The sequence below is a fragment of the Quercus lobata genome, chromosome 2 (assembly GCF_001633185.2).
Source record: "Quercus lobata isolate SW786 chromosome 2, ValleyOak3.0 Primary Assembly, whole genome shotgun sequence".
NCBI lineage: Eukaryota > Viridiplantae > Streptophyta > Magnoliopsida > Fagales > Fagaceae > Quercus > Quercus lobata.
Window position 1 is genome coordinate 62948560 of NC_044905.1, and position 72089 is coordinate 63020648.

The window sequence follows — 72089 nt, forward strand, 5'->3', positions numbered from 1 at the left end:
AATGATAGCTTTTTATCATCAGATCAAGCTACGAATCGGTTTTTGGTGTTTATGTTATATTGAGTTATTATTAGTTGAGTGTCATGTGCTGAATCAACCAAACATTATGATTTGAACCAATATGATATTGCAGGTGACTACACCATTGCTGTTCAAGCTAATTCCTGCTGTTGTACACCTTGGGGTGTTGACGCGGTGGTTCTCTACAGATAGTTCAAGTGAGGTAATTTTCTGCTTTTGGAGATATTCTTGTACGCCCTAATTATTTACCACTTCAAAGGTGCAAAATTTGTTTGGAGGTATCTTGAATATAATTTCTCCTCCCAGATTGGATTTAAAGGGGATAGCCTTCGTGCAGAGAGTGCTAAGCGTATTACTGTGAAGGTCCAAGGCTCTCATGATTCGTGATGTTAAATAAAAACATGAATCAGAAAAATGCAATTTTCAGCATTTACCTGATGATCTTCTTATACTCTGGAGGACAGGTGCTTAAGCGTGCAAAAGGAGGTTGACTAAGTGAGCGGTGTTTTTTTCTAGTGCAAAGCTTGCCCTACTTTTGATAGCATTTCCGACCAGGTGAGAATGGCCACAATTGGCAAACCGCGACAAAACAGACGGTGCTGAAGATATGCAATCCGCATGCTGACATATTCTAGTTTGATTTAGGCCCATCACATTACCCTGCTGGATGGCCTACTATATTCTGTAAATTAGTGTTCATTTTGTAATGTAATTTCATTTCACCGTTTTCTTTTAGCTGATTGTCATATGCTTTGTTCTATTGTATTGATTTTGTGTATAAGTCAGAAATCAATGCCATTATAGTCTCACAGATGCATCAATTCTTTTTTTCTTCATTTAATGACACCACTGTAATCTGAAATTTTGTTTTTTAAATCCTCAAATTTTGTCAGGACATAGAATCATTTAATGCAGTGCTTCACAATTGGAAGTTCCCAGTCACTAAAGCCAAAGAATAAGCTATCAAAAACTGAATCTTTCTGCCTGTGGCCTTTACTGCTGGAACATCGTAGAATAAGGGACCATTGACTTGATGAGAATTGAGGATCGATTATGAAATTAGCTGAAAGGGAAACAAAGCAAAAGGGAGATAACATATGGCAACGTCATGTTGTCTCCTTTTGCATTAGACCACATGCAACCTGAATTTTTAAGTGATTCTCACAAATTTTCAGTCACTTGACAGTGACCAGATATCGGTAGAGAAGGATCTTGTCGATGGAATTTTATTAAACACTCTGACCTTTCAAATTGATTAATATCCAATATATCCGAATGTTAAAAAAAGAAAAAGAAAAAAAGTTCAACGCTCTAGTACTAATAAAATAGAAGCAACAAGCAAGCATGCCTTGGATAAATTCTCTGTACTGCAAAATGAGTGGGGGATCCCTCGCAACAAACGAGATGTTATACATGAAAACGAATAATACTTAAACTAATGTTTCTTTCAATGTCTCTTTCTTTAAATGTAATCATCATATTACTTATCAACTAAAACATGCATGTTATTTTTGCTCAAGGAATATACTAATTTGACTTTCGATAAATGGAAACTGAGAGGATTTGAAAAACAACAATATCTGCTTAAATCATTAGTTTGTGAGATAAAACATTAGGGATACTTTATCTTTTTTTTTAAAATAATTTTAATTAAAAAAAAATCATTAGTTTGGATAGTCTTTTTGTTTTTCCTACTTTTAATTGACTTGGAACACATATGGACCGCTCATAACTGATGCATGTATCACAACTGAAATTTTAATTTTTAAGAATGGCCCAGCTCAACAAATCCTCTAGAAAAATATAAAATTTTTAGTAGCTCCCATCAAATTGGACAGATGAAAAGGATCCTCCCTGAATCTTATAAACATTCAGAATTTTTTTACAATCTTTCACATTTTTTTCCCCATTAAAAAAAAAAAATAATAATAATAATAATAATAATGAAAGTGACAAGAGGTTGTTGATATGAAATTAAAGAAAAATTGAACGAGAAAGAAAGTCATCTCCCATCTGCGATGTCAAGGTCAAAAGTAATTCTTAAATATTGTAAATGTGCTGCTAAATATTGGCAACTTGAACTGAACGATCGACGTGATGCAGAAAATATGAAAAAGAGCAACCTATAAAGTCCATTTGAGAGTTTTCTAGAAAGGCCATGCTTGCAAAATATAGATACATAAAGTCAATCCTTCTTTCTTTACTGAAAATGTAATGGGGATTGCCTATTTATCACCTCTATATGGAAATTCCCGAATGTCGTTTGATGCAAGTTAATCAAGTTAGATCATAAACAAACAAACAAAAAAAAAAAAAAAAGTAAACTTTAGGTCAAGTCCAGGATATCAGAAACATCACATTATTATTTACTATTATGGAGTATAAAGCAAGGTTTATGATGTCATAGAAAAGGAAAAGCTAATTAATTGATCAAGAGAGTTGTAAAATGAGCCGTCATGATCATATACAGTTCCATTTCACATTAAAATAAGGTAATTTACAATATATGAGTTTGGTATTTTTGCTTAATCAATATATTACGAAGTGTCACTTGCTTTTTTTGATAAGTAAATCATGTCTTTCATGCGAAGATACAATATAATGAACTGTCGAGTAATTTGACAAATTCAACATGTAGAACTAATAATTTGATGAACTGCACTTTAAAGAGCACAAAAGTTTTTTTATTTTTTTTTATTTTTTATTTTTATATTTTAGAAATAGGTTTCTATTTATTTGAATGAAGTGGATTGATTAACCTAGAAAAAGACAGGATAAAAAATTAAAAATTAGTAATTAGTATGTAGATGATTTCTTTCCCTCTATAATCATTTAAGGTACTCAGTCTCAGTTAGCATTTGTTAACATGGAAATGACGTGAAAATATGTCACAATCTTGGTTCTTTTGGCTGAATTGAAAATTGTATATATATATCTTTAAAGATAAAAATCAAGAACAATGAAAACATGTGCATTTAAGGTGAATGTGAAACAAAACATGCGGTGGTTGAGTAAAAGGTGGACTGGCTTCTCATTGATGGTTAAAGTTGACGTACTGTGTAATTCAAAGGACACCAAAATATTCTCAAGCACTTGTATTTATTTTGGTAGAAAATAAAGGGGCCAAGCAAAAAAAAAAAAAAATTATAACCATGTATTTTGTTTTGACTGACTATTTTTTTCACCTAGGTGCATTTTTACTTTGAAATATATATGATTCTTCCCCATTTACCTGTGATAATTGATAATTGAAGACATGTTTGACAAGCCTATTCAGCTATTCTTGTCAGTGTGGGTAAATGGCATGAAAACAAAAATGAGCCATGGAACTGGTGCTGAAATTGATCATGTTCTTGTTTGTTTTTGGGTCCAATAATGAAAAATTGATTTAAACAAAAAGGTACACAATATGCCCACAGCCACCAAGAATGGTCCCCTTCTGGTTTAAAAGTTCCCCAACTAGACTACAATGGAGTAATTGGATGGCTGAACTTTGAAGGCTTTGTTTCTTACTGCTAGAGGATAAGCTTCCTTCCTTATTATTATTGTTTTTCCCAAACTATTTGAATAGTAGTTAGAAAGTTTGACATGCTCAACTTTGCCCCATAATAATGAACTTTTATCATGCAAGATCGTATAGGCTCTGTAAGGCTCGTACTCTAATAGCCAAACCTACAAAGGTATATGTTTTAATAGTAAGGAGATGAGACAGAAGAACCATTTAATAGTAGTTGTAGAGTTTGAAATGTTCGACCTTTTTTTTTTATTCCTCATATTTAACTTTTATCATACAAGATCATGTAGGCTCTCGTACTCTAATAGCCAAACCTACAATTTAGGGTGTATATATATATATATATATACTTGAGATGAGAGAGTAGAGGAGAGGAGACTCAAGTCTCAACCACCAAGAATGGTCCCCTTGCTGGCTCAAAAAGCTCCTCCAGTAAGATTACAATGGAGTAATTGGATGGCTTGAGCTTCCCCGCGGGTGCTGAGGGTCTGATTATTTATTGCTAGTGGACAAACTTCATAGTTCTTTATTTCACCATTATATGTAGTTTGTGTTGGTAAATAATAATCAAAGATTGAAAGCAATAAAAATAGAGAAAATAAGTAAATTACCAATTTAGAACATTCAATAAGAGAACACAAGAATTTACTTCACTTGGCAAACAACCCATCTCCACGAAAAGAGAGGAATATCAAATCCACTATATATTCAGTAAGTATTATAACGTTTAATATCTCTTACATTATTCTTATCATGGCTATCCTTTCAACCACCAAAGTGCTATTAAATTACTCTTCTTCTAAAAGTCTTCTCCTCTATTAAGAGAAACTCTTCTTCTATAAGTCTTCCCTTCTCTTAAGAGAACTCTTCTTTAATAATCTTCTCTTCTTCATCATATGGGAGGACTCTTGAAACGAGACCACCAAACTCTTTATTGTACTATTCATTTATAAACCTTCATATATATATATATATATATATATCCTATTCATTGCAAAACAAAACATAATAATTACTTCTTTGAAAATGAATATACTTTCTTTACACACACACACACACACACACACACACAACAAAAAAAAAAAAAAAAAAAAAAAAAAAAAAAAAAAAAAAAAAAAAAAAAACTCACACACACAAAACCCAAATAGGTAAACTAAGTCGAAATGGAAATTTGAGATAAGTTTGACATGTTCACCTTTTGTCTTATATTTAGCCTTGAATCATACAAGATCATGAAAATTAGTTGGTTAAGTCTAAAAATTTAGAATATGTTTGAAACCAAGGGAGGTGAGGAGAGGGGAGATATCAACAAGAATGGTCCCCTTCTACGCTCAAAAAGTTCTCCAACTAGATTACGATGGAGTATTTAGAATTTAGATAATTTGGAACTATCTTAAGCTGACGTCGTATTTCTCAATTCTCATTACTAATTTACTAGGGGAGAAGTTTACTCATTCTTCTTTCCACCAGTCTGATAATAGTTAGAAGTTTGACATGTTCAACTTTTTTTTAGGAAAAAGAATAGGAAACAATGATAAGAAAAAATAATGCGGCTTTGAGGCATGTATTATATATACTATTTTTAAGGTGATAATTGGTCCCTACTAAAAAAAAAATGGTTGTCAAGTTCAGAGAAATTCATCTATAAGATACAACAAAACTAGTAACTGCAAACAAAAATTTTAAATTTTCTTTTACTTTATTATTAATTTATTTATACTATATGAAAATCAAAAACTTATAATTTTGTTGACTTCTACTATTGTTTTTATATAAGATTTTGAAAGCCTACATATTTTCACATTATATATATATATAATTTTAATTCTAAACGGATTTCCTATAAACTCCTCTATATTTATGCTATCCACTTGAATCTTGTTATATATTATATTTTCTTTAAATGATATAATATATAGTTCAATATAAAAATATGATAATAATAAAAGTTTATTATTAATAAAAAAAATTATTAACTTCCTTATTTAGAAACAAAAATGAAACAAAGAGAAAATAATATTTTGTTAAATTTTCTCATGGGTTGCTAATTAGTTTGTAGGTGTTCATGCTACTTTATATACTATTCAAAACTTTGTACATCAACTTTTTACGTGGAACAAGACTATTTAAATACAAACCTACTTCCATCGGTTCCCATATCACAATCTACACACTAGATTTTTAACACTTTAATTAGTAGTCTCACAATTATTTATTTATTAAAGATCATAGAAAAGCATGTAGGTCTTGTAAGGTTCATATCTTAGAAGTCAAGCAAAAAAATTTAAGATACGCTTAGGACAAAGGGAGAAAAAAAAAAAGTAGTAGAGGGATACCCAAAATAATATTAGTAGGAGTAATTAAAAATAACTTATAAATAATAAGAGTAGATATAATTTCAAATAAAATAGATTGGAAAAAAAATATAAAAAAAATACATACAACGGACCCTAACTAATTTGTTGAAAATTTGTAAATGTCTCCAAAAATTTAGTATCTAAGGCTTGTTGTGGTTGTTGTTTGGGAAAGAGAAAAATGAAAATAAAAATAAAAGTGGAGAGCTTGAGAGGACACACAAGTCACAACCACCAAGCACGATGCTCCTCTCTCCTATTAAAGTTCACCAACTAGAAGAGTTACAAGAGTACTTGGATCAGTGGATGGCTTGAAGTGCCCTCCAGCTGAGGGTATGATTCTTATTGCTAGTGGACGAGTGTCCACCTTTATTGCACAATTTTAATAGCAGTTAGAAAGCTTGAAATGTTTAAATGGGACAAAATTTCACTACATCCTTAGTTGTAGCTTAAAGCTACAACTCCCTTTAATAAAATTAACATAATTTTATATTTTGAAAATTAAACTGTTGAATTGTATATTTTTTATATTTTTAACACACATGTCAAATTTTGTTATATACTATATATTTTCTCATTTCTTTTTTAATTTTTAATGCATGATTTTAGACTATAAAAATTTGAAAGTTAAACATTTAATTGATGACATAACTATTGATTTTTAATTTTCTGAAAACTTTGCAAACATGAAGGATATAAGAAGAGAATTTAATTCAATAATAAATCAAAATTCACATTTAATAAAAAGATATTAGTAGAGTTGTAACATTCCACTACAACTAAATTTGTTGCCAAGTTTTGTCATTTAAACTTTTGTCTTACAACTATTAGCATAAAAGATCATGTAGGCTCCGTAGACTTTGCACTTTAATAGCCAAGCCTCCGAATTTATTATTAGGGTTTTATTGCTTCTAGGACATACATTAGTAAATTATTTTAGAAATTTTTCATAAAAAAATATTAAAGTAATTAATTGTTTTAAAATTTTTTTCAATTCTCTATAAAAAAAACTTTCTCAAAATAGATAATTAACCGACCCTTATTATTATGCTAAAAAACTTTGACATGAAGATCATTCTCTGATTAGTAGTATTAAACATAGGATCCTATCTTTTAAGAAATGATAACATGTAGGTTTTTTCTGTTGGCAATGTACTTAGTAGGGACCTCATAATTGTAATCTGAAATTATTTTGTTATCCCATTAATTTTTGACGTAGACATGACAGGTTTGACCTAAAAGATCATTTGCATGTCGGCAACATGATTTTTCGATTGTGGGAAAAAAAAAATAATAAAATAAAAAAAGGCTAACATCCATATTTACTCTTTGTTTTCTCAAAAGTCAGCAGGTATAAACTATATTTACAAGAAGAACACATCTGCATAATTATAAACTCATCCGAGAAAATATACAGATTTCAACTTTAACAACAAAACTGATGCTATAAACTAATGAGCTAGAAACTAGCTACTCAACTATAATGATAAAAAATTAAAAGGTCAATCTTTTTTTTTTTTCTTTTTTCTTTTTTAAATTTTAAGTCAATCTTCTTTAGGTTGAGAGGGAGAGATTGTGAATTTTTATTGTTTGGACCATTAAGAAGCTGGAATAATCAGCCATTTTTGTTTAGTCAATTATCTTCGTATGTCAAAGATAATAAGATATTTTCGGGTTCTGATTCATGCCTTTTATTTGAAGACTAAACGTTACATTACTAGTGATAGAAAAATGGTTAATGATACAATTCGCTATTTCTCATTAAGGGGAGGTTGCCATTTTAATGGTGTTGTTATTTTTGTCTCTTTGACTATGAAGCATGGGTGCGTTTCTGGATTCGGGTGCAAGTGCAGGTGCGGGACTCGGTAAATTTTGAAAAAGTAGGGTGCAAGTGCGTCGATTAAAAAATTATTAAAAATATTTTTATTTATATTTTCTATATATTTTTACAATTAAAATATTCTTAAAAAACACATTACTATAGCCTTGGTTCACAAAACAAAGAAAGAAGAAGACAAGAAACACAAAACAAAAAAGAAAACACAAAAGAAGTAACAAATATTCAGAATAAAATTGAGGAAGGACAAATTTAAGATGTTTGGGCCTCATTCAAAGCCGATTTTGACTGTTCCAGCATGATTCAAGGCCGATTTCAGTCTGTTTCGGCCGTTTCGGTCAGTTTCGACCGTTGGCCGATACGACCCGATTCTGGCCGAATCGGCTTGATTCAGCATGAATCAAAGCCGAGTTAGTGCGAATCAAAGCTGAGTTGGCGTGAATCCAAAAAAAAAAAAAAAAAAAACTCAGATGCGGCATTGATGTGCGGGCAGCGGTGTCAGACGTTGCACCCAGTGTTGGGCTGTGTCGGACTCCGGTGCGGCACCCGCCCAACCGCATTGGTGCTTCATAGGTCTTTGAAGTACCAAAGTTAGTTCATAGGTAAGTTTTTCTTTGTTGGCTAGTTTTCTTGTACACGCTAGTACCTTTTTTCATAGCATAGGATTTTTGGCACCTCAATATTATATGATATCTTCATTCGAGGATTATTTTTAGGAATGGCAATGGGTCGGGTTTCTTTATACTCGAACCCGACCCATGGGCCTGTACCCATTACCTGAACCCAGCCCGTTTAATAAATGGGTTTTTTTTGTTGCACCCAAACCTGGCCCGTCGGGCTCCATGGGGCTCGTGGGCCCCAAACCAAAATCATAAACCCAGAAATTAGTACAAACCCAAAATCACATTCACAGAATATACATGTAATTTTCTTGGCAATCACAGCATTTTCTTGCCATCCAAACGGATGCCAAGATCTAACAAACTAATTTGTACAAAAAATCCTACAAATCCCATAAATTTTGCAAACCCATAAATAAAATGAGCAAATCTGAAAATCTCAGCAACAAAACACCAAAAAAAACCAACAAATTTTGCTCACAAAATCATGAAAAGAACAAAAAACCCAAACCACACAAATTGTGGATCTATAACGTGTGAGGCGTGGTTCACGGTGGATCTGCAATGGGCGAGCTTGATCTGTTGATTGTGGCTGGGCTTGTTTGCGAGGATCTTGTTTTCTTGGCTTGGTTTTGGCTGTGGTGGCTTAGGTGAGTTACTGGTTGCGTGGTGCTTGATCGGTTGAGAGAGTGCTTGAGGCAGGGTGGTGATAGCTTGGGCCTGAGATTGAGAGTGAGTGAGAGTGGGCGATTGGAGGCTGGTGAGTGTGTTGTGAAATGAGAGGATTAGTTTTAAGGTTTATAAGTATATATATATATATATATATAGTAGGGTTTTTTTTGTAATTTTATTAACTTGTAACCGGGTCAGGTTGGGTCTAGGTTCGGGTTAGGTTTTACAAAAAATCCATACTCGACCTGTACCCGCTTTGGGTTTGTTTTTTAAAAACTCAAACCCGACCCTATTCTTTATCAGGCTGAGTAAAATCCGACCCATTAAGGTCGGGCTGGACTAGGTACCCACGGATCAGGCCACAATTGTCATCCCTAATTATTTTTTTGGCAGATTTCTCATTGAGAGGGGATTGCCATTTTAATGGTGGCGTTCTTTTATGTGTCCTTGAAAAGTACCATAATAGTTCATACCAAGTTTCATCTTTATTGGTTAATTTTCTCGTACTCCAAAAAAGGAACTACCAAAGTTTTGAAAGTCATAATTTCAAGTTTTAGACTTAGCTTATTTTAATATTTAATCTTAATCTTTCAATGAATCCATTTGAAATGAAGGGGGTTATTTTCCTTTTCAAGCAGTGCACTTCATCAAGGTAAAACTTATGTATTATGTTCTCTAATTAAATTCAAACATAGCTCTGTTGATTTAATTATACTTGAAAATAATAATAATGTTTGTATGTTATTGGTCATTATAAAAAGGTGTTTAACTTTAAAATTTTGTCCATTTATCAAGGAAGGATTTATCCACAACCTTAGAGGAGAGCGTTGGAAAGGGAAGTATGACAGTTTCCACAAATTGAAGATAAATCAGTGAATTGTTTACCAAAAAAAAAAAAAGAAGATAAATCAATGAATTGATTGCTTGTAGTAAATCAAGGGATTAGTGCAATCAGTTATAGTGATATGAAATTCAAAGTCAACATGTACATATAATACATTTAAAGCTGACATATCTTCAACTCAAGAAAAAAAAAGAGGCTGATATATCTTCAAGTTCCGTAAAACCTATTAGAAATATGAGTTTTCTTGTAACATGTTATCAATAAAGTATATAAATTAGGATTTTATTAACAGGTATTTTTAGGGCATTTGTTAATGGATTATTGAAGAAAGTTTTAATACCACTTTTATAAGAAATATAAAAAGTTGTAAAAAAAAAAGTTGTTTTTTTCTTTTGCCATAAAAAAATTTCTTAAACCAATGCATTTAGGGCATTTGTTAAATTTTTCCTATAAAATATGTAACACTTTAGCTTTTAATGTTGTGGACATAAGTCTTGCACCATATTTGAGAGTTTATATAGAAAAGGAATTGAATGGATATGATAGAGAGGAATATAATGGAATTAAATATTGATCTTTAATTTTTTTTTAAATAGTTTCAATCTATGATTTTTGCTCTTAATAATTGCTCTTTATAATCATACTAAGACATCAAATTTTTGGTGTAGGTAAGGATCAAACTCCAGATCTCGTGTACGACGATAAGAAATTTTACTAATTGAGCTAACTAGAACTTACTAATATTGATCTTATTTTTGTTTGAAAAGAAATGATGGAATAGAAATATTAAAATGTGCTAGCTCAACTAGTTAGCACATCTTAGTATTTCTAACGCAAATATCTAGTGTTTAAATCCCTTTGACTCCAGTTATAGCTATCAATTTATTAACACTAACAAAAAAGTAAGCTTGCTTGGGTGTTGCTTTATAAGGAATGGAAAGAGACTTTAAAAATATATATATATATAATATATATATATATATATATATATATATATATATATTGCTATTATACCAGTTATTTAATAAAAATATGGTATAGGAATTTCAAATAAAACTAAGGATATTTTGGGGACTTCTATAAAAAAAATCAGTAAAACATATTCTATTCATTCTTGCTTCCTTATGTTCTCTTTAGTACACGTTTAACCATTAACATAGCAGGACTCTCCACGAATATATAGATTTTTTTTTTTCACACTTTGAGCAGCAATAAAATGTTAGTTAAGCTATTACCAGAACTGAGTAATTTATTTATCTGATCAACACCAATTTATCATATTTTATACGTAACAAGTTAAATCAATTATAAAATTCAGTTATTTTTTCTTTCCATGGAGTTCACTGGACCCATAAAGAAAGCCAAAAAAACACAAAAAAAAAAGAAAAAAAAAAGAAAAAAAAAAAAGAATAACTTTGATGCTGATACCATGAAGACGAATTTAATGGAAAAGGATAAATCTGATCTGATATCCATCTCCTTAAAAGGAACAAAGTTTTATCCTCCACAAAATTCATGTGAACAATAAAGAGGATATACAGATTACTTGAGAAAAAAGATCCAAATAATATGACACCTCAGCTGATAGCTACAGCTAGGAAAGAAGACAGACAATGTAGGTTGAAGGGTCACTGTTTCTTAAAAGTGACCATAAGTGGACAAATCGTATGCATTCAAGCAGACAAAGCTCACAAAATAGATATCTATGGAAGCTAGATATGGATTCTACAAAAGCGTAAAATTCCAAGATATTTGTTCCATCTTGTGTGGTATTATCCACTAGCTTTTCTTACTCAAACGTCAAATTTCCTACTTCCTATATCACCTTATTGTTTGAGGGAAGTGTGGGTTTGGTAATTGTTGAAAAAAGTTGTTGTTTTTTTTTTTTTTTTGTATTAATTTTTTTTCCCTCAAAAATGAAGTCTTAATTTAATTTTTTTTGAATAATTAGTTTTTAGCTTTTATATACATTTAACACATTTAAAGTTATAAACCCTATATTTTAAATAAATATATATAAATCTTCTAAAATAATAATTTTCAAACGGACAAGGATAACTCTAATAATTAGTTTTTTTTGCTCAAATTTTATTATTGAAATTATTAAAAAAAATATAGTCTTTTAGTAGGAAAACCTAGGTTTTAATTTAAAAGTCTTGAAATCCAACATAAACAATATGTAATAATAATATAAAAAAAAAAAAAAAAAAAAAAAAAAAAAAAAAAAAAAAAAAAAACAAAAAAAAAAAAAAAAAAAAAAAAAAAAAAAAAAAAAAAAAAAAAAAAAACAAAAAAAAAAAAAAAAACTTTTTTTTTTTTTGTATTAATTTTTTTTTCCCTCAAATAATTTAATTTTTAATTTTTTTTTGAAATATATTAGTTTTTAGCTTTTTGTAATACATTTAACATAAAAGTTATAAAAACCCTATATTTTAATAAATACTATATAAAAAATCTTCTAAAAATAAATAATTTTCAAACGGACAATGGTAAACTAACTAATAATTAGTTTTTTGCTCAAATTTTTATTTATTGAAAATTATTAAAAATATAGTTCTAGTAGAAAACTAGGTTTTAAAAAGTCTTGCATAAACAATTATGTTAATAAAAAAAAAAAACTAATCCAACGAGTTTGGTAAGCTCCAAAAAGGCTTTTTGAGCTTATCTTGGTAGGCCACATTTATAATTTTGTAATGTGATATTATTTATAATTTATTTTCTGAAATTTATTGAAGATGATATATTATGATTTACAATTTTCACATAGCTAAAGTTATAAGAGGGAGAGAGGGGCTTTGTGATGGAGAATTTAAAAATAAATAAAACACCTCAATCCAAGTACAATAAAATCCCACAAAATATAAGGAAAGAAATGCATAAATTACAATAAATTTGGCACAAGATAAAACCAACAAAAACAACTATGGAAATTCACAACTTAACAACTATGATAAGAGAAGTTATTAAAATCCAAGTAAAACCTGAGAGTTGGACTAATTAATATGGCTTAAAGGTATCTCTTCATATTCCCCGTCTCACCATTCCTAACTTTAGGAAGGAAACCTGGACTTTACAGCTTGTAGAAAAACTAAAAAAAAAATCATTGCACCAAAACCTCTAAACTCTTTAATCATATGAATTGCCTCCACGAATGATACACCCATAATCACAACCAAAACATTCGACTGACTCCAAGAACCTCTTGAAGGTTTTCTTTACAGCAGCAAGTATGTGGTAGCTTCTATGGTTTCAGCTTCTTCATCATCTAATGTTCAAATTTACTTGAAACTCTTTGATATGGTGAAATGGAGAGAAATTGATTATGCAAACCCTAGCTACACAAACATAATTTTCTCTCTCTCTAAAAAGTCTCTAGGAATGGCTTATGGCATACCGCAACAAATATTGGATCTCGAATCAGGCTTGAAACAAACAAGTTTTGAGATTTTTTTTTTTGTGTTGCTGATTTTTTGCTAAAACACAAAACTCAATTGATTGACCTACTATCAAGACTGCTATTGACTTTGCTATTGAGGAAACAATAACCAGACTGTTCTAGGCTAAATCAATCCACGAGCCTAGTGTTGAGACATGCTAAAACACAAAACTCAATTGATTGACCTACTATCAAGACTGCTATTGACTTTGCTATTGAGGAAACAATAACCAGACTGTTCTAGGCTAAATCAATCCACGAGCCTAGTGTTGAGACATGCTGAAATGCACTATTCTTGAGATGTTCTTGAGCAAATTTCATGTCTTCAACTTGATGTTCAATTGCCACTTTAAAACACATCAAAACTGAACAAAGACACATAATTTAACATAGTTTGACAACATTAAAACATATGGACCTAAAAAATAAAAATAAAAAAATGGATTAAAAAAAATAATACAATGATGTGATTGATGAGGTGGCGCAACAAGAGTTTTGCAGAAATTAAATACAACACTTTCATTATTATATGCCATATTGATTCAAAAAATAAGCAATTAGGAAAACACATATTAGACAATAAAATCAGGGCGAAGATATTTGGAGAAGGTTTTTTTCAGGGGAGAGAAAAATAGTATTTGGAGAAGTATCCTTCTCTCCCCAAGACCCTCCTAATGGTTTAATGCAAAATAAAGTAACTGAATGCCACTAGTACTAGACAGGAAAAGGCCCAGATAGTGACGTAGGGTTGTCTTCACAGCTCGTGGACAAGCTTCATTTCTTCCTTATCTTCATAATAGCAGTCAGGATGCTAAGAGAGAGGTGTCAGTTTTACGGTCACAAAGTTAACTTTGTGTCTTGTTATCGTATTTGGATTCCTCTGGCTAGCTCCAAATGTTATTGTAGTACAAAAATACAACTTGATGTAAAGAGTGGCCAAGTGGGGTTTTGGGCGGGGATCAAAGTTACATCAGTTCAAGATTTTGGCCACGGAACATGAAAAAGAAATCTGAAAAATTATGAAATGGCTACCCCCAAAAAAAAAAAAAAAAAAAAAAAAACTTGAGAAATATGTACTGTGTTGAATTGATCGAACCTTTGAAGCATTCAAATTGTGAAAACATTAGAAAAATTGTAGTCAAAATCTTTAATCATGACTCTTAGCTAGTACCAGTCATCAGTCATTCTTTTACATTATAAGTTTGATTTCTAAATCCTAGTCTTTTCCATAAATGTGGACTGCATAACATCTTGAATTAGCATTACAAGATTCTGGACTTGGGACCCATTTTCTCATTATATCAACTTTTGACTCAGAGAGTGATTTCTTTTATCATGGAGTACTATGTATCCTATATATTAAATTCCTTAATAATATCTTTGTCATATTATGCTATTTCTATCACTGGAAAATGTGAATGGATTGACTAAGGGTTTACAAGACTTAGCCATAGGGTGTAGGTTTGTGCTGCCCATGTATGCCTTTCTTTTCTCAAGTTTGGCTGCACAATCTTTGTTTTTGTAATTTGCTTTAAGGGAAAAATAGGACACAAGAAACTGGGCCTTGACTCAGATTCATTACACTGGCTATGTTTCAAACTACAAAAAAGCCATTAGAGGGTTCCGAGTCTCATCTGTTGCTGTGTTCATTAACGATTGTCTCACATACATTTGGGTGAACATTATGATCCCTTTATGACCATTTGAATTTTGATGCTAAATAAATTTCCAAAAAATCTTGAAAAGAGAGAACACATTGAATGTAAAATGTTAATTTAAGCTATGAACTAAGTGTCCATTTTTATTTACAAGTTTGTATACTACTTTATAAAGTATCATTTTTTCTAATTATAGTTGTACTTTTGTACTGTTTACTCTTTGGAAAAATAGGAAAATAAAGTATATATACCAAATGAAAACTTTAGGAACTATCGAAGAAATGAAGAACTTTGAAATCACAAAAACATTCCAACCACAAGTAGTAAGATTCCAACACACTTCATTCCCTTCCCCTACATTCTCCGAAGCACTACAATTTTATATTTAATTTTTTTGTTAAAAGTGAAGAAGTTAAAGAACCTTTATTCTTGAGTCACTTTGGTTCTTTCCCCACAGATGTCGCTGTTAAGAGACAGCTTGCACTAGCAAGGAAGTGAAAGCTTGTGTGACTTTCTCAAAATAACTTAAGCCGTAGTTTAACATGGACTAACCAAAAAAGACACAAAAGTGATTAGGTACTGATTATTAAAAAATTTAGTGTTCTCTCAAGGTGGTGCGTGGTGGTGTGGAAAATGCCATTTCTTTCTACCTTTATTACCATGCCTTGGTATAATCCCAAACTAATGATTTGGACCTGAAATAATTGATGGGATGTATGCAATCACTGTAAACCACGTTTATCTACAATGTTCCATATCTATATCTAGACTATATTTACAATATATGAGATGCTAATTAATATCGCATTTTCCATAACTAGAATAAAAAGAAAAACAACACGAGCCCATCATATTACTAACAGTAACACTGACACAGATGTTGCAGTCACATATGGAGAAGAACAGATATATTTAGCAAGGATTTTTCACTACTTTCATACTGATATCAAAATAGATCTATTTATTCAGATAAGAGAAAAAGAAAAAGAAAAAAAAGGGATAGATTTCCCATTAAGATATTCCAACTACACTAGTAATACCGTGAATAACATGTTACAAAGTGCTCTCCTGCTTAAGGGTGACATTTCTATGGGTTTATGTCCATGAAAGTTCATGTAACAGTAATAGGCCCAAAAAGAAGGGGAGCTGGGGATGATTTATTTTGTTCCAAAGGCCTTGGTGCTGCGAGTGTGAGCTCTAGATTAGGTGATGCATTTGAGGAACTGGGTTTTGCTGCATGTGAAGTTTTGAGCTGGGAATCCACCAATCCATATAACCAAACAGGCACATTAGCCTTACTGCTTGAAGGTAATTGAGGATCTTCGGTTTCTTGGTTATCTGATTTAGCATCTTGTTGTGAGGAACTATGGCCTAGCAGTGGCAGAGTAGTATCATGTTGAGAGCTACTTGTTTTGCAATATTCAGCAGGAACTGCATCACTTGGCTTGGAATTAGTACTACTTGCAGGATGACCTAACATGTTGCTGCTGCTTCCAACCTGTCATCCCAAAAGGAAAGAAAGAAAAATTTTGATTCACGAATTTATAAATGACACTAGAGGGTGTGAATCAATAAGCATATGATGCAAGTAGAATCTCTATGTAAGCTAGAAAGATCAAGGAAATAATACCAGGTCGAAAAGACTTGAACGTCTCTTCTTCTTGTTAAGGCTTGCTTGTCGAAGAAAATACTTTTGAGCATGACTCGCAACTTGGGTTGGGGTTCTGGTTGTCACATAGTTTCTAGAGATGCCCCTCCAATCACCCTTCCCTAGCTTCTCAAGCCCAATTAGAAATGTTCTGTGCTCCTCTTCTGTCCATGGAACTCCTAAACATAAAACCACAAGGACACCTATATTCATCAACAAAATGAAAAACAAAATCTTTTTGCTCCTAGTTAGTTTGTTTCATATAAAATTTTCCAAGCCAAAAAAGAAAGTAACAAATTGGTGAAAAATAGGTTGCTTTAAGATTCTTGTAAGAAGCTGAAACAATTTCATTGAAAAGTGGGACGGGACTGCACACCCGAGAAATAATCAAAGTGCTTAAAAAGCTTTGGACACCCACCTTAGTAAGAAAAAAAATCATTGCAATTAAAGAGCAAATTTTGTCCTTGAAAAGAATGAAAAAAATATATATATATATATATCACCTTGTGTTGCCGTTATTAGTATGTAATTTACTCTTGCAAGAATACTTTTGGTTCTGCGGAAAAAATTTGAAACAATACCATAAAAGATATGAATTTTCATTCCAAACTCACCCTTCTTCCTCTCTTGGGGTCGACATGTTAGACCATCAGAGAGATAACCAATGGTTGTTTTATCAGAATTTTCATCGATGGAAATTCTCGAGGAGGACAATGAAGACGACGGTGATGTTGGTGATGAGGATGAGGGATGATACAAGCAATCCACGCTAAAACTTTTCTTCAAGGCAAAAGAAGATGAAGATAAGTCGAGTTGCACTCCAAAGAGCCTAAGACCACCAGCAAAAGTCTCTCTGTAAGTGCAGGTCCTTGAATTATGGCCTATGTTTCCACAATGTGAGCACTTTCTGCCCATGTTCACCCGGACAAGTTTAACTTCTCAGATTAACGACTTAACACCCCCACAATATCAAACTCAGAGAGAGAGAGAAAGAGAGAGAGAGAGCACAAATAACTAATATGTTTGGTAGTATATAACGTGATGGGTGAGGTGGGGGCTATGAAAATGGATGCACACCAAGAGAAGATGATTGGATAGACGTATTTTATTGTTGGATATTTTTCCAACTCGGTTTCTAAACAAAAGCTAGAGATTATAAGTACACTTCTCTCCCCCTTTATTTTTCTCTAAAGAAAGCTTCATCTTATACGGGGTAGTTTTGTACTCTTTAAGAGTTATACATGGTAAATTTTTCCTTTGGCCTTTTGTAACCTACTATATTCTGTAGATAGGGACTCTTGGAATTTATTTCGTCCATCCATTGCGTCTATTTGACATAGAAATAGATAGGTACGTACTTATCTGTATTTTCAGTTGTAAATTTTTATTTATTTTCATATAACCTTTCATGGTATAACAAAGGAATAGTAGAGAAGGATATTTATATATTGTAGTCCTCCAATAGTTTGGGGGTAGGTACGTATAGTATATATTAATATGACTTCAGAAGGGAGAAGAAATATCTCAGAACATGAGAAACTTTGAAAATTAATGCTGATCAACCTACACCAACTTTCATAGGAAACTCACTAGAGCTATATATCCACTTTATATAAGAAAGAGAAAAATAAGACAAAATTAGCTTTGAATTCAAATTTCTTAGTTAGTTCTACCAAAGACCTTGGGAAGTTAGATTCTTTGTCATATGTCAAATACAGATCTTTGAAATGAAATATTAGTATAAGAGATCTTCTGAAGTTTTTCCAAATTCCCAAGAAAACCCCTCAAACAAGTCATCTTAATTCTAATCAACAGCATAAATTCAAAAGCACAGGTTGATGATCACCATTAATCAGAATAGTTGATTTTTGTTATAATAAAAAAAGAAAAACAACTTTTGGATCAATATTAATGACCCATTATTTGGGGTGCCCAGATAAGTAATAATCGTACTTAATTACCAGGCTGCTGCTAGTCAAAATATACCATCTACATCGAAGCTCATTTGAGTATAATAACTTTGCTATTCAGCAAAAAAAAAGAGTATAATAACTTTGCTATTGAAATAAATACTGATTAATAAAAAATAAAAAATAAAAAAGCCGTACCATTTTGATTGTTTGACATCTCACATCATATATTATATTATAATATTATCTTAATTTTAAATGTGTTATGGTACCTGACTAAAATTTCACTATCATGTAAATAGTATCAGGAGCTGATTTGTTGGAGGAGAATAGGATATTCTCCTTTCCTTTGTAGGTAAAGCTCATACATTAGTAATCAAAACTAGAGGGAGACTAAGAATATGATAAATTTGGTAGAAACCTCACCGAACTAGCTAGCTAGCTAGCTAGTTGTCTTTCTTAATATAGCTAGCTAGCTTTGTCTTTCTTAATACTACATTATGATGTTATTTTTATTATTATAGATTGGCCAACTTGTTGAGGATGGGCCTCATAACCCACTGCATCTGGAAGCCAATTTCAAAGAATATTTTAGCCTTTCTCTATGCCTGAACCAGTAAGCACCCAATTTTGGTCAGTTACTTCAGGCTTATTTGGCAGTGAAATTAAAAGGAATCTTCAGTTGTAGAAAAGAGCAAAAGAGAAGATGACGATCTAAAGAATGTTTTATTAACCTTTTGGAACTAAGTGTTAAATCACTAGCTCAATTTTTTTATTTTTTTTATTTTTTTTTTTATTTTTAATCAAGGATGATTTATGTCATAAGTTTATGTTACCATTCTCCAAGTCATAAGTTTTACATTACCAATAAATAAGAATCCATATGATGCGATCCTCAAAAAAAAAAAAGAATCCATATGATGCGGCGCAAAGAAATATTTATTTTAATTCAATCTTATTTAATTTGGATGTATTATTATTATTATTATTTAATTTGGATGAATTATTATTGTATTATAATTAGTTCATTGGTATATTATTTTAGGTCATAATTAATCATAGTAATTAATTAGGTTTATTAGTACTTTGTTTTCTTTTATAGAATCAAGGTTGTTTTTGTGATTCAATAATGGAGATTTTCTAAGGAAATTAGAATCAGGATTTCCTAACTAAGTTAAAATTCCTTCTCATAAAAAAAAATTAAAAAAAAAAAAAAACTAAGTTAAATTTAGGGTTTAGTAGTCTATGTAAGCATAGTATTGTACTCATACAAAGACAAGTTACAGTTTGATTAATTAAATAATATATTGGTTTTTGAATTTTCCAATGTCCTAGTGTGAATTCCAGCCAATCTAAGTGTTGATCCCTAAAAGTTTGTTTTCTCTTACTTAGTGTCGACTCCAAGCAAACTTAGACGGGCTAACTCCAAAAATGACAAAGTTTAACTACAAAATTAGTTATAGTCTAAAACTACAATTTTACTCAATAAAATAAATATTAATACATATTTTAAAAATCTAACTATTAAATTATACGTTATTTACGGTCTTAATACACATGTTAAATTTCTTGTCAATTGAATATTGTTTACTATATGATCTATAAGATTATATTTTATGTATAATTTTAAACTACAAAAACTTGCAATTTAAACAATTTATTGATGACATAGCTATAAATCTTTAATTTTTTAGAAATTTTGTAAGCATGGAGAATATAAGATGAAAATGTAATCTGTAAGGACACAATTTGTAACGACCCATAATAATGTTGGGTTCGCACGTAAAAAGGCCCAAACAATATCATTTATAGAGCGTGGGTTTGAAAGGCTAGGCCTTGGTCACCAGACAGTGGTTTTTCGTGGTGTTCATACATAATTAAATTGTGTTCGCTCTAGGAGTCTTTCTCCTGGAGGCGGGCTGGGAGGCTCTGATTTTTGGCCATTTTTCCCAGCCCCTTCTCCCAGATTGCTTGTTCCTCTTTTTATACTAGCCCGTATTCCTTATCCTTCGTCCACGTGTAGGATCGACTTTTCCAAGACTGATACTTGTCCCATCAGCCCATACCCAGAGTGGTTGGGGGTGGTTGTAAAAGTTTAAGAGCATGGCTCTGTTAGGTGCAGAATGCTTTATTGCAGTTTTGGCAGCCTTTTAATTGTGCTGTTTCCGCACTATAGTCGCTCTTCCTTTTAGGGGCATTTATGGCATGCCGAGTAGGAGCTCGTCCTCGGTCATTTCCTTAGGCCGTCTATGACTCTCATGATGCATCATCGGCCCTGTGTCTCCTCGGCGCAAATCTTGGGCCTTAACATGAAATGGGCTGGGGTCACAAACTCTCTGGCCCCACAATAACCCCTCAAAATCCTGTTGTCCGACCTCTTGGTCGGAGAGGAGGGTTTTGGTAATGCCACGCCTTTATTGCGGTCTGCTTAGATCTGCCCTTCATCAATGTGGGTGTCTCTTCATCTATCCAGGAAACATATTGGGTTACGAGACATTCCTCTGAATTCATTCACGATGTGTTCCTGCCGTTTCATTATCCAAAACGCGCCTTTAATGATTTTCCTTTACGAGACCATTTAAATTCGACGATTATTGACGGCGTGGGGAAGTGGAGTGGGTATATTCTCATTTACAAATTTTCTTGAGAATTTGGATAGATTAAATGCCTCCCGTTTTGCCCTTCATATAAGAAGAAAAGCAAGAGGTTACTTCTCTTACACAGAGACCTTTCAATCCTTTTAAAGTCTGAAAAACCTTAGCCTCCCCCAGAGTTTCCCTTATCCACTCGCTTACACCTTGAATTGTGATACGTCCAAGATAGGAGCGGGAATGAAGAGACCATACCCTTCCCAGAAATGCTACGCTCTTCTGAAACTCAAAATGGCTCGGTCAGGGCAGGGATGACAGAGACTCAAGATAATTCTCATCCTTCTTTCAGCCAAAATCCGAAGCAGGGGCTCGTCGCGTCAAACTTTTGGTGCGACTAAGCTGGGGTCACCCATTATCAGTACCAGCCGCTCCCTTATGAACATATCTAACATGGCACCAGCGTGTTAGGAGTCAGGACTGACGCAAGGACAAAGTGTCCCTGCTTCTTCCTTTCTTCCCTCACTGGTTCCTCCTTTTACCTCCCCTTCTTCTTCTTTCCCATCACTAGATCCATCCTGGTGCTTTTCCTTCTTCCTCTTCTTCTCCTCTTCCACCAAGGGAGGTCCTCCTCTCAATATGGGTGCTATTGGGGCAGAATTTGGAAAGACTTCGGAGCAGAGCTTAAAAAGACTTCTGGTCATTTGTTTGTTTCTTTTTTATTGTTTTTGCAATTCGTTTTCTGTATAGGTTTGTTTAAGCCCTCCATTGTACGCTGTAATACCTCTTTATATTAATAAAAGTCAACATCGCTTTATTTGGAATATTCTACTTCTTTTTTCCGAAATGGTTATGCCGTGAATAGACGTACTACCATATGACTTCTTTTTCATTTTTATAATCTGAACGATGCTTAGGGCCGAAATCCCAGTTAATAAAAAAGACCTTGCTCTATGCTTATTGAAACTATCCGACATAATAATGCCGATTTGAACAAATGATACTTAGGGCTGAAATCCTTACTAAAAAGAAAAGAAAAAGATATTATGATGAGCTTATTAGAGCTGTCTGGCATAATAACGCCAACCTAAGAAAACAATACTTAGGGCCGAAACCCCTTACCAAGAAAAAAGATGTTATTATGAACTTATTGGAGCTATCGTGTACAGTAAGACTGACCTGAAAATGGGTTGTGTACCCCAAACTGGAACGAGATGATGGCTGAATGCTCGGTGCCGTGTAGGAAGTAATCATCCGAGGATATATAACACAAAAATGAACAGCCCCTGCAGGTCGCTGAGTAATAAGGCACTTCGCCATCTTCCTAATGACCTTCATAGCCTTAGCCCTTTCTGATATTTGTTCCGAGGACCGAGCAACTCAGAATTCGTCTTAAGTAGCTGACTTTTCCATAGGTTTGAGTCTGAGGACCATGCAATACCTTAGTTCTATCCAAAACTTGATTTCTTAAGTAGTTGGTTTCCCCATAGGTTTGAGTCCGAGGACCATGCAATACCTTGGTTCTGTCCAAAACTTGAGTTCTAAGTAGTTGGTTTCCCCATAGGTTTGAGTCCGAGGACCATGCAATACCTTGGTTCTGTCCAAAACTTGATTTCTAAATAGTTGGTTTCCCCATAGGTTTGAGTCCGAGGACCATGCAATACCTTGGTTCTGTCCAAAACTTGATTTCTAAAGTAGTTGGTTTCCCCATAGGTTTGAGTCCGAGGACCATGCAATACCTTGGTTCTGTCCAAAACTTGATTTTTAAGTAGTTGGTTTCCCCATAGGTTTGAGTCCGAGGACCATGCAATACCTTGGTTCTGTCCAAAACTTGATTTCTTAAGTAATTGGTTTCCCCATAGGTTTGAGTCCGAGGACCATGCAATACCTTGGTTCTGTCCAAAACTTGATTTCTTAAGTAGTTGGTTTCCCTATAGGTTTGAGTTCGAGGACCATGCAATACCTTGGTTCTGTCCAAAACTTGATTTCTAAGTAGTTGGTTTCTCCATAGGTTTGAGTCCGAGGACCATGTAATACCTTGGTTCTGTCTAAAACTTGATTTCTAAGTAGTTGGTTTCCCCATAAGTTTGAGTCCGAGGACCATACAATACCTTGGTTCTGTCCAAAACTTGATTTCTAAAGTAGTTGGTTTCCTCATAGGTTTGAGTCCGAGGACCATGCAATACCTTGGTTCTGTCCAAAACTTGATTTCTAAAGTAGTTGGTTTCCCCATAGGTTTGAGTCCGAGGACCATGCAATACCTTGGTTCTGTCCAAAACTTGATTTTTAAGTAGTTGGTTTCCCCATAGGTTTGAGTCCGAGGACCATGCAATACCTTGGTTCTGTCCATTGATTTTTAAGTAGTTGGTTTCCACATAGGTTTGAGTCCGAGGACCATGTAATACCTTGGTTCTGTCCAAAACTTGATTTCTTAAGTAGTTGGTTTCTCCATAGGTCTGAGTCCGAGAACTATGCAATACCTTAGTTCTGTCCAAAACTTGATTTCTTAAGTAGTTGGTTTCCCCATAGGTTTGAGTCCAAGGACCATGCAATACCTTGGTTCTGTCAAAAACTTGATTTTTAAGTAGTTGGTTTCCCCATAGGTTTGAGTCCGAGGACCATGCAATACCTTAGTTCTGTCCAAAACTTGATTTTTAAGTAGTTGGTTTCCTCATAGGTTTGAGTCCGAGGACCATGCAATACCTTGGTTCTGTCCAAAACTTGATTTCTTAAGTAGTTGGTTTCCCCATAAGTTTGAGTCCGAGGATCATGCAATACCTTGGTTCTGTCCAAAACTTGATTTCTTAAGTAGTTGGTTTCCCCATAGGTTTGAGTCTGAAGACCATGCAATACCTTGGTTCTGTTCAAAACTTGATTTCTTAAGTAGTTGGTTTCCCCATAGGTTTGAGTTCGAGGACCATGCAATACCTTGGTTCTATCCAAAACTTGATTTCTAAGTAGTTGGTTTCCCCATAGGTTTGAGTCCGAGGACCATGCAATACCTTGGTTCTGTCCAAAACTTGATTTCTTAAGTAGTTGGTTTCCACATAGGTTTGAGTCCGAAGACCATGCAATACCTTGGTTCTGTTCAAAACTTGATTTCTTAAGTAGTTGGTTTCCCCATAGGTTTGAGTCCGAAGACCATGCAATACCTTAGTTTTGTCCAAAACTTGATATTTAAGTAGTTGGGGGAATTAACCCCTCGGCTTTGGCGTGGGACGTTGGTTTAGGGGGATTAGCTCCTCGGCCATGCCCCTAGAACCATCCGCGCTGCTGACGCTACGAAGTGCAGCCCCTAGTGAAGAAACGTAGCCCCTAGTGAAGAAACGTAGCCCCTAGTGGAACTTTACGATAGAACACTACATCCGGTTGTTGGAAATGATGTGAGGGATTGTCTCAACCCATTACCTGTGCCAAGACACAAGCCTTCCCCACAGACGAGTAGGGATTGGCAGCCTTTTAATTGTGCTGTTTCCGCACTGTGGTCGCTCTTCCTTTTAGGGGCATTTATGGCATGCCGAGTAGGAGCTCGTCCTCGGCCATTTTCTTAGGCCGTCCATGACTCTCATGATGCATTCTCGGCCCTGTGTCTCCTCGGTGCAGGCCTTGGGCCTTAACATGAAATGGGCTGGGGTCACAAACTCTCTGGCCCCACATAATCCAATGGTAGATTTGTCTAAATCTACTTATAATAAAAATATATTGAGTAAGGTTGTAGTCTAAGGCTACAACAAATTTTGTAGCTAAATTTTTTCCTCCTAAAATACCTATTTTTTAATTCTTTTTTCATTCAATTTTATGGTTGCATTATTTTGGTTTTGTCTGCGTAACCATATGTTTTACTTTATTAGAATAAATCAAGAATATTGCAAATGTTTTGCTTTGTTAGAATATATGACAATCAAATCAAATCAAATCAAAATATCTACTATGTATTTTTTTTTTTCAGACTATGTGCAAATATTGTGCTAAATGAGCTCAAAACGACGTGAACATCGAGGGATTTGAAAATAGTGATAACCCAATTTATTAGAGAACTTGGTCTTGGTGCAATTTTAATTGTGGCCTTTGATTCAGTGTGTTTGGTGAAACTCTTTTGGTCCTATACGGTATCCAGATAATTGAATTTTTATCAAAGTCTTGTAAAATCAGAGCTATAAACAATGACCCCAAGAAAGCACTTTGTCAACCAAATATTTTAAGGTTAGTAATGAACTAGAAAAAAAAAGTTAGAAGACAAGCATGAATGAGACTGATTTCTTAAAGGTTATTATCATGTCCTGAAGTAGTCAGCATACAAGATTGATCACAAGATTTACTTTTTTCAGAGTTGCTTCCACACAAGCTCAAAAGGTGTAACTTTAACAGAAGCAAATGGCCATAAGTGTACCATTAATTTGCTGAAGTAAAAAGCACTGCATCTAAAGAAGTGTTAGATCAACTTTCACAATTTCTTCAAGTACAAGAGCACTTTGTACTGGCCACTTGTTAATTAGTACCAATATAATTTTAGTTGAAATATATATCACACCAATGGTTTTGCATAGGATGTGTTTAAAGCTTAAACATTTCCAACCCAAATAATGGCCAATCCCATTATTTTTCTCTCTTTTAGGTACACCTCCTCTTGCTTCTGATAGCTAGCTTAATTAGCTCCCTTCTCAAACATCTAACCAAGTTGGAGGGAAAAAAAAAAGCACCTTCAAAAAGCTATGTAGACATTAAAATGCTCTAGCAACCACCGATGCTTAAGTCTTTTCGATTACATGAAAAGAGAGCAAATTAATTCAACGTTTTGTTGTGGAAAAAAGTAATGAACGGGCAAGGTTTCTTCAAGGGTCACATTCAAACTAAGGATCTTCTCAACTACTGATTGATTTATATTTATATATATAAGAACAATTGCATTTTGCATTTTTTTTCTTACCCCCATTTCTATATCATTCTATATTTACCTTTATGTAGCATTGTTGTGCCACTAAATGTTCAAGAAGAAACATTACATCACAGATAATAATCCAGAATTAGAACTAAAAATGTTGCGGAATGTCCAATGTACAAGCACTTTGCATTAATCTTTTATAAATTAATAATATCCTTTTCACTAATCTTGTTGTAGCAACACAGAAAAAGACAGAATTTTAACCCTTAAACTACAGTCTTTACTGGGGTTTGATGGTGCTACAATTATTTATCCACTTGTTTGGTTGGGATATGACAATTCAATAGACGTTAACAACTAATTCATTTAATGATATCATGCAAATATCACATTTTTCAAATCCCACATATATCCCTTACTTTAAAAAAAGAAAAAAAAGAAAAAAAAAAAAAAGAAGAAGAAGAAGAAGAAGAATCTTGGAGTAACAATTATAAGTGTCAAGTTCATCTTTGGCTTCTAAATGTCCTCTTCATGATAATATATTTTTTGGCATAAGCCACAAGTAAATGATATTATTTTAAATGATATCGTTTGAAAAATGTTTATATTTCTATAATACTACGTATAAAATAAAAATATAATTATAATATCATCAAATCTTAAGGGAGGTTATTGTAATTATTTTTTATTCCTGGTATATTTGAATTTGGAAGCGTCATTTGATGGATGTGAACATTTTTTAAAATAATAATAGTAGGTGAAACTGTAAAAAAATAAAATAAAATTATAAATTTTTTAATCTAGTACATAATGCCCACAATAATACTTAATTCCTCAAATAAGTGCCTTTTGAATTCTACAAAGAGGTGTCATTCTAAAGTCATCACTTCTCTAGGAAGAAAAAAAAACCTAAGACCTAAGTGTCATGATGAACACGAGGAAATTTGGTTTGACAATTGTTGAGGTATAAATTTTGGGCCTTAATTTTATTAGTCCACTCACAAAAATACCCACATAAGCCCATAAATTATTTTGAGCCCACATAAATATTCCCCATATATATTACCCAAATATTCTCCATGTTATTGGGATTTCACAAATATTCCGTATATAAGCCCCATAAATTGACTTGGATTCTCTTACAAATATTACTCATTATATCCCACATATTATCCAACTTGGGATTTTACAAAGATACTCACCATATTGCTACCAAAATTGGGCCACAAAATTATGCTATTTCTACAAGAAAGCCCAAAAACATTTACCTTGTGGGAAAATCCAAAAAGTCCAACAAAACCCCCTCTAAAGCCTATTACAATACAGTATCTCTAAAGCCTGTTACGATACGGCATCTCTAAAACCTGTTACGATACAGCACTCTAAAGCCCATTACGATACGGCATCTCTAAAACTCATTACGATATGACACCTCTAAAAACCCGTTGCTACACGACAATATTTTTATAAAATCCTACAAAGCCCAAATACTAATTTGACACCTATTTTACGAAGCCCAAATACTAATTCGCCACTTATTTTACAAAGCTCAAATATTAATTTGGCACCTATTTCATAAAACCCAAATGCTATTTTGGCACATACTTAGAAAACTCAAATATTATTTTTGACACTTGTTTTGCATATACTAAATCCCTCACTCATGGGGAATGTAATTACTCATCCCTCAAGAAATACCTTTCTTACAAGATTTATAAAAACCTATGTACATCACCCATGACAAAACTATTCATTTTGTAGGGATAACCAAGCCCAAAGAAGCTGAGCTAGCCCAGCCCACACATAAATCCCAACAGTTGGAGATCACGTGAACTGACCAACCGAATTTCAGCATAACTAAACAGCTGGAGCCCATTCCCATTAAGTCCCAACTTGTCTAATCAAATCAGAAGAGGACACGTGTCCATTAGGGGTTAAACCCTTCCTTCACAAGCTGAAATTCCATCATTTCTCATGTGACAGAAAGCTGAAAGTGACGTGACAGAAAACTAGAAAACTTCAACTAGCTGTCCCTTCTTTCTTCTCCAACCCATCTGGTTAAGAACCAAGAGCAGCCATAACTAGGCCATTAAAGTTCCTGAAACAATTTGAAATCAATTCATTTACATACTAAAAATGTGTATTCTCTGGTTCATGGACCATGCACATGAACCTCAAATGAGGAAACTTAGGGAAATGTGGTTTAAAGGGCACCAAGGATCCCAACAGAGTTCTTAGCAAGGGCTCCAAGATTGACACCTGGCTTAGGGTGATACAATTTGCCCTAGGGAGCTCTGATTCTAGCAGTAGCATAACCAAGATCATTAGCCTAAAGCATGCTTTAATCCCATCAGCCAAGGCCAATCAATATTCAATGCTAAGTCAGAATCTCTGCTGTTATTTCCCAAAACAGCAAGAACCTTCTAAAAGTTGAGCTTACTACTCTTAGCTAAAATCCTAGGAACGATTCTCTAAGAATTTTCAAAAGATTGAGAAAGATTTAGCAGAGATTATTTACTAATTACCCCCTAAAAACTCAGATATAAATGGAACTCTCCATTAATGCTTCAGGGGGAGAAACACACTAAGATATACACTAGGAAGAAAGAACTCTTCCTTAACCTCCCTATTTAAGCCTTCTCTAAGCTCTGAAAAAAGTGACTGAGTTCTTAGTTTCAAGTTTAGAAACTAAGTTCCCCAGCTCCTAGCTCATAAACACTCCTTATAGCTCTACTCATGAACACTTATCTACCTCTAGTAGAAAGCCCCAGTAGTTTTACTATACACTCTCACTCATTACTCATACTACTCACAAATGACTCTCTACTCACTACCTATACAATATCCACGAGCATGCCTTGGCACCATAATGATCTTGCTGCGCTAGCTGGGATCTCTCTCTCTCTCTCTTCATCTCACACTAAGTTTTCCTCATTATTTTTTATAATGGAACCCATGACATTTACTTATTCATTTACTATTGATGGTTATGATGTAACTGTTACTATAGAATTTTTCCCTTATATTGTTTATTAGAAGACTCTTCTCCAGAGTTAACGGATGATGAGTCTGATAATGTAGATATTTTCCTTAATCTGTGAAATAGCTAATAGTTGGAGGTTTATCCTGTTTTATCTCACTTTACCGCTGTGACATTTTATTGCTAAGCTAGTTTACTACAAAAACACTTTACCGTTGGACTATTTTCTACAGAAACACTTTACTACTGAGCTATTTCTCACGGTATGTTTTTTAACCATGCTAACATGTCTGCTATAGAGATTGCTTATGGACCACTCTTGTTAGTCTCAATCTAGGCTCAAGGCATAAAATACAGTGAATTCTTTGAATTTTCACCGATAGCCTTTAGGCCATGCATCAAGTCCATTGTCGAGTTTCAGTTTAGGCCCCTAACCCAATATAAATCTCATTTATCGGAAAGAAAACTTTTTTGCCCCGACAACAATTAGAAATCCTTATAAAAGTAGGTTATTCTCTGCACCAAATCTTCTTTTTATTTATTTATTTTTTTTAATTTCTTCAAATTTAATAGTTGACCACATGGTTACCTTCAATCTCTCCCGACGTCCATTTATTGAACCTCATGTTTTAATCATGTTATATAGAGACGAAGTTTGGACATTTTTTCAAGATCTTGGTTACTTAAAAATGGATTGGCTCGTCATATCAGTTTATTAGTTAGAAAAATTAAAAGTTCCAATTTGCCATAAACTCTCAGCAATGCAAACTCAAATAACATGGTATTGAAATGCTCACAAGAGCATTTTAGATTAAACAATTATATTGGTGCTTGCTTTGGCATTTCCAGAAATTTAACAGAAGCTAAATGGGAATTGAAAGTAAATAAAAATGAGGCTTCATTCGCAGCATATGCAACAGAATATACTAATTACCCCCTGAAGCTTATGGTCCCTACATCCACCATTCTCAGTACTCTGTACCTTGTTACAGATCTTAAAGATTTGGATATCTTAGTCGCAGTAAAGAAATATATTCTGTTTATTCCCATTTTTTCAGTCAAAAGGCAATGAAAGATTAAACAACTTGCACTTTCTTGATATTGTCGGTATGACTTTTAATGATCTTGGATTAAGATATTGGAAATGAACAATCAAGTCAAGAAAACTAAAGGGTATGAGGGTCTGATAAAAAGAAAAGTGGATGATAATAATACAAAAATTACCATGCTTCAAAAAGAAGCGAGAGTTTACCACAGCTTGTCAAATAAATTGTTAATTAACCATGTAATATTGAAATATATATATATATATATATTTGCAATATTCAGGACAATCCATATCTCAAGAATCAGGAGAAATATGTAGGCTTCAGCAATTGGCCAGTGCTTTGAGGCCAACAGAACCGAAAATGCAGAATCTGTATAGGTAAATCACTTTCTCCCTCTTTAATCCGTTACCACTATTTTTAGCTTCTGCAACTTTTTTCCACATTCAGCCTTTTAGCCAATACAACAATCCTTCCATTTAAAAGAAATAAATAATTGCTATAGATTGAACTTCATAACAAAGTCAACCAAAAGCTACACGTCAGAGTTTTGACCATACAAAATAGTCTACAGCAGCTTATAAAAACAATTGGTCATTTGCTCTTAGTTAGAAACTGCTAATAGATTAGGTTAACTCGTCAGAGTTATCACAATACAGAATAAGTCTATAGCAGCTTCTAAAAACAATTGCTCAGATGCTCTTAGGCAGAAACTGCTAACAGCTTTGGTCCAAACCACTGTTTTAACTGCAATAATTTATAAAATAAAAAATAAAAAGTTAAAGCAACTTGATTAGTAAATGAAATTTGGATATACTCACTCCACAAATTAGGTGTCATTTAGACTATATCCAATGTCTGAACTTGCATATTCCACGACGATCTTCTGAGAAAGAGTTCCGAATAGATTGCACCATGGAACAAACTGCAGGAATATGTGCCAATTCTTCATTCTGCTCCTGCAAAATGATTCAACTTCATATTATTTTTAAGCTAAAACAAGAGAGAGAGGGAAAGAGAGAGGTTTTTTTTTTATAGGTAAAATGTTTTGGGAAAGAGAGATTTTATACCACTTCAGCAAGACGCTCTTCAAAACTGGCAGAATTTGCATCAACAGGCATAAATATCTTTCGATAAGCCATTCTCAGACTATTTATCTAGATCCTTGCCCAAAGGAATAAATAAGCTCTTTCAAACATGCAGGTTAAATAATAATAATTATAATCATTTATAACTAAAGTTTAAACCATCAATATGAAATTCTACTTTATGCGAACCTCTGCAGCTGTGAATCCACGACGCCGAAGACCCTCCAAATTTAAGCCACGAAGCTCGGCTCTCTCTCCAGTCACCATCATGTACTTTGGGACATCTTGTGAAACCTTCAGGCATATGAGATAAAGAAAAATGAGATTGAAAGCATCCTAGAAGAATCATAATCTTTTTCATGAACACTTGTGAAAAGTACTTGATTCAATACAATGTTGAGGACGCTATGTAACAAGAACACTCTCATTTTGGCCTTTACACAGGTTTGAAACATCAAATACATCCTAGAAAGCCCTTCTAGAACTAACACCAGTGTCACAGTGTAGTTGGCATTTAAGTCATTAAGCCTACTCCCCCTTATGTCCATGTTAGAAACTAACACCCATGTTGGATTCATAAATACATAAAATAAGAGGGTAAGATGACAATTTAAGGTCAATTACTAAGAAATGACCATACCACAGAACCTCCACCAATAAAAGAGAACGAACCAATGTGGCAGAATTGATGAACGACGATTGCACCTGCAGTGTGAGCATAGTCCTACATTTGAAGCACTTGAATTAAATTCTAATCAGATGTAACATATGAGAAATACAATATACAAAGATGTTAAATTGAGAAGTGAACCAAGGACTTACTTCCACCATAACATGGCCAGCTAGTAGAGTATTGTTTGCAAAAATATTGTTGTTGCCAACCTTGCAATCATGGGCTATATGACAAGATCCCATTATAAGATTATTATCACCAATAACCTGATTATGTATAATTCTAGTTAGAATATGAAGTTCTCTAAATGTTATACAAAATTTCTATTTTGAAAATGGAGGGAAAAAAAAAAAAAAAAAAAAAAAAACAGCCTCAGCAACCCCATCATTACCGTCCTTTCACTTGACTTCGAAGAACGGTGGATTGAGGAATGTTCTCTGATGTCATTATTGTCGCCAATATCAAGGAAACATTCATCCCCTGGCTAAATGATAGACATATATATAAGAGGGGTATCCTGTATGAAAACATCCACATGTATATAATTGTGACTGTAATACAGTATCCAATACATATGAAATACAGTATCCAATATCATTTCTTCTTTTTTTTCTTTTTTTTTTTTCTTTTTTTGGAAAACCAAACAGAGTGTGAGAAATTTATATTAGTGAAACACAAAAGAACAAAATAAATTAATAATTGGAAAAAAAATAATATGCCATATATTATAAATGGAAAATGTACAATGCTCCTTCTAGTTCTTGAAGCCAATTCCAATAAAAACCAGTCAGAAACAGTTTTTTAGTCATTAGATAATGGTCACATGATTCATAAAATTAGGCCACAATTCCAAGAAAAGCAACACTTTACATTGACAATACAAATTGGCATGGAAGCAAATGTGATTTCAATACGCTAGAACAGAGGAGTTAACACCAATGTCATTGGAAGCTAACCTTGTACTTCAAGTCTTGGCACTTAACACCTACCACAGCATGATGGCCTATAATGTTATTGCATCCCACAACTGTACGCCCAGGAAGATCATCACCAACCACAGAGCCACTGCCTGACAAGTTTAGGCACTTGATAAAATTACATCACAACGGAACAAGAACTATGCATCGCAACAATGTACCACAAAAGGTAAAACCATCACCCAAACTCACGTCATCAAAATGCAATGCTCCCCCAGTTCAGTATTTCCAAATATATGGCTCCCAGGATGTAATTGACAGCCATGCCCAAGCTTGGTAGAGGAACCAACAGTGCAGAAAGGACCAATGGAAACACCCTGCATCATCAACAGCACATTACTAACATCAACAAATCATTATGCAAGTAAACATCTAACCAGTCTGATTTTAAGATTTTTTGAAAAGTCCAAGTTGTCAAATATTTTTGATAAGTAAAGTTTATTGAAAAAAAGTTGGGGGGGGGGGGGTGTGGCTAGACCAAAGTAAAACAAAAACAGGAGAGAACTGGAAGCAAAAATTAGAAAATACAAAGCTAGTGAAAACTCAAGGAATCTAGAAATTCTAGGAATCCTGAGACAGAAAATGCAATAAAGACTTTAGCAATAAATATTTCATCTATGCTACACTTAATCTTGCCCCTTAAAGCATCTAGCATTCTGCTTTCTCTAAAGACACCACATGAGACACAAAAGATCTGCTTGCCATATTTCCCCATTACATCTTTGGCCTAACCACCCCTTCCAACATGCAAGCATCTCCTGCATCCACTTTGGCATCACCCAGGAAACATCAAATATAGAATATATCATAAACCACATTTCCCAAGCCACAACACAATGTAGAAATAAACTATTCACATCCTCCCCATGAATTTTACATATCAAGCACTACTCCATAATACTTAGGCTTCTCTTTCTTAAATTATCAACTATCAAAATCCTCCTAATGCCACACCCACACACACACCAAAAAAAAAAAAAAAAACCCTCAGCAAGACATGAACTTTCCAGATGCTTTTCCATGGAAAATCTACTCCTCCCCCTCAAAATGTAGTAGTAGCACTTCACTTTGAAGTCTTTGTTTGGAAAAGGGAGCCAAACCAACTTATCAACATCCCCAAGCCAAATCTTTATTACATAAAGACCCGACAACAACTGTGCCACAGAATCTACTTCCCAATCTTGCACTGCATAAATGAACAAAAGATTCCAATAACAAAGTTCATGTCAGATCTCTACATAATCTGCCACTATGGCTCCACTATCTCTCACTATAAAAACAAACTGGGGAATCTCTCCTTAAGAATCGTCTCCCCTGGGCCCTGGCTACACTTATGCGAAAACCTAACTTTAGTACCATCTCCAACATCCTAGCTAGTGATCTGCACAAATTTGTCACAACCTCCTCTAATATACTTCTACAATCAGACCCTATATGGCCCCTCACCTCACCCAAACATCAATACTCTCCATTGGATCCATACTTTAAATCTATTACCTGTCTCAATAAAACCGTATCTTCAAATTCATAACGCCACTTACCCTAAATAACTTCTTGATTCCCAAGCCACCATGGCACACAGGAGGACAACAAGTATTCCAATTAACTAAGTAAAACTTCAAATTCATCCCCCAGGCCACCCCAAGGAAATTCCCTCTAAATCTTTTTCATTCTATTTGCCACACCCAAAAGCAGTGGGAAAAGAGATAAGAAATAAGCGGGAAGGCTAAATAATGTACTCTTAGAGAGGGGGAGATAACCCCCCTCCGACGAGTATATTTCTTATAGCTAGCCAATCTCCTTCGCACACATTCTAAGATGGGATCCCAAATAGATTTTACTTTGAAAGGGGCTCCCTAATGTAAACCCAAATACTTCATAGGGAGAGAAGAAACACCACATCCAAGAATTCCTGTCGAATCCTCAATATGTTGTACCTCTCCTAAACTGATTTCAAGAATTTCAATGTCACCATTTCAAAACAATGAATTCCATTTTGTATTAACAGCTACACAAACAAAGCAACTAAACAGAAGCAACCCAAATAAACCAGTTTCCCAGCCTTTTTACTAAAGCAGAACAAAGTAATGTTTGAAAAAAGAAAAGTAACCCAAATAAACACTATAATTCGGCTTGACATAAAAGTTTTTTTTTTTTTTTTAATCATTATTAGGCAGTTTCTCATAATCCAAATGCTATAGACAAAAGATTATTTCTTATTTCTCTATTCAGCACAAAATTGTGTGGATCATTTAATTGATTACCCAAAAATGTAGCACAAAGAACATTGAAGAATAAATCAAAAGTAGTAAAAGTTAAAAAAAAAAACAAAAACAAAAACAAACTGATCCTGTAGTTTTAGTAAAAAATTTGCTTTAAAAAAAAAAAAACCTGGGATGATGAAAAATATTACCATCTATGGAATAGAACTCCATTTTCCACTATTAGAATCAATTATTTCAAGTGTTCTATTCTTAACCTTTTTTTTTGTGATAGATAACATAAAATATTATTAATAAAAAAGCCAATCCGAGTACATTGGGGATGTACTATGGGGGCACAAATCAAGAACCAAAATTACAACGATCAAGTAAAACATGAAGGGAAGAGCAAGAAAAATGAGAAAAGACCACACTCCAATCAAAGTGAGTGTGCAAGAAAAAATACTTAATCTCTAGTATAGAACATTCACATCCCTCGAAGCTTGTAGCATTCCTTTCACGCCAAATGCACCATATCAAACAATAAGGCACTAGTCTCCAAAAATCTATGTTGCGATGTCGCCTAAACTTACCTTGCCAAGACTCAAACAACTCAATAACCTTATGAGGCATAACCCAGTGGAAGGATAAGAGAGTAGGAGGGTAGAAAGAAAGATAAAAATCTCTAACCTCAAAACCTCTACTCCTTGTTGGCTTTCAACAAACCTTATCAGGACCAAATACCTGCACAGTCGAAGAGTAGACCATATCCATAAACAGATCAAAAGATTCTTGTTTCCAATCTTGTGGTGGATGACGAAATTGAACATTCCAATGAATTCTCCTAGCAAACCAACACATAACCTCAGCCATTGAGGATTCCTTTGACCTACTAAGACAATAAGGCCCCGTTTGGTACACGAGTTCAAACACATGTTTTTAATTTTTAAACAACATTACACGTATTTCCACACACTTTTTCGCCCACACGTATTTTCAAAAAAATTGAAAACTATTGTTTAAAAACACGTACCAAACAGGCCCTAAAGCTCCAGAAAAGCCTCTTGGAAAGTACAATCCCCACACCACACATGCTTCCAAAACTTCACTCTAGTACCATCTCCCGCATCATACAAAAGGAGTTTAGAAAAATTCAACTAGTCACTTCTAATGAATCTCCACAAGCTAATACCATAAGCACTTGTCACCTTTTTCGTACACCAACCACCCAAAATATTCTCATATTTCGCCTCAATAACCCTCCTCCATAAAGCATCTGTCTCCATGCCATACCTCCACAGCCATTTTCCTAACAAGGCAGAATTAAAGCTCGTCAATTGTCTTATACCTAGGCCCCCAACCTGCAAAGGCTTACAAACCTTAGCCCATTTAACCAGGTGTAATTTAGATTCACCACCAATTCCACTCCACAGAAAATTTCTCTGTAATTTCTCCATACAATTTGCCACCTTTCCAGGTAAAGGCAGAAGGGAAAGATAGTATGTAGGTAAAGACGAAAGTGTGCTTTTAATAAGAGTTACCTTATCCCTCCCAGATAAATACAGCCTCTTCCAACCTGCTAATCTCCACTCCATCTTCTCTAGCATAGGATTCTAGATTGACAAATCCTTAAACTTAGCATCTAACGGAAGGCCCAAATATTTCAAAGGAAGAGAAGATTGCCTACAACCCAACAGCCCCACCAAAGCCTCCAAATTGTGAACCACACCAACAAGAACCAACTCAAATTTTCCCAAGTTAATACTTAACCTTGATACCTCCTCAAATCTAGCAAGAATCGCCCTCAACTTAGCTATCTGAGTAGGGTCAACATCGCAAAAAATAATAGTGTTGTCCGCAAATAAAAGATGAGACGCCATCATCGATGTACCAGCCATATTACCAATAGAGAAGCTAGAGAACTGCCCAACGGTAGCAGCCACATCCAACATACGATTCAATGTTTCCATGACAATATCAAAAGGCAACGGAGATAAAGGATCTCCTTACCGAATTCCCCTAGAACTTCCAAAGAAATCAGAAGGGCTACTATCGAGCAAAATGGAAAATTTGACAGTTGAAATGCAACACATTTCTCCATTTCTCTGAAAACCCACTACACTAAAGCATATACATTAACAAAACCCCAGCTCACATGGTCATACACCTTCTCTACATCCAACTTACACAACACCCCTAGAATTCTTATCTTCAATCTATTATCAATACATTTTGAAGCAATTAAAACGGAGTCCAAGATTTGTCTATCTTTCACAAAAAAACATTTTGTGAATCAGAGATAAGCCCATTCACCACCCTTCGAAACCGATTAGCCAACACCTTAGAAATAATTTGGTAGATCCCACCAACTAATCTTAGCATTTTATTTATATTTATAGAGGAATAGTCGGGATTAAAACACTTGAAGATACATTTTTATGATCATAGTGTGTACTATTCCCTCAAAAAACAGAGGAATTAAAGAGTCTTCCTCAAATTTAAATTAAAGTTGATTTTCAAGTTTCAACCCCAAATTAAAAAATGTGCAATGTCGTGCTGGAAATTTTTAAAAAGATTCTGTTTCATCTTTATTCCACATCATGTAACATTTTAAGGTGCCACATCAACACTTCAAAAAACAATTGGGGGTAAACAAATCACCTCTCTTAGATCCCACAGAAGTGGAATCTTTGTTCACTAGTACAACTTTAACACTATGTTTACAGTGTATAGATGGAATAATCTAATTGGTACCTTTTAAAATTTTATGGGATGAAACCAGTCAACTAGAACTTCTTCTTCTCAGTAAATTACATTTCCTACCTCGGGGAAAATGTCAAAAACTTCCATTTAATTTCTGAAGCAACACTCAGCCCCCTTGAGGTTATTACTTTTTTTTTTTTTTTCCTTATCACATATCAATCTGATTAGAGAACACAATCTAAGGCTATTTCAGTTTAAATTTTTTTAAAAAAAGTATGTATTTTAACTCAATTTGTAAACACACATAATGGTTAGAATGGTATCCGTTAATATATGGGTCAGAATCAAATTACACTCGGCGTAACTATTATCAATGTTACATCATTTAATAACTTTTTATTAAATTAACATTTTGAAGATCTCAAAGTTGGATTACACACCTTCTCTTTGTTCATAAAACGCGGGCCAAATTTCAAATTAACCAGATATCATTTATACTATCCAATTGTAAACTCATAGTTTGTTTATAATTTAAATAGCAAAAAACTTGAAATTTTGCAAGCATCGAGATTAAAGGAGACAACGAAATCCAATGGAAGGTTTGTCACATCCAATAGAACATTAGTGAGCAGTGTAATGTTTGATAAAGGACAAAATTTGGCTACAAACTTAGTTATAGCTAGTGCCTACAACTCCACTCAATAACTTTTTATTGAATGTGAATTTTGACAAATCTACCATAGAATTACATTTTCATATCATATCCTTCATGCTTGCAAAATTTACAAAAGATCAAAGATTAATAGCTATTTCATTAATCAAATGTTTAAATTTCAAGTTTTTGAAGTCTAAAATTATGCATTAAAAACAAGTTTATGAATCATTAGGTAAATAACATTCGATTGGCTCAAAATTTGACATATAACACAAAGAACATGCAAGAGATAATTAGTGGGAGTTTGTATAGCCAAACTTTGTGCTTTGATAAAAGTTACAAAACACAGACACCAAAGGAAAACATTGAATACTATTACTATCAATGCATTTACTAGTAATTCGAAATCAAATTCAACACACACACACACACACATAAACACCAAGAAAAGAAAAGAAAAGAAAAAGAAAGTAGGTACCAACCTGGGAAATAAGAGCATTAGGGTGTACAATGGCAGAAGGGTGAATGAAGGTAGAGCTTGTTTGCTGTGAAGAAGAAGAAGAAGAAGGTTGGGCAGAGAGCGTGGAGGATAAGCGCCGAAGTGAGAGTGAGGTTAGAGAATTAGTGCAGAAGAAGAAGGGCTTGCGAAGTTTCATGAGCGAGCACATGGCTTAGCGACTAGCGATAGTTGTGTCCCACTCTCCCACCTTCGGACTCGGAGAAACTAAAGAAACAGAAACTTCCCGCTGAGATGAGAAATATGTAGTGTCAGCGTGTGTGTGTGTCTGTCTGTCTGTCTGGTACAGTTTTTCGCTCGATCTGGAGTCTAGACCCTTCTTTTTCGTCTGGAGAATCTGCTTGCTTTACTGTGGAGTTTTTTTTTTTGTAGTTTCTCTTTGTTGGGCGCATTATAGTCTTCCCCGTCCATAAATAAATGAACAGGAAAAATTACCCTTTCCCGATTCTCACTTTGCCTCGCGAAAAAAGTATCAAAATTCAAAACTCACCATCAACCCCCAAATCAAGTCAAAATTTTGGTTTATCATCTGTTTTGTGGTTAAATTTAACATGATTTAGCATTAAAAGATTAATTTACCCATCTACTGTTTGTTTTGAAAAATGGGTAAATTGATCTTTCACTACATAATTTTGTTATATTTAACATCAAAACAGATACTATAAGGACATTAAAACAAAGTTGTAACTTTTTCTCAAAAAAAAAAAAAAACAAAGTTGTAACTTTGCAATGTTAATCATATATTTTTGTAGTTTAGGGGGTAAAGTAAATTCTAGTTAGCTCAACTGATAAAGTAACTTGTGGAAGAACATTTCTTAGTGTTTGGCGAGAGAAACATCTTTTAGGACAAACATCTTATTCTTAAGTTTCAAAGAACATTTTTTGGTGTTTGGCAAAAGAAACATAGTTTTTTGTTATTATTTATTTTTTGATAGTTGAGAAATGAAGGATTTGAATCCTGAAAATAATAATTGAAAAAACTAGGAGAAGCCGATTGAGCTACAAGATTTTGACTAAAGTTATAAATAAACTAAGTCATTCATAAATAACTCGGACTTGGTTCGATAAAAAACTCGTGTATGTTTTTTTGTTTATAAACAAGCCAAACTTAAACCTTAGTTTTAGGCTTGTTAGCTTGTTTAATAAATAAGTCAAATCCAAGCAAAATAAATTGCTCATGAACGTGTTTGTGAATAATAGGGTTTGTTAAAAAAACAAGATAAGGCTAGATTCATTTAGAGGCTTGGTAAAAGCATCTACATTGGTGGAGGCAAATTTTTAGCTTTTTAGTACCTAAAAAAGCCACTTTATTTATTTTAACTTACAATTTCACAATTCACTCCACATCAATAGTTCTATTTTAGCAACCACTTCTTTTAAATAATATTTCTTTATTCTTTTTTTTTATTCTTCATCATTTTCTCTCTTTCTCTCTATCCCTCTCTTTCTCTGGTCACAACCAACCACCACCCACTGCCACCACCAACAACCCACCCACATCAACAAACCACCACCACAACTCTAATTAAAAAAAAAAAAAAAAACCCACCACCACCACCACAAATCCACCTTAACAACCACCCACATCAACAATGGCCATCAACAAACCCACCACAATCCAATCAAAACCCACACAACCGGCCACAACCCTATCAAAACCCACACCACCAATACCCATTGTCCAAGCTAGCCTCACCCTCAAAGACTAGTTTCAAAAGAGAGTGTTGAGACTTTGAGTCAGAGGAAAAGAAAAGAGAAGACAAAGAATGAAGAGAGAGAAACGGAGAAAATAGAGAATGAAGAGAGTGCTGAATAAAGTATAGTTTTTATTTTTATTTTGTATTGATACTAGTTTACTGTAGCTCTAAAGCTAAAAATTTTACCATTGCCTCCACCATTGCAGCATGCTTTTTAGTATTGATGGTGCTAAAAATAGCAATATGGCTTTTTAGCACCACCGATACTAATGCTTTAAAAAGCTTGAAATGGACTCTACAGATAAACACATATTTTATTCAACCTTTAATTAATTCAAAGTTGAGACCACTTGTCCAAAATAAATAGGCTCGATAATAAGCTTGATATGGACTTGATAATATACTTACATTGGATCTTTAGCTCAAGAGCTTGATATTAACCTTAGGTTTGAGCTCAAGTTCAAGCTTTTGAACTTTTTGACAAGCTCAAACATTCTTTGTAGGGTTGGTCCGATCTTAAATTGAGCTTAAACATTTTACTTTTGTTATTGAGCCGAGCTCAAACATTCACTACTTGACAAAACTCAGCTCATTCACAGCCCTAATTTATTCTTGGCAGAGTTGAGAGGTCCTAAGAATTGGACATTTGAGAGAGTAAAATACATATCCTCACTAACCAAAAATTGAATGTGCACAAGGGAATTTGATGAACTCTCAATCTCTAACAAAAAAGGACATCATTTACATTTGGTCGTATTCTTAGAACTATACAGCCAACATCTCTACCGTATTCTGTTCAATTAACCAAAAGGAAAAAAGGCAAAGGCAATTGAAGTACTCCTATCACGCGGACTGTTTACAAATGGTCCTTCCACAAGGCCTCCCTGCTCCCTTCACACTCTCTAGCTTGTGCTGCTGCCCTTCACCCTGCAGAAGAACATCATATCTAATCATTGTAATGCCTCAGCATTCAGCTTCTCTGGTCACTTTTCTTCCCTGTTGTTTCCAAGAGATTGAAGTGTGATAGGTCTGATTACATTACAATGTCACCCTCCAGCATGCGAAGCACCTATAAGGGAACAGTACAAACAGAAAATAAGGGAACCATGAATGAATAACTGTCAGTTCTGATAGGCTCTATATACGACACCGACAACTATCAAAAGTTGACAGTTCAGATGATATTGTCCTAAAATGATAAATGGCCATTACATTATTCTAAGTATTAGAAATTGCAAGAATTTTCAGAAGAAAAATCCTTGGAGGATGTTCTCTCAAGCAATTAGTCAAGGGCTACAGTAATTGGTACATATTTCTATAAAAGCATACTTGCAACTATTACCTTGTTCAAGAAATCATAGAAATTTTAATGCCAAGGCAGATTGCCTAGCAAATAATTATCAGTTCCACTGGCTCTCAGAAGTTTTCTTCTATCTAAGTAATCCTTTTTGTCAATTATTGAATTGGTACTACTTAGAAGGCAAATAAAATGTATGCTTCTCCTCTCTCTCTCTCTCTCTCTCTCTTTATTGAATTGGTACTACTTAGGAGTCCCAGGCTCATTTAATGTTTCCCAATGATTCTAATATGACAGGCACAAGTAACTCTTGTCTGTATATTTATAAAATACAAAATATGAATTCCGAGTCTCCAACCTGAGACATGCGAGGTCTTGAATGAGGGTCGCGCCGGATGCACAATGAGGCACACTGCAGCATGCGACAAACCTCATGCTCTGAGTAGCAGCTCCTTAAGGATGGGTCAATCAGTTCTTGAATAACTTGTTTTTCTAACAAAGGCCGTGCCTGCTCCAAATTTGAAACATAAGCAATGAACAAGGAAAAAACTTGAAAGTAAATTGATTCTTGTTCGGTAAAACACATACAATTACCCAGAAGGAACAGGATAAACAGGAAGATAAATACTTTGCATCATAACTGTAAGATACTAAGTATCTTTATCAATTATTTAAATTAATGATGTATTTTACAACAATATAGAAGGTAAATTAACTCATACCCATTCAGTGAGACACTGCTGGCCTTTGGGCCGGTTTATGTCCATAGCTTTCCTCCCTGTAACGAGCTCCACCAGTACTACCCCAAAGGAATACACATCAGCTTTTTCCGTGATTAGGCCACTTTGAGCATATTCTGGAGCCAAGTACCTACAGAAAGCCATAATTTCTTTCGTCATTGTTTGCAAACAGTATATAACCAAGAAGAAAATAAATGTTGTCTGGTTTTACCCAAATGTTCCAATTACTCTTGTGTCCACCCCCATGTCTCCATCTGGCTGCCACCTTGCCAGTCCAAAATCTCCCACCTACAGTCCAGATATAGCATTCAGTTTTCACATGTCCTATTGATAAACAAGCAATTAAAAGCACTTGATGATGCAGCCTATAATTTGACACAGAAGAAACAACATTAACACCCAGAAGCCCATCATGAACAGTGTATGGCTGGCTGGTATGAGTATTTTCAGGCCTTCTGTGTAATAAAAAGATTTTAAGAGCATGACGTACTAATGGTTCAAAATCATGCGTGAGAAGGATGTTGTTAGGCCGCATATCTCGGTGGACAATACAACCAACTCTACATTCTTCATGAAGGTATCTCAACCCACGAGCTGCTCCAATGGCAATTTTTTGCCGTGCAGACCATTCTAGCGGATCTTGATTTCGTCCTGCAAAATCAGGTTTGTTAGTTGGTGAAAGTGATGACATTAATAGTTAGTTAAAGAAAAAATCAAGTTTCAAATCCAAGTGTTTTCAGGATGTCATACACACTTCTAACAAAAGGGTACCCATTTACAAAAGATAGTTATTTGATAGGCAAAGCAATTTGATCTTCTCAGCTCATCTGGTTAAAGTGTTAAACTAAAAGCATGATATAAACTTTGTAACATAAAATCTTAAGTAAACAGGAAATTCTCCCACACAAGAGAGATTATGGCTGTTCACATCCACAATACCATTACCATCATTGAATATTGGTAAGTTAAAAACAAATAAGGATAGGGAAATTTTACCATAAAGATGAGAATCCAAAGACCCATTGCAAATGTATTCATAAACCAGCAATCTTCTTCCGTCCTCCACACAGAACCCAATTAGCATCACAACATTACGATGCTGTGCACAACTTAAGACCTCAACTTCAGAGCAAAATTCAAGATCACCTTGAGAACTAGCCAATTTGTGTTGCTTGACAGCAATAACCTGGCCATCCGGTAAGACACCTCGGTGTACAGAACCAAATCCACCTTCAGCCAAGAAATTAGCCTGTGAAAATCCACCTGTAGCAAACTCCAGTTCAGCAAAAGTGAACCACCGGGGAGGATTTCCAAATGTAGGTCCCTTGTGCTGACATATGGAACACAATGGAGGAGGGCCAAGAGGTAAATTTCTCGATAATGAAATTGCTTCTCTTACACTTTTGCTTAAGTCCAGATCAAGTCTATAATTTAACAATCCAATATGAGGATCTTGATCTAATTTAGACAATTTCTCCAGCAAGACTTCATATGCGGAAGTTAGAGCCTTCCTATCATGTCTTTGTGAACCTTCCAGCATAGGTTTTGAATATTCACTACTAGAACTGAGAATGTTTGACATCCATGGCTGGAAATATGAACTTGTGGAACAAGAACTCAGCCTTTCACTGTCTGTGTCAGAATCACATTCGTCCAGATTTTCATTTTCCTTTGTGGTAAATTGAAGGTCTTTCTTTAGGATCCCAGAAATTCCAGACAGTAAAAACGGCGAAGTTCCTGGATCTGAGCTAGATATAGATGAGGTTCCAACATCAGTTATAGTCAATGGTGACTCATGGTCTGGACTACTTACAGGAGTCACAGCTGGCCCTCTAATCATATTCCATTTTTCAAACTTGCTTTTATGTTGTCCAGGAGATGTTTCTATTTCAAATGTTGCACAACCCACTTCAGATTCTGTATTTGGTGAATTTACCAAATTTAAACGAAGAACCTTTGCTTGAGATTTCTTCATAACAACAAGATTGCATTGCAGCTCTTCCATGCAGAATTTCTTTTCAGTTTTCAATTGTCTGTACAAAATTGGGGGGGGGGGGGGGAAATGAACAAACAGATGAAGGAAACCATATAATGCGAAATAATTTTAAAAAGACATAAGACGTTGATTCAACATCTTTGAATCGAATAAACATCTTTTGTGAGATCAACAGCCTATGTCCATATGCAATGCCCCAAGTTTTAAATGGATTTCTCAAGATGAGAAACAGTACAATATGTCATGTGAGAAAACAAGGTGTACATTATTTTTATTACTTATCCAATATAACCCAGTTTGATCCAGCTTTCTTGGCTTCAGCAGCTACCACTCCACAACGTGAGCCACAGACAATCTTTATCCTGACCTTTATCTATGAAGAAAAATCAGGTGTCAAACTCTTTAAATTAGACATGAAGTACATCAGAATTAATTGTTGACAAGAACAATGATCTGGACCACCAACTTTTTCTGGGTCGTAAACATCATGGAGTTGAAGCACCATTTGAGAGCAAGAATCTGCAATATCATCCCTCTTGTCAGAACTCGTTCCTGAGAGAGACCACCAGTGACCAGTGGTGCAATCACTGGTGAATCTTGAAAAGCCCCATATCCTTTTACCTAAAATATACAGCTTTCTCATCAATCATCAAATTTACTTCCCAAAGTCAATATAACCAGGAAGAAGAAACACGATCCAGACTAGAATTAAATATTGCAGTATATATAGACGATATGCACAACTTATCTTAATTATGGATCGTTTGATTTTGCTGATGCTGTGTTGTTGGCCTAAACTCAACAACACTTCAAATATGTGCTGTATCATAGATGATATGGCATGGTAATAATCATGAGATACACAATTTGTGAGTTTAAGGAAGAGAGGATCATATATTCATTGCAAGTTAAGTGGAAGTTCTCCATTCTGTGTATGAGTTTCATACACTCAGAGGGATCTCAAGAGGAAACAAAGATATCATCAAACATGCCGTGCTGTTCAGATCGAGAGGAATGACATGCCTCAACAATTCAATCACTCCCTATTGTCTGTGAGGTTAAATTGCTATCATTGTCTTTCTTAAATTTTCCAACAGACTATCACAAATCAATACTGCTTACCCTTGATATTTAATGCCAAAGAAGTGAACAAGAAAAATGTGTTACTGTCACTTTCTGATGTCTGAGAACTGAAAAATTACCCAATACCCAGTTTTATAACTAAAGAGTTTATAATTACACAAAATGCAATGGCATGTTACAAGTATTTATGCTAAGAAGGATTATTCAATTCTTCAACATGTAATTTTGAATATAAGAAAAGTTTCCAACAAATATAGTCATGAGCTGCATATTACAGCCAGAGCAACAAGACAGAATAATAGGCATATCCAACTACCAACAACAAAACATAAATCAAACGGAAAGAACATAATTAAGCTCAAAAAAACCAAACAAAAAGGAGATTTAACATCATTTCATTAATACGTTTGAGATAACTTTTAAAATGTTAATCATTGAACAAAATAATAGGTTCAAGACAAAGGCAATTACTTGAGGAGTGAGCGGGAATGACCACCAACAGCCTTATGCAATCACCAGGTTGAACAACATGTGTCAAAGCCCACACCAAAGCTGTCTTTGGAATTTCCTTTGATGCTTTAACAGCAACCACCACCACTTTCCCACTCACATCTGAGGAACCCTTTTCCTTAACACCCTTCTGTTTCATATTTCAATCCACAACCCACCAACACAAAAATCCTAACTTTCACCAACCTTCACCACCACACCCCTGTGGATCAAGCCCACAAGATGTTTCTTTTTCTTTTTCTTTTTTCTCTTTTTAAATCCACATGAAAATTTTTCTCAATCAGATGCCACAAAGTTCAGATAAAAAAACAAATTTTAAACAGAAAAAGTTGCATTATCACTGTACAATGACTAGTAAATCAGAGACAACCGTCACGGAAACCAATAAGCTTTTTGGGATACCCACATGAAAGTCTAAAGTAAACAAACCAAAACAAATAAAAAGAAGAATAAGAAGACACACACTCCAAGGTATTTCAACAAGTAGCTAGCTCTAAAAGGAAATGTGAAACTCAAAATCTCTTTGACACACCCAAAAAAAAAAAAAAAATTATCTTTTTTTCTCTGGGGTTGTGCAAGTTTTTCAAGTACAAAGCTTTACTACAAGTGAAACTGAAACCTACCCATCTCACAAGGAATGCATGAGATATAGAAAAAAAAATAAAAATTTATAAATAAAAATGAATGAAGCTTTAGCTTAGCTGAGCAAAGTGGGGTGGCATAAAAGATTAGATTCTCATCCAGGTTGTGCAAAATAGCTAGAGAGAAGCGCCAACGAAGAAAGCCAAAACTCAAAAGTAAACAAAACGATAAATAACAAGTAACGGACGGTTTTGGTGGGTACACAGAAATGACTAAACTGTTTTAATGAGAAAATCAGATCAATGATTGGAGCTTACTCTCTCTCTCTCTCTCTCTCATTAAGTCATTATTATTAACCCGTTAATTAACTGCTATATAGAGTTCTATTTGTATTTGGCAACCTTTAGCGTGTGTTTTAGAATAACTTTTTATTTTTATTTTTATGAGTGAGTAGTAAATTACTTTTTTTTTTTATACCCTAAACTAGAACTTTAATTACACTTAACCCCCTAAACCGATGAATCTCACAATTGATCCCTATGTTTCAATACAGTCTATTTCAGTGTTAAGTTTGAGGATGGATAGAATTGAAAGATTAATTTATCTCTCTCTCCAATAGATATGGTTGAGAGATAAATTGGTATTTTAATACCAAATTTTGTTAGAATTAACAGCAAAATAGATGGTAAGGGGTTAAGTGTAATGCCTTTTTAAAATCGAGAAGTCAACGGTGCATTTTGATAGTTCAACTGAATTGATAGTTCAGGGTGAAAAAGTGTAATTTAATTTAGTTTTATTGGTTTATTTTGCTTATAAATAGTTTGGATAAAAGTAAAGTAAAGTTTAAGTGCAATTTTTATGCCTTGTAATTTGTAAATTCAACTATGTGATTATATGTTTCTCAAAAAAAAAAAAAAAAAAAACTATGTGATTATATTGACATACTATATAAGATCAAATGTGTTATCTACAAGAAGTAAATTCAAGTGAATGATTTTTCTATTAAAAAAATTCAACTATATGACTTATTGTTCATTTGATAATCTCATTGAATTTAATGAGGAATCTAAATTACAACACCAAAGGAATTGCAATCAAGTTTTGTCAAAATGTAATTGTATCTAAATAAAAGAGATTCTAAAAAATTATAAATAAACCGAATTAAAAAATAAGTTAAACTATAATCACTATACTTAGCTGTTCGATTCTTAGTCCAATTTATATATATATATATATATATATAGAGAGAGAGAGAGAGAGAGAGAGAGAGAGAGAGAGAGAGAGAGAATTCTTAATCCAAAAAATTTTGGTTGCATTGTAGATGCTCAATTAATGAGTGTTTACCAAATATATCACAGGACACCTAATGTGTATCTATAGTGAATACATTCATAATAAAATGACTAAATTTACGTTAATAGTCAAACCATTGCAACCTTCCACCTTTTTCAAACTTGAAATAAGTTGTGAACAAAATATGAAACTAATTACAAACATAAATGGAGTTAAACAAGTAATTAATATCATTAAAAAAATTAAAACACTTCTTTTGACCTTTGGAGTAGAAGAAATAGATAGATTTTATTTTATCTGTGCAAGGAATTTAATAGGTAGAGTGTTAGAGATATAAAGCCAAGTTAAAACCCTGAAGTTTTCCAAATTTTTTTTTTAATTATTGACACATGTCATATTTTTAAAAATATTTCAATTGAAAAATATCTAGCTGTACAGTACGGAGTATTATTAATACTCATTTCACTTTTTAATATTTTGATGGGTTGAACTTTGATTTAAAATGTGTCAATGTACCATGCTTTTTACATAAAATGATAAAAGCTTGAAAGAATGTGGGGTTTTATTATTTGTTGTCTTATAATTTGCCTTCTACCGATTGGATTTCCTTTGCTCTCTGCATTTTAAAACGGCAAAACATGGCAGGATAAGGACGCCCACAAACACACATTGAGACAAATAACTTATGGCTGTACATGTGTGACATTAAATTGGGTGTGCAGAATTCAGAATTCCAACTAAATTAAAAAACCTATGCTCACAAAAAGCCATTTGCTACCATCAAAATTATATAATTTGATATTTGTTTTTGTCCACTACATTGTACCAAAAAGTAAAAGGATTTGTCGTGTGGGAACAAAATACTCAATGGCTTCCATTTTTTGAATGAGTCCCCTTCTTAGTTGTCCCTTACCAAAACCAAAATAAAACAGCTTATAAAGTTTTTCATATGGCGAATTATAAGTTTTTCAACAATATTAGAAATATAAAAAAAAATTATAACTTTTTTCCCAACATCTTATATGATCATTTGTGATTAATAATTTAGTACATCATTTTTACATAAGATTATTTTTGACGCCACTTTTATAGTACATGCTAATCATAATCTTCCACTTCAATAATTATGGAATTAGTTATGCATCTAAACTTATTGTAATTTTTTATATTGTATTATGTATTACTGTTGGTTTGGTATAGATTATTTTCTTATTTTGCTTAAAAATAAGTTAAGTAGAAATATAGTTATACCAAAAAAGACAAAATATTATACTTAAGCAAATACCTAAGGTCCATTTGTCCAAAAAAAAAATTTCAAAATTTTTTTTTTTTTGATATATGTGTGGGTTTGGATTCAGCGTTTCTGTTGAATCCAACGTCAGGTTTTCCTTTTTTTTTTTTTTTTGCTTTCATGCGTTTAAGGGAGAGACAAATATTACTGTTCACGCACTATTCTGTCACTGTTCACACGCTGCTCATCATTGTAACAGCACTGTTTATACATTATAAAATATTAAAAATGGATCCCACGGTACTATTCACATATTTAAAAATTATTTTACTATAGTGTTTTCAATTTTCAGTTTCAACAACAATAAATTCAATCCAAATGGACCCTATATAACTTTTATGTTAAACGAGTGACTAAAAGATAAAACGTGACCTATTTTCGAAAAAGCTAGTTTTGAAAATTTTTTAAAACTAAGTCAAAATTCAAAAAGTAGTTTTGACAATTTTTTAAAAAGTTTCGAAAATCAAAAAGCTTATCGTGGTTGATAAATCTCCTAGGCCACCGAGAAAATGCATCTAGGTCAAGTGGATTAGTCCTCATTGTGGGTGGATAAAATTTAATATTGATGGTTTGACTGATGGAAATCTTGGTACAGCAGGAGGGAGGGGCTTCTAAGGAATTATGAGGGTAACTGGATATCTGGTTTTGCAAGGTTCATGGGTGTTACATCCAGCCTCACAACGAAGGTGTGGGTCTTGAAGGACAAACTCTCCTTAGCAATTTAACTTGGAATTAGTTTGATTTGTGTTGAGCTCATTGTTCATGATATTTCTAATCAACCTGTTTATTAATAACATTATAATGGAAACCCTTCTCACTGATTGTAAGATCATGATGAGAAACTTTATCAACTTGACAATCCAGCACATTTTCATGAAAGTTAACCAATGTGTTGACACACTGACTAATTTTGGCACCTCTTAATATACTGATCATTCTATTTAACCCATCGTCTATGGTGGAGAATTTGTTGGCATTGGATGAGATTGAGCTATTTTGTAACAGGATGATTTGTACGTAATATATTATAGTAGTGTGGTTTACCTCCGCCCCTCCAATCACAAACCAAAAAAAAAAAAAAAGCTTTTTACCAAATGGGCAAAATAGAAAGCAAGCTTGGATTTGAAGGGGGGGGGGGGGGGGGAATTGTAAAATTGAGACATTTGTACATAGAAGAGAAACATATGTATATTTAACTAAAAAGAAAAAGAAAAAAGAAACATATGTATTGTAGGGCCCGAAATCTGAGGTCCCAGCCCACTTTGTATTAGAAGCCCAAGCCCAGGCCGAGGAGCCTTACTGCTAAGGACGCACAATGAAAGCTTCTCGAAAGTCCACGGATGTGGCCGAGGAAGACTTTACGTCCAACATCTTACAGAAAGGCCTGAAGAAAAGGACAAATTCAGTACAAGATAAGCACAAGGGGGAAGGCTGCCAACGCCTTAATGTGGAGCCCAGCGCCTGACAAATCCACACTCATATCCTGCTATCCAGCCTTCCCCAACCACTCTGACGTGAGGATTGATAAGACAAGTAACCACCCTGAACAATGAGAAACGGACACGTGGGTGAAGAGTGGGAAGGAAATACTAGTATAAAAGGGAAGCTCGTCGCATTGACAAGGGGGCTTTTCAGGAACCAGAGAGAAGGGGGAGAACGAACTCATAAAAAGGAGGATGGGGAGGACGAGACGCTCCTCGGACCAATTCCGAGGAGATAGATCTTCACACCCTATCCGTGTAAGGCTTAGCCACTCAGGCCAGACCCATCTTCAGATGGGCTTCCATGAAAATCCCGACGAAACCGTTGCCCAACGACCAAGGTCTAGCCTTTTCCAAACCCACTCTCTACAAATCGTATTGTTTGGACCCTTTACATACAAGCCCAATGTCATCCTTGGGTCGTAAAAATCGTGTCCCTACAATTGGTGCCATCTGTGGGAAGGGCTTGCACGTTGGCGCAGGTGGCGGTGGAGTCAACTCTCTAGCAAGCAGAGGTTCGCGGAGTTTCCTCCATCTCCGGCGACATGCAGTTGTTGTCTTGACATAAATTTCTGCCAGGGTCTACGCCTTGCAGTGCCAACGGCACGGACAGCTCCAGGGGCTTCTGACCTCAAGCCGGCTCTCCCCGCCCTGGCCTAAGGGCTCACGTTCGAAAAATAAACAAGCAAAAAAGAAATCTTACAAGTTTTGGGCAGAACCAAGGCCTTGCATGGTCCTCGGACTCAAGCCTATGGGGAAACCAAGTACATAAAAGAAATCTTACAAATTTTGGGTAGAACCAAGGCCTTGCATGGTCCTCGGACTCAAGCCTATGGGGAAACCAAGTACATAAAAGAAAACCCCCAAGTTTTGGACAGAACCAAGGCCTTGCATGGTCCTCGGACTCAAGCCTATGGGGAAACCAAGTACATAAAAGAAATCTTACAAGTTTTGGGCAGAACCAAGGCCTTGCATGGTCCTCGGACTCAAGCTTATGGGGAAACCAAGTACATAAAAGAAAAACCACAAGTTTTGGACAGAACCAAGGCCTTGCATGGTCCTCGGACTCAAGCCTATGGGGAAACCAAGTACATAAAAGAAATCTTACAAGTTTTGGACAAACCAAGGCCTTGCATGGTCCTCGGACTCAAGCCTATGGGGAAACCAAGTACATAAAAGAAATCTTTCAAGTTTTGAACAGAACCAAGGCCTTGCATGGTCGTCGGACTCAAGCCTATGGGGAAACCAAGTACATAAAAGCCACAAGTTTTGGACAGAACCAAGGCCTTGCATGGTCCTCGGACTCAAGCCTATGGGGAAACCAAGTACATAAAAGAAATCTTACAAGTTTTGGACAGAACCAAGGCCTTGCATGGTCCTCGGACTCAAGCCTATGGGGAAACCAAGTACATAAAAGAAAAACCACAAGTTTTGGACAGAACCAAGGCCTTGCATGGTCCTCGGACTCAAGCCTATGGGGAAACCAAGTACATAAAAGAAAAGCCACAAGTTTTGGACAGAACCAAGGTCTTGCATGGTCCTCGGACTCAAGCTTATGGGGAAACCAAGTACATAAAAGAAAAACCACAAGTTTTGGACAGAACCAAGGCCTTGCATGGTCCTCGGACTCAAGCCTATGGGGAAACCAAGTACATAAAAGAAATCTTACAAGTTTTGGGCAGAACCAAGGCCTTGCATGGTCCTCGGACTCAAGCCTATGGGGAAACCAAGTACATAAAAGAAATCTTACAAGTTTTGGACAGAACCAAGGCCTTGCATGGTCCTCGGACTCAAGCCTATGGGGAAACCAAGTACATAAAAGAAAAGCCACAAGTTTTGGACAGAACCAAGGCCTTGCATGGTCCTCAGACTCAAGCCTATGGGGAAACCAAGTACATAAAAGAAAAAACTGTTATTTGAACATTAAATTTTATCCGAGGAGAACTCCCCGTTAACAGTTGGGTTAATCCCTAAACTGCACGGATCCCCCAGTCTACCCTCGGATCCCCAACACCAAAGGGATTGATGTAATATAGTGCAATATATTACCCAAAAACACAATCGAAGTCCCTCACTATTCGGCTACCCTCTCGGACGAATTATTCAGAGTTCATCGATCTCGGTCATTTGTTTTGCATGCATCGCTCAGTGCTTGGCCGTTATTCCGGTTAGTTTCCAGAGTTTAATTTACTGATAATTACCATTGTGATACTTGATAACATCGATAAGTTTAAAGACGAGCGTGTATTTAATGTTCATGCACTAAGTAGTTGTTGCAGAAAAGAAAAGTATTTAGAAAGAAATAAACTTATCTTTTATTAAGACAAAGAAATAGTACAGTGTACAATGAAAAGCTGAAATAAGCTTATACTAAAGCTAACTACATGAGTAAAAAGAAAAAATACAAGAGAATGAAGGTAAAGCCGAAGAAGAAGCACAGATGAGAGGTTGGCTGCTGTTCCGAGGAGTTGTGTAAGAAAACCATTCCTCAATACTTTTACATGCCCATAACTCAGGCAGCCAAAGAACCCAACATGGGGCCTGCACCGTTGAAGAAAAGGTGCAGAGAGCACCTGGCCTCGGGCTAGCGCTGCTGAAGAAAAGGTGCCGGGAACCCAACTTGAGGCCTGCACCGTTGAAGAAAAGGTGCAGGGAGCCGGAAGTTGAGGAGCCCCCACGAAGGTTTGCCTGCTACAAGGCAGACGGCGATGATGGCGGAAATTCCTTCTTCTGACATACCAAAAATCTGGCATGACCAGAACCTGCTTCGGATTTTGACTAAAAGAGGGAGGAATACCATCTTCCCTCTGTCAAAAAGGAGGACTGGCTTGAATCTGTGCCATCCTTGTCCATACCATACCACCTTGAGGATTCAGTGCCTCTGAAGCGTGCGGAGACCTTTCATCCCTATCCACGCCTCGAACATCTTGCTTTGAGGCAGAGTGGCACTAGAAATGAAGATCACGAATATGAAAGAAGAAGTATGATCCTGAAGAAAACAGGAGAGTTCATGTGCAGATGGAGTGACCCCCTGCCCTATTTATACACAGAAGTAAACCGGTGGCATTTAATGCATGCAAATTTCCAAGGGATGCTATGAACGAAGCAGACTTGGCTCAATTTCCAACTTCATCCTCAGCCGTAGGATCTGAAGATCCTCGTGAAGGCGCGCCTCGAGTACCAAAATGTCAGAGGACCCTGTGTGAGCGAAAAATAAAGGAATGACCCTTATCTTGACACGCCTCCCATGTAAATGAAAAAATAAAAATAATAGTGGAGTACTGAATTTGGGCGAGCCATAATGTGGGCCCAACGTCACTAAAACCCTCCTCCCCAACTAAAAAGTCGGACAGCAGGATTTTGAGGGGCTATTGTGGGGCCCGAAATCTGAGGTCCCAGCCCACTTTGTATTAGAAGCCCAAGCCCAGGCCGAGGAGCCTTACTGCTAAGGACGCGCAATGAAAGCTTCTCGAAGGTCCACGGATGTGGCCGAGGACGACTTTACGTCCAACATCTTACAGAAAGGCCTGAAGAAAAGGACAAATTCAGTACAAGATAAGCACAAGGGGGAAGGCTGCCAACGCCTTAATGTGGAGCCCAGCGCCTGACAAATCCACACTCATATCCTGCTATCCAGCCTTCCCCAACCACTCTGACGTGAGGATTGATAAGACAAGTAACCACCCTGAACAATGAGAAACGGACACGTGAGTGAAGAGTGAGAAGGAAATACTAGTATAAAAGGGAAGCTCGTCGCATTGACAAGGGGGCTTTTCAGGAACCAGAGAGAAGGGGGAGAACGAACTCATAAAAAGGAGGATAGGGAGGACGAGACGCTCCTCGGACCAATTTCGAGGAGATAGATCTTCACACCCTATTCGTGTAAGGCTTAGCCACTCAGGCCAGACCCATCTTCAGATGGGCTTCCATGAAAATCCCGACGAAACCGTTGCCCGACGAAACCGTTGCCCAACGACCAAGGTCTAGCCTTTTCCAAACCCACTCTCTACAAATCTTATTGTTTGGACCCTTTACATACAAGCCCAATGTCATCCTTGGGTCGTAAAAATCGTGTCCCTACATGTATCATAATAACTATAAATATCAATAAGTTTAGATATACATTTTTTTCATGAGTTATGAATGATAGACAATGAAATAATTTTTTTTTTTTTTTGATGAAAATCAAGAAGATTTTATTGAAACAGCAGAAACCATACAAACTACACTAATTTCCAACTAATGCCTACTCAACTATAACATCAGAGAAAACTTGAGAGGCAAAGCCTAAAACAAACAAACCAACCAACTTATTCAACAATAAAATGGTGTTATAGACTATTATTAACGATGGACCTGAAATTATCCATTTACCCATTCCCAAAAAATATTATGAAAGATAAAGAGTAATTGCTAGGACTATATAAAGTTGTACAGCTTTGACCATGTGATAAGTTGTGAGTGGTAGAGATATGTTTCCATATGAATCCTCTACCACAACTCTATTACTCACAACTCAATATACAACAAATTGTGACCAAAATTATACAATTTTACGTGATCTTAGCATTTGTCAAAAATAATGTGTTCCATCACTAATGAAATATTGGTCACGATACAAAAGAGAAAACAGTGAGGAATGACCCAAAATTTGTAGCAAAGGGCTCCACCCCAAAATAATTCACTTCTTCAGTCCTTGGAGCACATGATGACAACTGACAAGAAAAACCTATTCAATTGTTGATCTTAGGTGGGACCTACCTATGTCAAGCTTTAATTTCTTTCTTTTAAAGTGGGGCCTGAAATGTGAATGTGAAAAGCAATCGGGGGCTTCTTTACAATTACCAATACTTCTTTTTTTTCTTATTTGGAGCGCTAGCTAATTAGTCATTACTCATTTCCAAACTTTGTAAAGTCACAGATCACGTGACTTGGAATTTTTCTCTTCACGTCATTCATGCAGAGACCGGGTTTTGTGTATGTCTCAGCTCTCTTTCTTGGATTCTCTTTCCGACAATATTTACTGTGTCATTGCAATTTTGATCAGAAAATGGTCGGATTTGAGGTTGACCCTAAGAAAACAACTAATGGGCAACGAAGATCGAAAGGTTTGCAAGTGGGAAAAGCAGTGAAAAATGAAATATATCCATTAAACTCATTCTATAGGCCTGCTTTTAGATTATCTTTTTGTTTTGAAATTTTAATTTATATAAATAAACAATTTAATAGACTAATGAAAAAAAACGAATCCAAAAGAGCAATAAAGAAATCTGGAAGAGAATATTAATTAATTAACCATCAATATCTTAATAAAATATGTTTTTTTGAGAACTTAATAAAATATCTTAATAAAATATCTTAACCATCAATAACATATCTTAATAAAATATGTTAATTCCCTAAGCATATGATAACTTTCCTTTTACTTCTTAGTATATATGATGCATCTGCCAAGTTTTATTTGTTTATTTTGTTCTATTTCACCAATAAAGTAAAAAAATAGATAAAGTTCAACCTTGACCCCATGCCTCGTGCCTCATTCCTTATCATAATTTATATCCTAAGGAGTCGTAACGTTTACCAGAAAGATAAAGTTCTTGTGCATTTGCTTTTTGATATTCTGATTATAAAAGAAGTTGCCTTTGTGACTGTTTGTGAGGCATGAGACATGGCAAAGAAAAGGATAAAGAAGCAACAAAAACGTGTACTTTTGTCGTCGCCAAATCTTTCAAAACCTAGCAAATGGTTGGTGGTAAAACTTTAATGGTTGATATATATGAATGCATGCAGCAGAAGAGGACACCAAATAATTCACAATCAAACAGTAACACATAAAGCTTTTCTGCCTTGTTTATCTCCAACAGGAACAATGAAGATGCTCTTTCCCCTTGCCTTTCTCAGTAAAGAGTCTATATGGGAAGGAAGAGTCGGAGTCGTAGGTCCAACAATGAAGATGCTCGTTTGTACAATCTACAAAAATGTTAATGTTAATTAATTGCATCCGTCACATTATAGTAATTAATAATAGTCAGGTTAATTATATCTATTCAGGTGGCACAAAATTATTGATTTGTAGTAGCTGTGCAAACATTTTATGCACCCTTTTGATTGTTGAAAGGACATGGCTTAAAGAAAATGGAATTGCTAACTACTCATTGGAGAGGCAAAAGGGATCAACAGTGTCATGGGTTGGGCTACCCCAACACTGTTATTGAGTTTTGCTATTTCTGAATTTAACAACTATTTGTTTAGTGGCTGACTCTTTCATTTCTTCTTTTGGCTTTTGTGTTTAGCCACTAGATCCACTAATGTTGACCAACAATGGAGGCTTAGGGGTCAAGGATTCTTGTTTTGTTGATATTTTTGAATCAATCTTTTTTAAACTTATCTAAGTTTACGCGAAACAGGTCAGGAGAATATATATTATTGACTCGAGTCTATGACAATCATGGGCGGCCCAATCCCCCTCAAAAAAATAAAAATAAAATAATGGGCAGCCCAACAATTTTAAATGCCTGAGGCGATATATTTAAATGAGACTTTTTTGTTATCACTTAAATAATATTTAATTAATATTTAATATCATAATTTCTTTATAAAAAAATCTATTCCTTTTATTTTGTAATATGCTTTCTTTTCTTTTTTTTTTGGAAAAATGCTAAAACTATAACAAATTTTACTAAAAAAAACTTTCAAATGATGTAAAAATGAATGCAATTGGTGACACTTCAAGAAGATAATAAACAAGTATTTGAATGAATGATATTATAGATATTATAAATTTTACAACATGAGACTTACAAAGATGTATCATTAATCACAATAAATAATTCAAAAATGCATCTAATATGTTATTGATGTTTACATATCATATTAATTGTCACATCAATTTGTAAAGTTTTCAAGTAAAATTAATAATATTTTTAGCATTTTCCTATTTGAATTATTTTTTGCAATTAGTGACACATATATTTGTAAGGAAAAATGATAGATATACAAATTCTTTTACAAAAACCTTTACAAACTGATGATATAGTGAATTATTATAAATAAATAAAAAAGTGATGTTATCAGTGGGTTCAGATGAAAACCAATAAGAAGTTAGCCACAACAACAATTTGTGAAAATGTTATAAAATAATTTGTAAAACTATAACATTACTCTATTTGTAAAACCCATGTATTTAAAGTTGTAAAATTTCTAGCATTACTCAATACTTTGAGACTTCTTAAAAGTAGAGGAAAATTATAAAATTAATTTTTTTTCCTATATCTCAAATTTTTTTCTAATACCTAGGCTCAGAGCTAGGACTTGGATTTAGAGGGCGGCTTTGCTGCTAGTTGCGTGTAGCGGCTCTGTCCTCCACTTTTGTTGCTACTTCGCCAATGTTGGGTTTTTTTTTTTTTTTTTTTTTTTTGTGCGTGCAATCTACTGTTGGGTAAGGAAAAAATTATTTAAAGAAAAATATTTGAAATACAAAAATTTTTTTTAAAAAAATTAACAAATTATTGATGTGGTAATTTTTTTTTTTTTTTTTTTTGAGAAGTAAGTGGTGGGCTAAATGTAAATCAGTAAAAATTTATTACATCAACAGTTTGTAAAAGTATTGTTGAAACGTTTGTGATTATAGCATTACTCTTAAAAGAATTAATGGTACTATTAAGGGGCAAAGTGTAATTTATAAAAGAAAAAAAAAGGGAGGGAACTACCCTCCAAAGTCTAAAAGTGCCTCTATACTGCTAATACTCTTGTAAAATGGGTATTTGTTCCTTTTCTATTGCTACTAGTCCATATGCAAACTTGCAAACCCTAAGCCTATAATAGCCTACTTAAGAAAATAATAATTAAGCTAAATTGCAAATTACACCCCTAAAATTTGGAGGTGTTTGGATTTTACATCTTGAAATTTCAAAATTTGGATATTACCCCTTGAAGTTTTATTCCGTTTGCATCAGCATCCCTTCCATCCATATTTTTCGTTAAGTGTCACATAAGCTTGTTCCGCGTGTTTAGTTCATCTACTAAAATGATGCCATGTCATTTTTCTTATGCTATGTAATTTTTAATTATTTAAATTTTTTAGGCTACAAAAGTTATGTGACATCATTTGTTTAGACAAACTAAACCCATGTGAGAAGTTATGTGGCATTTAATGAAAAATATGGATAGAGAGGCTGCTGATGCAAATGGAATAGAACTTCAGGGCAAAAATTTTAAATTCTAAATTTTTAGGATGTAAAATTCAAACAGCCTCAAATTAACTTGGACAAAATTTTGTTACAAACTCAGTTATAGTCTTCTCATTAAAGAAATTAGGCGTAAATGCACTTTTAGTCCCTACATTTTGACTTTTTTCCATTTTAGTCCCTACATTTTATTTTTTCCACTTTTAGTCCTTAAATCAATTTAGGCGTTCCATTCAAGTCCTTGAAGCTACCTTCTGTCACTAACCTAACGGGCAAACTAACAGATGAATAAAATAATAATAAAAAATTTACTGTAGCATGCCACATCAGATTATAATTTAAAATATTTATTTTTCAATTTTAACAAAAGAAAAAATATGAGTTAAAAATTAAAAAGAAAAAAATAAAATAAAAGAACACACTAGAAACATAAGAACAAGAACAGAAGGTGGAGAAGGGGGATCTAGTCAAGCATGTTCCATTTGGGTTGGATGTCGACGGAGGATTTCAATGGCTCTCGGCGCATCATGTTGTTGTGCGCCCAAACCCTAAACTCTTCACAACCCGATTCTGACATGTACAGGAAGTCTCTTTCCACGTTCAAGGTCTCGTGGTTACAGTTCATGGTGATGACTTTGCTGCTGGCTTTCACCGCTTGCCATTGAAGTCTCTCGAGAAAATAGAGTATTTTAATCTCATCGCCGCCGTGATCGAGTACATCGCTGACTTCAACCACGGTCATTGACCCGCTGGTCCAGTCATCGAAATCGTTTATGTCGTAACGCTTGCTTCGACTTCTCCAAATCGCCGTGGAGATCGCCGATTGCGACGAGTTGACCCGTTGACACGTTGAGCTTGTTGTGGGTTTTTCCATTGTGAGATTTTTTTTGTAGTTTAGGTGTTTGTGTTTTTGTCTGGAGAGATTATAGAGACGAAAGAGTAGGGAGACTGAATGGACTTTGATGGTGCTATCCAAAGTTTTATTCTTTCATTTTCTTGGCAACCAAACAATGAATGAAAGAGAACAGAGAAATGATTTTGCTTGGGTTTGAGGATGGGGGCTTTGGAATTTATGATTTTTTTTTTTAATGGTGTTTTTATGCTGAATTTTCTGGGTTTATGAATTTGGTTTTTGGGTTTATGAATTTTATTTGCTGGAGGTTTCGTTGTTGATTGAAAGATGAGAAAATCTGGGTTTGAGTTGAGATTTTGTATATCTGGGTTTTGTGGTTTGAGAAAATCTGAGAAGATTTGCTGCTAGGTTTGTGTTTGTGTTTAGGAATGGCAACGGGTCGGGTTCGGGCCGGGTTTTTCTATATCCGGACCCGACCCGCGGGCCAAGACCCATGGCCCGGACCCGGCCCGTTAACTAAGCGGATTTTTTTCCCGGGCCCCACGGGCCCCGTTAAAGGACTGGGCCCAATTCGTGGCCCAACAAAAAAAAAAAAAAAAAAATTTCAAATCCAAACAGAAACACAGATCCAAACACAATCACAAACACAAACAAAGAAATCACAGACACAAATTTCAGATCTACATTTTCACCACAAAATTTTCAGATCTATGATTTTCATTTTTCCCTTTCAGAAATCATAAGCACAAACACAAATTCACACGATTGAGGCGAACTGAACCCAGAAAAAAAAAATAGAAAAAAGAAAAAAAATGGAGACACTGCGAGATCGGCAACGGCGATGACGAAACGAAGTTGAGACTTGAGAGAAACGGGAACGGCGAGGACGAAACAGCCTCCTTCCCTTCTTAAATCTGTCGGAACGGCGAGGATCTTTAGCTATTCTGGTATCGGTACTTCCATCGGTCAGAAACGGGAGTCCTGCTAGCTTTTTTCTGATGAGTTCGTGATGTTCATCACGCTATACATACGGCTTGTGGCTGTCACAGGCTGTGCGTGTGAGATCACTGAGAGATGAAGAGATGAGAGGCAGTGATTGAGAGAGCTGAGGAGATGAGAGGCGTGAGAGGCTGAACTGAGGAGAGAAAATGAAATTTTAGGGTTTAACTATATATATATATATATATAGGAGGGTAATCTAGTAATTTTAATATATAATATAACCGGGTCTTAATCGGGTCGGGTTTCGGGTTTTTTTAATAAAACCCGGACCCGACTCGGACCCGCTTCGGGTTTTTTTTTAAAAACCCATACCCGACCCTATTCTTTATCGGACCGGGTAAAATCCGGCCCATTAGGGTCGGACCGGGCCGGGTATCCGCGGGTCGGATCTAAATTGCCATCCCTATTTGTGTTCTTGCTAGAGATTGATTTGTGTTTGTGTTTGGTTGACAAGAAAGGGCAAGAAAATGCAAGAAAAATGCAAGAAAATCTGGGCATGTGTTGTTATGTTTAAAATCTGGGTTTGTGTTCTTTGGTCTTCTTGTTGAGGATGAACCTAGATTTGGGCAACTCATATTTTTTCTTTTGTTAAAATTGAAAAATAAATATTTTAAATTATAATCTGATGTGGCATGCTACAGTAAATTTTTTTATTATTATTTTGTTCATCTGTTAGTTTGCCCGTTAGATTAGTGACGGAAGGTAGCTTCAAGGACTTAAATGGAACGCGTAAATTGATTTAAGGATTAAAAGTGAAAAAAATAAAATATAGGGACTAAAATGGAAAAAAGTCAAAATGTAGGGACTAAAAGTGCATTTACGCTGAGAAATTAATATGACTATATATTTTGAAAATCTAATCTTTGCATTGCATATTCTTTATGTTCTTAAAACACATGTCAAATTTCATGCCAATCCAATGTTATTTACTATTTGATCCATGAACTTATTTTTTATGTATAATTTTAGACTACAAAAATTCAAAATTTAAACATTTGATTGAATACATAGTTATTGATTTTTTGTCTTCTTGAAATTTTGCAATCATTAAGGATATAAGAAGAAAATGTAATTCAATGGTAGGTTTGTCAAAATTCACATCCAATAGTATATATATATATATATATATATATATTTATATATTTATATTGAGTGGAGTTGTAGCCTTCATCTACAACCAAGTTTGTTGCCAAATTTTGTCCCCAAACTTTAGGGGGTGTAGTTTACAATTTAACCTAATTAAAAAATAAAAAAAAAAAAAAAAAAAAAAACCACACAAGCTGTGACTATTTAAAACGAGAAGTTTAAAGAGGAATGATAGATATTTTCGTATTTTGGCTGTCCCATAGACTTAAGGTTTATTAGAAGATATCCAGATCTGTAAGGCCTAGAATCAGCTCAAAGACAACATTTATTCAAAGCCTAGTAATGTGCCAAGGCTTGTTCAAGAGAAACCCACAGGTGAGTTGGTTTTAAAGGAGAGAGTAACTTCAAATTGTACATGCCATTGAGTTACAGAGCCTAAAGAGTTTTCTAAGCTTTTTAGTAAGTTTTCAACATTAAACAAATTAACATGACTATTATGTTCACAACATTTTTACAATACTTTCACAACAAATAATAATTGGTAATTTGTTATATTGGTTCTTGTAAGGACCAGATTTGAGTCCCTAGCCCAAAGAATAAATTAGCTTAGACCCAAAAAGCCCAATACAATGAATTTGTAGAGAGTGAGTTGGAAAACTGGGTTTTAATGAATCAGACAACAGGCAAAATGGATTCAGATGACAAGAAAATGAAGATTGACTAGTTAAATCTAAAGAAAACTGTCCTCGGCACAGTCTAAGAAGATCAATTCTTATATATTGATTCTCAAGTTTGATTACAAGTTCAGTTTTTGATTACTACAGTGTTTCTTTTTCTATTCCTCGATCCATTTTCCATGGAGGGTCTCTTACATTATATAGTTCTCTTTAGACGATCTTAACCCTCCACTTGTTGATTATTTAAGCCACTACTTGAGTGCTTGTCCCATCGGACACCATCTCAGGCCCTTTGTGAGTTGGGGTAGCTAAGGCAATACTGTTTAGGGGTTTTCTTCATATTATTGCAGCAAAAAATTTAGCTATAGAGCATTTAATGCGATGCTTTCCTTTAGATATTTTAGGACTTCCCTCTATTTTGTGCTTCTATGATGCTTATCCAAATTAATAGAATCTCTTGGAACGCTGCCTTGGACAGTAGACCACCACTTCGGACCTCGGCTTTGCTCAGTTGGGGAGAGATTCATCCTTGGACCATCCTCATGGACCTATATGATCAAAACTAACCTCTTCACTTACTAACACGAACTCCTCTGATTATGTTCACCCCTCCTCGAATTACTTCATGTCCTCGGATTGGACCTCTGGCCCAATGTACACATAGACATATATATTACTGGGCTTAACATTCCTACAATAGCTCCTCGAAATTCTGCTCTCTGGCTCCTTGGGAAGAAAGAAAGATTTCGATGTGACCACAATTGTCCGTATCTTATTGCATCTCATCCCTATCTGCTCAAGCATCTTTTCAACTGCCCAAGACACGCTCCTAACGCTTCGGTATCCAAGACACGCCTTCATTAAATTATGGCAGCTCCATGTTCCCCACGTTTTACGGTGCGATGCGGATCCAACGGCTGAGGATTTTGCTAGAACACGGGCAGGAATTTTCCCACTTGTAACTCTTCTTTTGATTTAAATACTGACCAAATTTATTACTCATCTCACTTTAGCACTTATAAACTAAACCTGCCAAGTTACCCTTACTTACTCATCTCACTTTTCTTTGTGTCTCTTTCTCCTCGGCTCCTTTTACTCCTCTCTATCTTCTTAGTACCTCCAAACCTTACTTAGGAATGGGTAGATTCGCCTATTTGGCGAACTCCCAATAAGGTTTAGAGAGCTTTAGGGCTCGATATAGGATCCTGTTAGGAGTTGCCATCAGGTATTGTAAGGAAGGGCAATGGCATGAGGAGAGGCAAGAGGGAGAGGCAGTAATCCCAATGATTGCCTTTATAGAAGGAGGGATGAGGATCCCTATGGGTACAGTTACTAGGGACTACCTTAGGACCCATAAGTTAGCACCCAGTGTGCACCAAACATGTTCAGAATCTTAGGTAGTGTAAATGCCCTTAACGAGAGAATGGGCTTAAATTTCACTCACCACGACGTCAATTAGGTTTACAATCTCTACCACTTAAAGGGGCAAGGGTACTATCTTAAAACTAGGCACCCTGAGGTCAAGCTTATCTCATGCCTCCCAAAATCCAACAAGGGTATTGTAGGGTCACAATTTTAGAGCCCAAGCCTAAATTGTATGGAGTCTTGGTCCAATAAGCCCAATACAATGAATTTGTAGAGAATGGGTTGGAAACTTGGATCTTAGTGAATCAGACGATTTACCAACAGGTCTTGATGATAAAGAAAGAAAGATAACACAGGTTTACTAGGAAGAGACGTCCTCGAATTTTATCCGAGGAGATTGATTCTTCTCATATATCGTTTGTTCCCCCCCTCTATTTTATACTATCTTCCTCCCATTTCCATCATCCACGTGTAGATTTAGATTGGTAGTGCTGATACTTGTCCCATCAGCCATTCCCAGAGTTGTTGGGAGTGGTTGTAAAGGCTCAAAAGCAGGGTTCAGTGAGTTGCAGAGCACTTAATGCAATAGTAGCAGTTTTCTCTTAGATATTTCCGTGCCTTCCTTTGTCCTTTTCTTTCTTAATACTTATCCTCTTCCATGGAATGGTCCAGAGTGTCACTCTTAATGGTAGACCATCCCCTTTGTCCTCGGCCTTGCCTGACCGAGGAGGAGTTCTTCCTTGGACTGGGTCCCTGGCCCAACATATACATTGTTATGGGCCCCCTGGTCTGTCACCTCTACAATAGCCCTTCGGGATTCTTCTTTTCTTCTCCCTGGGAGGAAAGGAGGATCTCGATGTGATAAAAGCCCCTTCGCTCCAATTTCACACCATTTTTTACTGCAAGATATTTTTAGTTTATCCAAGTTGCGTTACTGATGTTTCGGTACACGAGGCGCGCCTTCATTAAGGTCTTTACAAAGTGACGCAGATCCAATGATTAAAGACTTCTTTGGAAATTGAGCGGAATTTATCTCACTCGTAACTCTTTCTTTGAAACTCAGGCGTATTAATTTCTACCAGATTTTGCCTTCTATATAAGACACCTTTGGGGGAATCATTCTTCTTCATTTACAGATCCTTGAGTTCTATAGGAACCTCAAGTTCTTAATCCTTTAGGCATTCCCAGGGACCCCACCAAGATGGTGATCAAAGTCTAAGGAATGAGGTGGCTAAGGATAAAGGTAAGGGCAAGGAAACCAAGCCCTCCTCAAAAACCAAGGATGCCGCCAAGATCCTGGATAACGCATTTAAGGCAAGGGAAGCAGAGGCCAAAGACGTTCCTTCCTTTCAATTGAGCAAGAAAGAAATCCCTTCTCCTTCACCCAAGACCCGAAGCAGGTGTAGCTCGCATCAGATTTTTGGTGCGACAAAGTCTGGGTCTCACCTGTTTCTCAGCCTTGATAGCAGAACATCTTGTAGCTAGGAGAAGAGGGGTCCATCAAGCGTTCCCGCCTCTTCTTCTTTCTCATCACTGGTACCATCCATGCTTCCTTTTCTTTCTCATCGCCAGTACTATCCATACTGTGAGTTCTTTTTTTTTTAAATTTTGTGGATCTACCATTCCTATGAGTTCATTTTTTTTTTTTTAAAATTTTTTTATTGTCATTTTTTGAAACAGGCTTACATAAGCCATTTTGTATATGATGTACTTTTCCTTTATTTAATTAAAAAAAAAGCTGCACTTTTACTTTATGAATCTTTCCTTTTCTAGAATAATTATATCATGAATGGGTGTGTTGGTGTTTTCCCTCAAATGGGACTTAGAATTGATGTTGTTGATGATAACGAAAAGTTGTCACCCAAACTTTATCAGAACTAACAGTGGCACCCAATTGCTAAATTTAAATAAGCTAACTATGTAGAAATAATCAGGAAAATAACTGTGTGCTCCATACTACAATCAATGCAATCATCAAAAAATGTGGAATTTTAAGTAAGTGATCCGAGGGAACCATCGTGTACTAAGGTTCTGTTCAAAATTTATGATGATGTCATTGCATTAATTTCCCTTAAGCGTCTGGTCCAAGGACTCAAGCATGCGCTAGGTTCTGTTTAAGCACTTTGAAGAGATATCCTAGTGTTAATTTCCCCCAAGCATTTGGTCTGAGGACTCAGGCATGCGCTAGGTTCTGTTTAAGTACTTTGAAGAGATATTCTAGTGTTAATTTCCCCAAACATCTAGTTCGAGGACTCAGGCATGCGCTAGGTTTTGTTTAAGCACTTTGAGGAGATATTTAGAACTAGCCCTACTTCAGATATTTAAGCACTTTGTAGTGCCATCAACATGTACCATTCTGAATAAAGGATCGCACGCAGCGAGGCTGTGTCAACTAATTTTCCACCTATGTGCTATGCTTCTGTCATTTCAACTAGCGAAGGTTCAGCGATATCAGCCACCAGGTCTGTGAGAACCTGCCCCATGACGGGGGCACGAGATATATATTTGATATTAAAAGCCTCCAATATAGTTCCGTACGGAGCAATCTTCTGCATGGCATATGCCATGGCCAAAATGGTCTCCTCCACCAATGGTCGATATATCGCTGCATCGCCTCGGTAGGTTGAGCGTTTAACTCGCTTAGAACCAGGTTTCCCATAGACGACGCCAATTGTAGGGTTACAATTTTGGGGCCCAAGCCTAAATTGTATGGAGTCTTGATCCAATGAGCTCAATACAATGAATTTGTAGATAATGGGTTGGAAACTTGGATCTTAGCGAATCAGACAATTTACCAACAGGTCTTGATGATAAAGAAAGAAAGATAACATAGATTTACTAGGAAGAGACGTCCTCGGATAAATTCGAGGAGATTGATCCTTCTCATATATCGTTTGTTCCCCCCCCTCTATTTTATACTATCTTCCTCCCATTTCCACCGTCCACGTGTAGATTTAGGTTGGTAGTGCTGATACTTGTCCCATCAGCCCTTCCCAGAGTCGTTGGGAGTGGTTGTAAATGCTCAAAAGCAAGGTTCAGTGAGTTGCAGAGCACTTAATGCAATAGTAGTAGCTTTCTCTTAGATATTTTCGTGTCTTCTTTTGTCCTTTTCTTTCTTAATACTTATCCTCTTCCATGGAATGGTCCGAAGTGTCACTCTTAATGGCAGACCATCCCCTTTGTCCTCGGCCTTGCTTGGCCGAGGAGGAGTTCTTCCTTGGACTGGGCCCCTAGCCCAACATATACATTGGTATAGGCCCCTTGGTCTATCACCCCTACAAGTATGAATAAGGATTTCTTGATCATCTCCGGGGAATGACACGATGGCCTCCCCTGCCTAACAAAAGATGGGAAACCAGGTGGGAATTTAGGTCAAGGTTTACTACTCGAAAATCACCCCTTCATCCCTTGACATGTTTTGCTAAATTCCTATTAACTTATCTACATGCTTGTGGTTTGAGTTCTTTTGTTGATTTGTACTCTTCCTTTCTTTTTTTTGTTTTTAACGATGTTTGTCTTGTGTTCCAGTGGTTGTACAGACAAGCGCACCGCCATTCCCAACCTCAACCTTGTCAATAAGTCAAGATTGGACAAGATATTGAAGGTTGAGGTGTTCGTTCACACGGACGGTCAACTCAGAGCGGCCCATCTGATTTTAGATTACATTCCAATCTCGTCCAGCTTCCAAGAGCCAAAGTGCCAGATAAAGGCAAGAGACCCTCGCCTTCATTTGATCAACACATGTGTTGTAGTAGTACACTCTTACCTTCAACTAAGGCTTATAAGGCATGAGTGGGGCGTATCTTTCTTCGATGTGAGAGCAAGTCTCAAAAACTGCTCACGTCACTCGCAAAGAACAAAGCCGTGCGGGTCCTTCGGCCCCAAAGCGAACAAAATGCTTGATGGTGGATCTTCCCCCACAGTTCTAATTTAAATTTACAACTTAAATTACTTTTTTTACCCACCCATAACCACTTCTAACAACTTGTTACTTAAGATTTGTTATAAAAATATTGTGGATATAATGAACAATCATCATTACAAGTACAACCATTGATATTTGAGGCTTTTAAAAAAAAAAAAAAATTTTAGTTTAGTATCATAATTTTCCATTCATCTATTTTAGAAACATTAGGAAAGAAAAGAACAATAAACCGATTTTATTATCATTTTGTTGAAACCAAAAAAGAAGATATAGAGAGAGCTTACCCAATCGATCATGAAAACCTAATTAAATTACAAAAGTGAAAGAATTGTTGCATTAAAAAGAAAATTACAATCATAAATTAAATATGTAAGATGATGAAGAAAACTTGATAGAATATACCTTTTGATTGATGATGTGGTGTTTTATTAAAGTAGTCTTACTGTGCTGAAACTCTCAGTGGTGATTTCTCTGTTCAATATGTGGAATAAGGAGGTGTGAGATGTTTAAGTTTCACATAATGGAATCAAGTTCTGTATTAAGGAACATACCTTTGAATTGACTATTGTGCACTAAAAATTTGTGCCGAATTTGAGTTTACTGAATGCCCAGAGATTTTTCTGTTCAAAATAAAAGAGAATGTAGAAGAAGTAAGATAAAAAAAAAAAAAAAATAGTGTCTGTTTAAATTTAGAAAAGGAAAAGAGATGAGGAAGAAAATAAAATGTGTCTGTTTAAATTTCAAAAATTATAAGAGATAAGAAGATTATAAGTTAAGAATGTGAGTTTAGTGAGAGGTTTTAAATTGTGAGTTTTTATTTTACGAATTTGTGCCCCTTAATTGAAAACCTGTAAGTGAGTAGGGAGGAGATATTTTGAGATATTCAAGACTTAGAGTCCACGATTTGGAAGCCAGCTTAGAAGCCTTACAATTTTGAATTGCTTCAAATTAAACTCTAAATATTTTTATAAAAAAATTTAATTAATTAAAACCATGGACTTGAAAAATTTTCAAAATTTTAAAGGATTTTTCATTATTTATTTTCAATTATTTTATAATCTAATCATAATATTTAGTTTTTATAAACACCACTTAGACTTGCATGATGCGATTTTTCATATAATTTAATTATTAGTGTTTTTATTTTACTATTTATTTAATTATTCAATTTTAATTATATTATTGAAATATTTTCTTTAGTTTAGGTATGATTTATAATTAAGCAGTGAATTGCACAGACATAATAATAAGATAAAGGACAAATATTTTCCTCAAAATGATTTGAAGGAATACTCTCTAACTTATTATAGGGTACGTAGTTTACATGACCATTTATGAGTATATGTTTTTATTGTTGCGTTCTTTTACAATATCTTTGAAGTACAGTATCCGCCATGGTCACAATCATATATTCCAAGCATTTTAATCTCAATCTTTTGTTTATATTAATTCAAAAAAAAAAAAAATTAGTAGACATTAAAAAATACACTATTGTGTACTATATTACAAAAGATAAAGGAGTACCATCGATTTTTTTTTTTTTTGAAACATACCATTGAATTTTATTTATTTATTATTTTTTTTATGGTGATAACTTAATGAATAATCTAAACAAACCATATTACTTTTTAAATAGGCCAAGTGCTACCTCTTTAATCTAAACAACTCATGTAGCTTCTAGCTTCGAGCTTCTATGAGAGAGAGAGGCTTTGATATTCTTTGATGGGATTTTTTTTTTAATTTTTATTTTAATAAAATTAAAATTCAGATTGTGAAAGGTAGAATGGTAAGGAAGCAACTACTTGGAGGATTAGGGCTATGAATTAAATTATAAGAAGCTAGTTATTAAGATAGCATTCTATTAAATAATCAGGTTAGATTAGTCCGTTAACATTTTATTTATCCTGACCACTCAAGAATATTAACACTATAAACCCATCATTTGACCACTTATATGTTGGAAATCACTTCTGACCTTTGGATAAGATTGGGTCGGTCACATTTTTTTGACTTACATCACATGGATGATCTTTTTGCGCGTTTATTTTATATACTTAAGATTTCTTATTCAATTAATTTTTTAAAGAGAGTTTTAACTTATAACGTCCGAACCTGATGATAGTTGTTTATCATTGGACCAAGACACACCAATTGAGTTAATTGAAACCCACTTTATTCGTTAAGTTTATATTATTAAAAATTAAAAATACATTTAATCATTTAGTTTAGATCACTTTAATCATTTCTCATAATTTTAATTTATGTTTGAGAAGAAAAATTGGTTTTACGCAATAGATTTTCATCATCTATACTATTTATAAGAGGATTCCCCTCTTTGGACGAGAGTTTTATATGGTTCAGAAATACTCATAAACCTTAGATTTAATAGGAAAAAAACTTGAGAATAATTTGGTAAAAATATATCTCCAACTCCACTTAATATGCTTACAAAATATGCTTACAAAATATGAGACTCTTTTACTAATCCATGTCCTCAAAGCGAACTTATCCAAAAAAAAAAAAAAAAAAAACTCATCCCACGGTCAAAGCGCATAATCTAAAGTAATTCAACTAATTTATCATTTATCAATTTTCATGATATTTGAGAAATATTTATTTTATACTTGACATATTAGTGTAGTCAGTACTCAGTAGTGTAGCCTAGCCTAGGTTCGACTGAAGTCCTTAAATTAAACGGTAGCGCAGTAGCGCTATAAAAAAGGGCGTGATTAACGGTCAAATTGATTCAGGTAGGGCTAAAAGCCCAAAACCAAAAGGAAAATGATTGCCACAGCAAGCAGCGATTCTCTCACCACCAGGTTAAAGAGGGAGGACTGTAATCGCACCAAGCACGACTCCGTCTTCTCCAATTGGAAGGCAAGCCCAATCTCTCTCTCTCTCTCTCTCTCTCTATATATATATATATATATGTGCGTTTTTATTGGGTTTGACTTGCCGAGTGTGATCAGATGTGAATCAGTGTTAATAATCTCCGAAATTTTCGTTTCAATTCCTGGGAGTCGATTCACGCGTATCTGCTTGCAGATTCTGTGCTTATTTATTCACACTTTTATGCCCTAGCATGTTCAAAATTACTTTTTTTATTTTTTTACTTTGATTCTCTAGGAATTCAAATTTTTCCCCCTTTAATATGATCTAACAAGTTGGTAACTTTACCATGATGGACATTACCATATGCTAGTTTGAATTTTTACTATATAACTCTTATTATTTCTCTTGAGGAATGAATTTATTAGCGGAAAATATGAGTATAGTGACAGTGCTTGGTACAAGTTTACAACCTGTACAAGCTGTAAAAAAATTGCAAGCATAATCTTTTAGAGCTACAATTCAGCAAATAATATAGAGGAAAATTGCTTCACTGGGAAAATTCAGAAAAGGGTAAGCCCCATTTTTGACAAATGGGGTTTGCTTTGTTGGATTTAGAATAGCAGATTTGTCCTTCAAACAAAGACTCCACATTTCTATAATGCCCTCCATGGATTCTAGTGTTCCTTTTTTCAATCCATGTGTGTAGGTAACTCCTTTGGGTATATTATTTTCATTTTGGGCTATTGTTTGTGTTTCAACTTTTAGGTTCTTGTTGGTCCTTCCGATTGGGAAGACTATTCACTGGGAAAGGAAGGGGCTGCAAGGTACAGAGTTCATAACCTGCCTAAAAGTTCTGGTTCAGGAATATATGAGCTTGGGATTGCTGTATCTCAGACCGGGTTAGGGCGTGAGGTTGGCAAGCTTGATCCGGACCGGTTAGTAGTGGTTTACGTTGGTCAGTCTGACAATGTTAGGACGCGACTTCAGCGGTATGCACGGACAGGTGCTCATTTGGGAAATGGCTATGCAAATGGTTGCGCAAATGACTCTAAGAATGTGTCTCTACAAAAACGGCTTGGATTGTTTGATGAGATATTGTCAAGAGGCTACCCCATTGTTTTTAGATGGGCTCCTGTAAGTACATCTTTCTTGTGTTAATTCTATTACTCGGCACTGCATTTTTTAGAAAAATGAAGGGTATCTTGTGAACAGAATGAGTTTACAAAGCTAGATGAGATCATGAGAATAGGCCCCACTGTATATGCTGATTGATCATAAGCTTCACCCCTTAGGAAGATTTTGATATTGAAACAGTCCATTGTGTGTGATCAGCTACTAGAAATGCCATTGTGTTACGGCGTTACTGACT

The 72089-nt window shown here is 35.0% G+C and overlaps 5 protein-coding genes across 11 annotated transcripts in view; 2 read left to right on the forward strand and 3 right to left on the reverse strand.

Annotated features, from left to right (window-relative positions):
• The window catches only part of LOC115976131 (K(+) efflux antiporter 4-like), a 9664-nt gene extending 8822 nt beyond the window's left edge, over positions 1-842 (forward strand). For 3 of the 4 annotated variants that reach the window (XM_031097246.1, XM_031097248.1, XM_031097249.1), the window contains 3 exons: positions 134-223; positions 328-384; positions 486-842. In XM_031097246.1, coding sequence (XP_030953106.1) covers positions 134-223; positions 328-384; positions 486-512 — 174 coding nt within the window. In that variant the 3' untranslated portion in view covers positions 513-842. The remainder of the gene's footprint in view (positions 1-133; positions 224-327; positions 385-485) is intronic. The other variant, XM_031097247.1, reaches the window with a different exon arrangement.
• A 15007-nt stretch (positions 843-15849) lies between these two features.
• LOC115976132 (transcription factor MYBS3-like) lies at positions 15850-17843 on the reverse strand. Its single transcript, XM_031097250.1, has 3 exons — positions 17219-17843; positions 16587-16783; positions 15850-16454 (listed from the first exon to the last, which is right to left on the reverse strand). Exons 1-3 carry the CDS (start codon positions 17517-17519, stop codon positions 16068-16070), a joined length of 885 nt encoding a protein of 294 aa, XP_030953110.1. The 5' UTR covers positions 17520-17843; the 3' UTR covers positions 15850-16067.
• Positions 17844-30488: 12645 nt separating this feature from the next.
• Positions 30489-39321, reverse strand: LOC115976133 (probable acyl-[acyl-carrier-protein]--UDP-N-acetylglucosamine O-acyltransferase, mitochondrial). 3 transcript variants are annotated; one of them, XM_031097252.1, is made up of 10 exons: positions 38790-39315; positions 32941-33065; positions 32728-32836; positions 32163-32255; positions 31921-32037; positions 31739-31822; positions 31288-31392; positions 31081-31167; positions 30832-30969; positions 30489-30757 (listed from the first exon to the last, which is right to left on the reverse strand). In XM_031097252.1, the coding sequence occupies exons 1-9, from the start codon at positions 38973-38975 to the stop codon at positions 30856-30858; spliced, it is 1020 nt and encodes a 339-aa protein (XP_030953112.1). In that variant the 5' UTR covers positions 38976-39315; the 3' UTR covers positions 30489-30757; positions 30832-30855. The 3 variants fall into 3 exon arrangements, 2 of the variants coding, with proteins under 2 accessions (XP_030953112.1, XP_030953111.1); XR_004088260.1 differs by having other exon boundaries at positions 30489-30969; positions 31081-31174; positions 38790-39321; XM_031097251.1 differs by having other exon boundaries at positions 30489-30969; positions 38790-39314.
• Positions 39322-41033: 1712 nt separating this feature from the next.
• LOC115976135 (inactive protein kinase SELMODRAFT_444075-like) lies at positions 41034-46960 on the reverse strand. Of its 2 annotated transcripts, none has more exons than XM_031097254.1 (9): positions 46109-46960; positions 45021-45073; positions 44833-44927; positions 43555-44591; positions 43049-43209; positions 42770-42846; positions 42541-42688; positions 42177-42326; positions 41034-41590 (listed from the first exon to the last, which is right to left on the reverse strand). In XM_031097254.1, the coding sequence occupies exons 1-9, from the start codon at positions 46284-46286 to the stop codon at positions 41555-41557; spliced, it is 1935 nt and encodes a 644-aa protein (XP_030953114.1). In that variant the 5' UTR covers positions 46287-46960; the 3' UTR covers positions 41034-41554. The 2 variants fall into 2 exon arrangements, with proteins under 2 accessions (XP_030953114.1, XP_030953113.1); XM_031097253.1 differs by having other exon boundaries at positions 45021-45175; positions 46109-46959.
• Positions 46961-70536: 23576 nt separating this feature from the next.
• Positions 70537-72089, forward strand: part of LOC115976136 (protein EFFECTOR OF TRANSCRIPTION 2-like) — a 4651-nt gene continuing 3098 nt past the window's right edge. Inside the window, exons 1-2 of the mRNA XM_031097256.1 lie at positions 70537-70765; positions 71486-71854. Coding sequence (XP_030953116.1) covers positions 70670-70765; positions 71486-71854 — 465 coding nt within the window. The 5' untranslated portion in view covers positions 70537-70669. The remainder of the gene's footprint in view (positions 70766-71485; positions 71855-72089) is intronic.

Excerpts from the sequence above, each read along its gene's own strand:
- LOC115976132 (XM_031097250.1), bottom strand. The coding sequence starts at position 17,519 with ATGGGCAGAAAGTGCTCACATTGTGGAAACATAGGCCATAATTCAAGG. Across the intron at positions 16,784-17,218 it reads ACCCCAAGAGAGGAAGAAGG|GAGTTCCATGGACAGAAGAG; the intron begins GTGAGTTTGGAA and ends TTTTATGTTTAG. Across the intron at positions 16,455-16,586 it reads GTTCAAGTCTTTTCGACCTG|GTTGGAAGCAGCAGCAACAT; the intron begins GTATTATTTCCT and ends TTGGGATGACAG.
- LOC115976133 (XM_031097252.1), bottom strand. The coding sequence starts at position 38,975 with ATGTGCTCGCTCATGAAACTTCGCAAGCCCTTCTTCTTCTGCACTAAT. Across the intron at positions 32,038-32,162 it reads CGAAGTCAAGTGAAAGGACG|GTTATTGGTGATAATAATCT; the intron begins GTAATGATGGGG and ends ATACATAATCAG. Across the intron at positions 31,823-31,920 it reads CTGGCCATGTTATGGTGGAA|GACTATGCTCACACTGCAGG; the intron begins GTAAGTCCTTGG and ends CTTCAAATGTAG.
- LOC115976135 (XM_031097253.1), bottom strand. The coding sequence starts at position 46,286 with ATGAAACAGAAGGGTGTTAAGGAAAAGGGTTCCTCAGATGTGAGTGGG. Across the intron at positions 45,176-46,108 it reads CATTCCCGCTCACTCCTCAA|GTAAAAGGATATGGGGCTTT; the intron begins GTAATTGCCTTT and ends TGTATATTTTAG. Across the intron at positions 42,847-43,048 it reads CGCATGATTTTGAACCATTA|GTGGGAGATTTTGGACTGGC; the intron begins GTACGTCATGCT and ends TCTGGACTGTAG.